The following is a 60948-nucleotide window of genomic DNA, read 5'->3' as shown; positions in this document are numbered from 1 at the left end:
CTAGGAAGCTACTACATATGAGCAAGAGGCTTGGCCCAAAAAGAAAAAGTTGAATCTCCCCAAACTTTCTCCTCCCTACAGCTGTTGTTGTTTGTTCTAATACAGAAAAAAGCACTAACTTCTGTAAGTAAAGTTTTATAACATTCTGTCCGTATAACACCTTGTTTTGCCTGAGCAAGGCCAGCAAGATATATTAATTTTCAAAACCATCACAGCTTAACAAACTGCCTTTGTTTTACTTGTGCAGACTTGCCCACCTACAAGTTTTGCCTCAGCAACATGAATAAAATGGGAGCCCTTCCTTTGTTCGGGGCTCAGACCTTTGGACATAAATTCTCTGAGTTGGTGTAAACCTAAAATAAAATCCTACTACTTCTCTCTCTCCAGTCTCTTGAATTCTACAACAATGGCAAACCTTTTAGAGACCGAGTATCTGAGCTGCATCCCAAAACCCTCTTATTTATTGCAAAATGCCAACCCTGCAATTAAACCCAAATTCTGAGGTTTTAGTTTAGAAAAAAACTCATATTAATGTCTTTTGTCTTAAAAAGAAAACACAATAACAGAACTTTCAGTGATAAACAGCTTTTTATTATTTATTTATTTATTTATTTATTTGTACTGGGGATTGAACTCACAATCTTGCACCTACCAGGCAAGTGTTTGAACCACTGAGCTAAATCCCCAACCAAACAGCATTTTACTGAAAGGCAGAAGTTTGCATTTGGCATGTTTTTGCATAACTAACGTGATCTTTGCTGTCATGTGCACGCTGATACCTTGTCAAGCCTTGGCTGGGCTGACTTGGTTCACATGCTGATAGAGACGGCTCTGTGTGTGTACTGTGGCATGCGTGTTACAGGTTCAGTACCTCTCAGTACCTCAGACGGTTAGGCTGAAGCCAGATCTAATGACAGCAGCAAGCATAATTTTGTGTCCTCGATGGAGGAGGAGCTCAATAAGAGGTAGCTCTTTATTTGCCTAGCACATCAGTCCATTCAGTAATATATAATTTTGGATGACTTTATTCATTCACTTCATTTAGCCAGGTTTATCGAGTGTGCCAGGCACTGTAGTAGGTTCCAGGACTTCTCCAGTAACAAGACCAATAGTACATACACATATATGTAAGATTTAATTATGTTATGACAAAATTGATTTTCAAATGAATTTATCTAATGTGTATATCCTTCTAAACAGATTGTTCCCATCCAAATCTTCACTCTTGCTTCAGCTAAAAGGCAGTTTGATATAGTGATAAAAAGTATGCACATTTGTGCCAGACTGCCTGGATCTGAACCCCAGCTTTAACCTTAGGGGTTGTGTAACCCAGCTCCTCTGTGCCTAACACAGATGGGTCTACCATCTCCATAGGGTTGCCTGCCACCCCAAACTACATCGGCAGTAGTAAGCATAGGGATTGTCCAACAGTGCTACTGAAAGGGAAAACTGAACAAGAAAAGCTGTTCTTTCTAAAGCTTTTTTCTCTTTGAATCTGTCTAGTTCTATAACTACTTCATGGCTTTGTAATTATTTCCCTGACCCCTGTAAACATGGGAATGTAACTGAACATAGAGGGTACCTGATTATACCAAGCTTTGTGGTCATTAATCTAGTCTTGTAATCGATGATCATTAATCAAACCTTGTAACCCACAATCTCACCCTGCTAGTTAATCAGAAGAACTACCAGACTGTTCTGCTCCACCTTCGAACCTCCTGCTTATGCATCATATTAAAATGCTAGCCCACAGCACACGGGTCTGGCTTTTGTTGGAAGCTGTTCCAGCCAGGACCACCGGTGTAAAACAGAGCTGTTCACTGCCTCTTGACTTCCTCAAGCATCATTCCTTCCCCAGACTGTTTTACTGCAACACTACACTGCTCGAAAGCATTTGGGAAACACTTTGTTGTTCACACAGAAAAACTACTTCTTTGTCATACCCAACCTCTATTATCCCATATGGTCTGTCCCAACCCCACCACCCCTCAACCTTGCTTCTGGATGGTTGTTGGCTGTTCCCCAAACTAGAATCACAGCAGAAAATAGGTCGCCAGAACCAGGTATAGGCAATGGCACCCTAGATGTAGGAAATAGCGTGACTGCGGGCTGAAGTTCTCTTCCCAGAATGCTGTGAATCACAGCCGCAGGAGGAACTGGTAACTGTAGAGACTGAGAGCCCTTTTTCATAAGCAGATCATCATGTATTTGTTTTTTATTAAAGCCTCCAAATATTGTGTACAATCATCTAAGTATTGTAATCCTCTTTCTAGTCTTCCTCACAATCCAAAAAGTTAAATTTGTAATCCCATTGCGATGTTATTGGAATCCCAGCAAGTTAATTCCAATCTACCTCCAATGCAACCCTGGGTGAGAGTAAAGATACCAAGACATGTTCCAAGATAAGGGCAGCCAAGGGTCCTAAGTCCAATCCCTGTGAGGATGCACAGACAAAGGCCCTGATCCTAGGCCTCTCCCAGCATTTATTATCTTGTGAAGAAGGGGGTGGCTCAGGTATGAGTGACAGTGAGGATGGTGGGAATTACGGAATTACATAACTTGAGCTGGCTGGCCAGGTGGGGAGAAAAAGCATCTCTGCAAAATGCAGAGGGGTAAGGATATGCAGAAGATCAATTTGCATAATTCAATTAAGGTAGCAACTGAATCATCTGAGGAGGCTGAGGCTTTGGTTTCTGATATATAAGCTTTTGTGCCCTGGGGAGTCACAGCCTCTTTACCTTGAGCTCCTACCCAGCTGACATTCCTGGAGCTGATGGCTCTACCATCCCACTGTGTTCACATCCTTTACACGGAGAACACCATGTGAGGAGACAGGAAACTGTCTGTGGGCTTTAGAGATTACATACTGATAGAACTATGCGGGACCGGGGGTGGATGAAAAGATAAGAAGTATGAAATATAAATGACCTTTATTTTGACAATGCAGGGAGAGACACCCCTGACCCCCTAGGGCGTGGCATCTCCACCCTGGGGTTGTCGATCTCTCCATGGAACATGTGGAGTGGGGGTCTATATGTAGCTTAGGTTAGGGGTGGTGCCTGAGGGGGCATTAGGGATGTACAGGTAACCCATTGGCACTAGTTTGGCTCCAGAGGTAGATTCCTAGGGGTGGGGGAGATAGAGCTCCTTGGCTTTCCTGGCTACAGTATCCTGTCTGGGCCAAAACCCTTTCATATCCCGTCTTATGATTATTATTATGAAAAGGGGCGAAGATTTCTCTCTTTAACTGCTTCCTGCTGGCAGAGGACACTGTATTGGGGTCTAGGGGAGTTCATGGGATGATGGTTGATACCCAGGTAGAAGCTGGTACCAGGTGTTTTGGCCAGGACAACTTCACTGGTGAATGTATGTACATTAGACTGGAAAAACAAAGAGACAAGATGTTATGAGGAGGCATGGCACTGTCATATTTAAAGACCCAGGTGAGGTAGAAGGAAAGGTGCCTTTGATTTAGACATGTCATTATCTCAGGACCATGTTAAGGTAGAAACATTTGCATGGTAAGGCAGAATTCTGAAAAAATAAATGTAGGGTTAGGAGGAGTGAAGTTATGAGAGGTGCTTACTCCCCCATCTGAAAGGGTAAAAGTTAAAAGGGTAGGTAGGTGAGGCTTATCTCTGGTATGCATGATGTTGGAGTCTTTAGGAGATACTGTTAAGAGTCCTGCTGTAAAAATGATCATTAATAGAACGTAAGAAATTAGGAACCAAGGTGAATAACAAAACGTGACAACCTGTGAGTCGTGGCCGTGAGGCCTTGGTAAGGCAGAAATGAGTAGGAAAAGGATGGTCAGATCTAGGGCCTGAGTGATGTGAAACCAGAATGGCAGTCTAGCAAATTTGATTGCTGTTGGGGTTACCAAGAATATCAGGTATGGGTCACTGTAACCTGGTTGTAGTCCTTGGAATGATTTGCTGCAACAGAACTTTAGCAAGTATATTAGCAGTTTCCCTGGTTGTGGGAAAGGCTTTTATGTATCCTGAAAAAGTATAAACAAAGTGAGAAGACAAAATGTATCTGTCAGTCTTGACCAGGGTTGCCTGAGAAATTGGTAAATAAGAAAGGAAGGAGGTGGTCTTATATCACTGAGGAGAGGTTTACTAGCAATAACAGGTGGAAGCTGTTGAGGCCTCAGTGTGTCTAAGTCAGCCTATATAAAAGGCATTTTAAGATTTAGGACTGGGGGGCTGGGGATTTGGCTCAGTGGCATAAGTGCCTGCCTTTCAAGCAGGCAGTCATGAGTTCGATCCCTGGTACCAATAAAAAAAATGAAAAAGACAAAAAAAAAATCCAATAACTCGCTTGGGGCTGGAGATTTAGCTCAGCGGCATAAGCGCCTGCCTTGCAAGCAGGAAGTCGAGAGTTTGATCCCAAGTACCAATAAAAAGGAAAAAGACAAAAAAAAAAAAAAAAGAAGATTTAGGACTGGGACTTGCACGAAATAGGCCCTGTTTATAAATGGCATAGGTTGATCTCCAATACCCCGTCTTAGAGATTGAGGACTTACTATAGCGGCCTGAAAACTCAGGAAGAACTCTGTACATATGGCCTCTATGTCCACAAATATAGAGAATTCTTACCTGAGAGTTTTAGTGTGACTTGGACTCTGAGACAGACACCCACAAAGGGGGCTGCTGGCCCTGAGCCCCCTCAGTCTTCGGCAGCAATTTTTTGTCCGCAACAAATCTGGCAGTGTAGGCATTTTACGATGGCTTACCCCCTCTCTGTTGGCTAAGACAGTCCAGCGGCCCTGGAGTAAGGTCTCAAAGAACGCCAGGATGGGGCACTCTCTTGCCCAATGTGTTCTGCTGCATTTGAGCGTGGTCTGTGGAGGAGGGGGAGGCAGCTCCACCTTGTGTAGGTTTGCCTGTGTCAGAACTCTGTCATAAGTGTTGAAAATATGAAAAGCCATATTAAGATCTCTGTGGAGTTTGAAGGTCAAGTTTTGCCTTTTTGTTTGGGATTTGGACTACAGTAGAATTAAATAAGTATTCAGGAGTTTAATATTGGCATTGTAGATCAGAGAGCAGGCTTTATCTGGATGGCACATTGCCTTTTTTTTAGGGTGCCATGTGGCAGGCCATCATTTTACTAAAATTAGGGGCTGGAGATTTAGCTCAGCGGCATAAGCGCCTGCCTTGCAAGAAGGCTGTCGTGAGTTCGATCCCCGGTACTGATAAAAAAAGAAAAAGACCAAAAAAAAGAAAGAAAGAAAATAAATTACCGCAGCTCAGCTCAGAGGTACAATTGTTGAGCTGCTTGTGTTACCCTCCTTTTCATGAATTGTGTCTAGAACCCTATAACTGTCTCCCCTGCTGGACCTCTACCCCAAACAAGTGACAAACAAGACAGGATAGCGGCCTGATAGCACTTCATAGCCAATGCTGCAGTACTGGAATAATTCTCTGTTGCATTTTACCTTGATTATTAAAACGAGTGAAGCCAGGTGCAGTGGTGCACACTTGTAATCCCAGCGCTTGGGAGGCTGAGGAAGGGAGATTGCCATGAGTTTCAGGCAGCCCAGACTACATAGTGAGTTTAAGGCCAGCCTGAATTACAGAATGAAATCCTATCTCAGAAAGAAAAGAAAAAATAAAATAAATTGAAATGAGTGGGAAATTTTCAAAACAAAAATCAGTGATGTTAGTGATACAAAGCAAAGGTTTTACAACACTGGAATTTAACAGGTGAATCAAAGCTGGCAAATCTTGCTGGGCGTGGTAGTACATTCCTGCAATGCAAGCACTCAAGAGGCTGAGACAGAAGGATCATCATGAGTTTGAAGCTAACCTGAGCCACATAGTGAGTTGAAGGCCAGGTTGAACTACATGTGAAAATTTGTCTCAAAGAACAAACATAAAAGTGGCATATCTTTTGCAACAACTGGTTAGGAACTAATTGGTCTTAAATCAATAAATTATGTGTTCAACTGGAAAACGGAAGTATAGACAAATGATTTAAAATGTTGTTGAGGAAAATATCTAAGAGGAGAGATGTTCAATACATTTTTATGGCTCTGGAATGGGATCTCTTCTTTCCTATTGCTTTTAAATTACTAATCAGTGAGGACACGTTCACTCTGGCACTTATTCAGGAGTGTGCTATATTCAGAGCTGCATTAATTTAACTGACAAACTCTAATGCAGTGACTGGGATTTGCAGGACATACAGTGTTACGTCCAGGTGTTCATCTCACTCCATCCTCACAGCCTGCCATGCCATGGCGTCTTGCTATGTTTTTAGCTCAGGATGCCAAGGGTACAAGATCATGACTGCTTTTTTTTCCTTTCCAGTTCTGAAGGTGGAAAGGGGCCTCATCCACACTAGACAAGTGCTTTACCACTGAGAACTTTTTCTTATTCTGAGACAGGGTCTTGCTAAATGGCCCAGGCTGACACTAAATTTGCAATCTTCCTACCTCAGCCTCCAAGAGTGCTGGGATTAGAGGTGTGGGACAGTGCCTAGTCCTGGCCATTCTTTACTAGGTGCTTTCTGAGAATCGTGCATTAGTGAACAAATTTGAAGGATAAGGTAATAATTTCCATTAGGATATAGAACAGCCATAAAAAGGTAGTCTCATCAGGATTTGAACTCCTGGCCTGCAGTGCAAACTGTTCCACAACCTGCATCCACCCTGTCCATCCAGGTTCCCCCAACACAGAGCATGGAGAAATGACATGAACTGGATGTGAATACTGCTTGCTGTGCCATGAGTAACAAAGACTTTTGTCTGTAACCCAGGAGTCCTGCGTCTTCTGCTGACTTCCATGAAACAGGCACAGTGAGTAGCTAGTAAGCTCCATCAAATTCCAGACCTCAGTGTTTTAGACAGACAACATGCAGTGCTGTCACGACAGTGGGCCAGCAAGCCCTACTGCCACAGCCAAAAGGCAATATGATTGTGGCTGCTGAGTCAGCACACCCCAAAACCAAGGTAAATGTCAGCCCTGAGGGTCCAAGCTCTAATGTGGAAAGCACTTGAGGGGGTAAATGTAAAAGTAAATGCACAGCCTTGTGTTCTGGGACAGAGCTACTCTCTCCCCCTCTATACAACTGATTGGTTCCTCACGCCTCCACACCCAGCTGCTTTAAGAAAAAAGCTGAGCATGTTGGGAAACTTCAGGGAAGGGGTTTTCCTCCAGGAACCCAAGTCATGTCCTCCCAAGACCTGTGGCAGGAAGTGGTGCTGGGTGCAGTCCAAGAAAGCTTGGAGTAACCCAAAAGATCAGGCACTCATTCCCTCAGGGAAAGGGGCAGGGAAAGCCATGACTGGAAGAATCCAAAACTTAACTAGAATGGGGCTCAGGCATGGTGGCACACACCTGTAACGCCAACACTCTGAAGTCTGAGGCAGGAGGATCATCACGAATTGGAGCCCACCCTGGGCTACATAGTAAGTTCAAGGCCAGCCTGAAGTACAAGGCAACGCCTTTCCTAGGCCCCCCACAAAGACACTTGCAGTTAATCCCTCCATGCTGACTCGCTGTGAACATTTAAATTTTTATATTAAAACATTTTTTGATACCAGGAATTGAACACAGGACCTTATGTTGCCAGGCAGGTGCTGTGCTGCTGAGTTATATCCCCAGCCCTTTGAAACTTTTTCCCTAGGCATGCAGTACACACACACACACACACACACACACACACACACACACAATACTCAATGCCCAATATCGAAGGAAGGAAAGGTTAATTTAGCTTACAGTTTTTGGAAGTTTCAGTCCATACTCAGATGGCTCCAGGGCAGGGTGGCATGGCACAGGGGCAACCATTCATGGCAGAAGCAAGAGACAAGAGTGAAAAAAGGCAGAAAGGGAAAAGCACACCTCCTCCCACCCCTTATACTGTGTGCCAGCTCCCGCCTCTGGGTGGGTGCAGCCCTCACACCTCGGACCCCAGAGCTAGACAGCAAACCAATCATAAATGCTAGACTCAGCCGCCTTAGAGGCCCACCTCACCATGACCGCATGGAGGCTTTGCAGGGACATTTAAACACACTCACACTGAGATTAAGCCATAGATAACCCTTTGTAAACTATCTTTTATGCTTGTTAAATTTTAAAACTTTTATTGGTGTGAGTTTGTGATACATAGTGATTACATGCATGGTAGAAATTGGTGGGTGTACACAACACACCTCAATTCAAGGCTCACTTTTTTTTTTTGGTACCAGGAATCGAACTCACAACTTCATGCTTATCAGGCAAGTACTTATACTGCTGAGCCAAATTCCCAGCTCTCACTTACTTATTTTATAAATCCTTATCAAGTTAATTGTCATTAACACAGATTAACAGCCAAATTAACAGACCAAAACAACATATAAAATAAGACATTTATGTTAAATCAAAGTATATTTTTAGGGGCTGGGGATTTAGCTCAGTGGCATAAGCGCCTGCCTTGCAGGCAGGCAGTCGTGAGTTCAACCCCCAGTACTGATAGAAACTGATAGAAAAGAAAAAGACCCAAAAAAATATAAGTCTACTTTTAGATACATCGTGCCTGCTAGATTATAATAACTTTCTCTCTCCCTCTCTCTCTCTCTTTTATTTATTTATTTATTTTTTGGATTTTGGACATCAAACTCATGATGTCATGCTTGTCAAGCAGGTGATTATGGCACTGAGCTAAGTCCCCAGCCTTCTCTTTTGACTGTTACCTATACTCTATTTTTTAGTTGGCACTTACATTTTGGGTTTCTCATATAAGAGAAAATGTGATATTTAAGCTTGTGTGTCTAATTTACTTTATTTAATATTACGGTCTGCAGGGAAACCCATTTTCCTACAAATGACTCCTTTGTCCTTCTTCAGTGCAGAATAGAACTCTCTTGTGTATGATCGTCACTTTTATCCATTTATCTGCTGATGTACATACAGGCTGCTTCCAAGACTTAACTATCGTGAATTGTGATGCTATAAACGTGGGTTTGCGTGCATCACTGTAACATGATGTCTTTAACTCATCTGAGTAGATACCTAGGAGTAGTAGCTGGGTCAAGCAGAATTTTGGGGGGTTCTATTTTTTTTTTTTTGAGGAACCTCCATACTGATTTCCATAGTAGTTGTATCAGTTTACACCAACAATGAAGAAGGGTTCCTTCTTCCTCCGGCAGCCTCTCCAGCATTTATGATTGATTGACAATAGCCATTCCTGATGAGTAAGATGATCTCTCAGTGTTGTTTTAATTAGTGTTTCTCTAGTGGCCACAAGGTTGAACAGTTTTTCATATATTTATTGGTCATTTGTGTATCATCTGAGAAATGTATTCATTTCAGATGCCCATTTTTGACCTGGTCTTTAAATTTCAGGGGGATCTAATTTGCTCTGTTACTTACATATTCTAGACATTAGTCCTTTGACTAAGAAACAGCTGGAAAAAATTTTTTCCAATTCTATAGGTTCTTTTCACTCTGTTATTGGTTTCCTTTGCTATGCAAAAGGTTTTTAATTTTGCTGTGATTCTATTTATTGATTCTTGTTATTACTTCTTGTGCAACCAGGGTTCTGTTTAGAAATTCTTTGCCTACACCTATGTTTTCCAAGAATGTTAATTGTTTTGTCTCCCAGCAAATTAAGTGTTTCTGCTTTAATATTTAAATCTCTGGGCCAGGTGTGGTGGTGCATGCCAGTAATCCCAGCACTCAGAAGGCTGAGGCAGGACAATCACTAAGAGTTCGAGGGTAGCTGGGGCTGTATAAACAAGTTCAAGGCTAGCCTACACCACCTAGTGAGACCCTGTCTCAAAAAAGGGTAGATCTCTGATCCATTTGGTTGTAGTTTTGTGCATGATGGCTTCTATCTTTGGTAGTTTTCCCAGCATTACTTATTAAAGAGGGTATCTTTCCTCCAGCAAAATGTTTTGACATCTTTGTCAAAGGTAAGGTAGCTGTGTGACCATGGGGTTATTTCTGCATCCTCTGTTCTGTTCTGTTGATCTAAAAGGCCCCTCCCCATTTTCCAAATATCATGCTGGTTTTACCACTGTAGATTGGCTAAGGGTTTGTCTACTTTATTATTTCAAAGAACCAATTCTCTGATTAACTGATATTTTGTGGGTTAATTGGCATGTGATAATTTCAAGTATTTTGCATTAACATAAGCATGCTCTCCTTTACTTTTGAAAGTTTTGTGGGATGCATAAGTAGTGCTGGAAGTTTTCATCTTTTCTGGCTTGAAACACTTTATTCCAAATCCCTGTGGCCTTTAACGCTTGTGTTGAAAACTGTAATTCTAATGAATTTATCTTTATATGTGATTCATAGCCCTTTCTAATAGCTTTTACAATTTTACTCCTGTAATAGACTTGTAGCATTTTGTGTATAATATGGTGCAAAAGTTCTCTTTTGGTCATGGCTGTTTGGAGTTCCATATACTTTAATTATCTGTATGTTTATTTCTTTCCTTATATTTGGAGAGTTTTCTGCCATTGTTTCTATGAAGTTTTTTTTTTTAATACTCTTTTTTTTTTTTGCCTTTTTCTTTTTTATCGGTTCCAGGGATCGAACTCACAATTGTCTGCTTGCAAGGCAGGCACTTATGCCGCTGAGCTAAATCCCCAGCCCTGAATAGTTTTTTTTTTTTTTATGCCATTTAGGTTATCTTCTGATTTTTCACTTATTCTAATTACTCTTAAATTAATCTTCTTTAGGCTGAAGCAGGAGAATCACCACAAGGTCAAGGCCAGCCTAGGCTACAAAGTAAGTTCAAGGCCAGCCTGAACCATACAGTGAAACCCTGTCTCAAAAAAGACTAAAATTAATTAACTAATTAAACAAACAAAAACAAAGAAGCTGAGAACAGTGGTACTCAGCTGTAATCCCAGCGCTCAGGAGGCTGAGATGGAGGATCACCATAAATTCAAGGCCAGGCTGGGCTACAAAGTGAATTCAAGGCCAGCCTGAACCATATAGTAAAACCCTGCCTCAAAAAAGACCAAAACTAATTAAATAAATAAATTAGTTTTCTTTGCATATTTTAGCAGGTGTTTGATCTGTTTTTCGCATTCTCTTGTTGCTTTTAAGGAGTTGCTGGTCTTTGATGGCACAATTGTCTTCTAATTCTGAAATTCTGTCCACAATTGGTTGCCTCTCAGTGTAGAGTACCAATACTTTCTGTTGTAGCTTAGCATAACTGACGCCATCTTGAGCCCTGCATTTAACCAGTGCCCTGTATTCAGGAAAATAGAAAAGTACTCGGGGTACAAGTCCCATGAGAAAAGCAGAATGCACTGTACCTACAGGAGAAAAATTAACCTGCTCAACAAAAGAAGCAGGATACAGGTGTCAACCGAAAATTAATGAAAGATTCCAGCTAAATTGTTTCCAACAGGATGTCTTTTGTGATTTTCTCTTTTAAAAACTCTATAACTTTCCAGTTCTGGGCCACTTGTTTGGACCCTGAATTGGTGGTGGGGTCTGTATACAAGTGTCCTGAGCTCAGTTAATTAAATTTCACATTTATCAATTTGGCTGCTTGGATTCCCATATTTTTGTTCATGAAGCCATCTCACTTTCAATGTAATCTTTTTCAATGTAATTTTGAAAGGACTAGATATCTGATTGGAACCTTTCCATGAACCCTAATTCTTCGGTAAATTGGTCATACATATTTTGTATCATACTTTATCTCATCTAGATTTTTATTAGTGGCTTCTGAGAGTTCCTGGATTGTTTAGGTTATGACTTCCATTATCTGTTAGGTGTACCTTCTGTGGTCCCCCTGAGTACCTTTTTGGTCATTTTCTTACCTTTTCTCTTATCCTTTCAAGTAATTCAGGTGTATGGCTTATGCTAGTTTGTCTCTCAATGCCCCCTGGATTGGCTTCAGGGAAATTGGGAGTTTTGAGTTTTGGGCGGCATTTTGTTGCCTCGTCTTCACGTTTCTTTTTGCTGGTGTGTGTGTGTGTGTGTGTGTGTACTGAGGTCTTTGGCTGCTTATGGTAAAAAGACGTTATTGCTAGTAAAGAGATCTGTTTAGTCGCTTTTCCATGAGGTACTTTGCCTACCTACACTTCTTTGCCTCAGCCCCCAAATTTGACCACCTTGGTTGGAGGGGCAACTATAATTAGCTGAACACCAAGCTAATATATTCTCTGAGAATATGTCCCAGTGTTGCTAGTGTCACAAAGGTAATCTGAGTTTTGGTTTACAGAGAAATAGCGATGATTGTGTGGCAAATTGGCCACACAATAGTATTGTCCGAGACATATTGTATGTCAGCATAGGTCTCTCCCCAGCCTGACCGTGGTTTCTTGAGCATGGTTGTCTCCTGTTGCTGTGTCTACCCAGTCACTGTGGAAACGTAACATGGGGAGCCCTCAAGTGAAGCTGTCCTGTGGCTGCTCTGAGTTCCAGGTTCAATCAATCAGTCCTTCCCCAGAATGGAGTCTGACCAACCCCTCTCCCTAGAGACATGGCAGGCATTTGGAGTGGAGTCACCTGCCAGCTATTGCCTGTCAAAGCATTCGTGTGGGAGCGGAATCCCATGCCCTCCCTACAGTGCATGGAACACGGTGCTCTGTGCCACCTTTCTACTTCCACAGTTGTCACTCAAGCCCTCTGGAGTAACCAGCTTTCACTTTGTCTCTGTAGATTCTGTCTCCCTTTCCCAGAGACCACAGCTGGGAGCCTGGGAGAAAGTACAGACCGTCCCTTCCCTTCTCTGCATTGTTTTTTTTTTTTTTTTTTTTTTTTTTTTTGTCTTTTTCATTTTTATCAGTACCAGGGATCGAACTCACAACTGCACACTTGCAAGGAAGGCGCTGATGCCGCTGAGCTAATCTCCAGCCCCATCTGCATTGTGTTTTGTCTCTTCAGTTTTTGTGTAGGTTTTAATTTTCCAGTCAAATCCTTCCTGATTCCTGGGAATCTAATTCTCTCTTATTTTCTTCCCCGAGCTGTTATTTTCCAGTGTTTGAATTCAGAATTTCAAAGAGGCTGTCACTGGGGCTGGAGATTTAGCTCAGTGGCATAAGCGCCTGCCTTGCAGTTGTGAGTTCGATCCCTGGTACCGATAAAAGGAAAAAGAGAAAAAAAAAAAAAAGAGAGAGAGAGAGAGAGAGAGAGAGAGAGAAGGAAAAAAGAAAAAAAAAAAGAGGCTGTCATTGCTTACCATTCCGCTATTTTTCCTTTACTTGCTTCCTCCCCATCCCCCACCCCCACCACTTGGTCGTTCATGGATTATTTTCCAAGTTCATAAGTGTAGATTTATTTATATAGTAAGCTTGACAGTGACTATGCTCTAGCTTCTCTTCTGGTCCTTTCAGAGATCTTTCCCTCTTCTTTCTCTGTGCCTGGGGCGTGGATCCTAGAAGCGTGCATGAAGGGGCTGTCCTTGCCCCCTGCCTGCGGTTGGTTTGGGATAATGGGAAGCATCAGATGGAGCAAGGAGGCTGGAGAACCCAGGTGTTTCCTGTGAGGTCTTAGAGAGCGCTTTTCTTAACTGAAGACCGTCTACTCTTCTCAAACACTCTCTTTACTGGACAACTGTCTTCAAGTTCTTTTTTTTAGCTAACCATGATGTTTTAGTAGTTGAATACCTGCAGAATGTCAATAGACAACAGTTATATAGTTTTATATAGGAAAAATTGAAATCAAAAGCCACACATAGCCGGTGGTTTAGCTCAGTGGCACAAGCACAAAGTTGTGAGTTCAATCCCTGGTACCAAAAAAAAAGCCACACATAATGTAGCATGACAATCATGACATATTTTTTTGGTACTGAGAATCAAACTCAAGACCTTGTGCTTGCCAGGCAGGCACTGATGCCACTGAGCTAAATCCCCAGCCCTCATGATGACATTTTTGTAACACACCTAAATTTCTATTTTGACATGAAATAGCCTTTTGGGTCAATTAGCTCTATCTAGTACATAAGAAGCTTTTACTTAACTTGTTGACCTTTAATGGGATGTCACTGGAGAAGTTCGTGACATTGTTTGGACTACTTAATGTCTAGGCATCTCTAAGTGTAGTGGCACATACACAGCATAAACAAGTTTTTGCTAAAAATATTACTGACAGGTGACCTTATATCTGCTTGGCATGAACTTCCTATCACATGTACAATCCTGGAGTACAAGAGAAAGGCAGATGCCTGAATCTGAAAGAAAATATTTTCACTATTAATAGTATCTCTTCAAGCTCTTGAAACCAACCACTCCCTCTCACTTATACTCAAGCAGAGAAACTCCAGGGACATATACTCATCCCTCATAAATCTTTTTGTTCCTAAGTAAATTCTCCTGATTACCCAGCTTGAAAAATGCCGGTAAATCTTGCTGGGATCCTAACTGGTACTATTAGGTCAAGGATTTTTTAAGAGGGGGTTTTGCTATGTAGTCCAGGCTAGCTTTGAATTTATGTTGATCCTTTTGCCCTAGTTTCCCAACTGCACAACTATGTTCAATATGTCCAGCTCAGGGGCTGGGGATTTAGCTCAGCAGCATAAGCACCTGCCTCGCAAGCAGGCGGTCTTGAGTTTGATCCCTGGTACCGATAAAAAGTTAAAAAAAAAAAAAAGAGCAAACAATATGTCCAGCTCTTTCTTTTATTTCTCTTTTTTATAGTGCTGGAGTCAAACCCAGGTCCTTGCGTACACATGTGCTTTACCACTGAGCCATGTCCCCGCACCTGAAAAATGCTATTTAGAGAAGCAGGGACAGTTGTATGGAAATGGTACTGGGGTATAATCAAACAGTAATAGTAACCTAGCAAAGCCTATCTGTTCAGATTTTTTTTAAAAGAGTCTCTTTGGCCTCTCACCTGTAGCATTTCTTCCTCTCTGGAATGAGGTGGGACCTGCTGGAAGGAGAATTTTATGACCTACTACTTGGACAAAGGTAAGTTGGAGAATTTATTACCAGCTTGAGATGAAAGGCTGGGGAGGTTAGTCCAAGAATTTTAGTTTTATGGCTGGTCTTGGAAACAGGGACTCTAATGTCTTGTGTTTTTTTGTTTTTCTTTTTGGTACTAATGATGGAATCCAGGGTCTGTTGCATGTTCAGTAAACCTGTCTGCCACTGAGTCACAAACATGCCCAGGCCTGAAGGAGATCTTAAAGTCTGTGACCCCCTTTGAGGAAGAGGAATTCTGCTTCCTGTGACTTGCTTTGTGGGAGAATGAGGGGTGACAGACAGGAAGGTGGAAGTGTTCAGAGTAACATTGGTTTGAAGGCTTCCAGTATCCTTTAGCTCAAAGTACTTAGTATATCCAAGCACCAAATTTTGGGGTATTGTTTTCTGAGCTCCAACATAAGTCAAGGGAGCAGAATTAAGTAGCTAACAGGAGAGATAAATTTCTGCAAGATTTTTATAGACATAATTTAAAATATAAAGATAAACTGAGTACTTTTTTTTTTTTTTTTGAGATAGGGTCTTGTTATGTAATTCAGCCTGGCCCTGAACTCATTCTGTGGCCCATGCTGGCTTCAAACTCACTCTACCGCCTCAGCTTCTCCAGAGCTGAGGTTATAGGAGTACGCCACCACACCTGGCTGGAGCTGTAGTTTGAACTCAGAAAACACATCTGCTGTGAATTATGTGGAGGTCTTGCTTCATTTACCTTTTGACAGGCAAAAATGTCTTATGCAATTTTATATTACTTGTGAGTCAATTACTGTAATGACTGTCACAGAGTGAATTGCACATACTAGCACGATTTTGCCTTCTAACTTTAAGTTGAATTCATCAAGAAACAGTATTGAGTCTGCAACAAAGACCAATTTCTAAAGGCATTTGGTGGAGTTTTCAGGGGTTGTTGTGGGGATGCTTTTGGTTTTGGTTTTGGTTTTGATACAGCATCTCACTATGTAGTGAAGGCTGGCCTTGAACTCATGTGTAACACAGGCTGGCCTCAAACTCATGGTAATCTTCCTGTCTCAGCTTCCCAGCTGTTTGAAAATAGTGGTTGATGGCAGTTCTTCTCATATAGAAAATGTTTAATCTCAATGCTGAATTCAAAAACAAAACAAACCAGGGCTAGGAGTATAATTTAATGGTAGAGTGCACATAAGAGGCCCTGGAGGGCTGGAGATTTAGCTCAGTGGCACAAGCACCGGCCTCGTAAGTGTGAGGTCATGAGTTTGATCCCCAGTACCAAAAAAAAAAAAAAAAAAAAAAAAAAAAAAAAAGAGACCCTGGATTAAATCCCTAGCACCACCAAAATCAGTCAACCAAACATTTTTGTTTTGGTACTGAAGCAAGCCAGGCAAATGTTCTACCACTGACCTACATCCCTAGCCTCTCCCTACCTTTCAAAATTTTTATTTTGAAAAACAATTTTTTTCTATTGAGACAAGTTCTTGCTAAGTTTTCCAGGCTGGACTTAGACTTGTGCACCTCCTGCCTCAGCCTCCCAAATAGCTGCGGTTGCAGGCACACATTGCCATGCCCAGCTAAATACATAGTTGTATTTATTTATATTTATTATTATTATTATTATTATGGTACCACGGATCAAATGCACCACCTCGCACTGGCCAGGTAGGCATTTGTGCCACTGAGCTAAATCCCCAGCCCTAACACGTAATTTTTTGTTCTTTGTTTTTGGTACCAGGGATTGAACTTATAACCTCACACTTGCCAGGCAGGCACTTACACTGCTGAGCTAAATCCCCAGCCTCCTAACCTGTAGTTTTAAACACCATGATTTTTTTTGTGTGTGTGGTACCGGGGATCAAACTCACAACTGCACACTTGTAAGGCAGGCGCTCATGCTGCTGAGCTAAATCCCCAGCCCTAACACCATGATTTTTGCACAGTAAAATACATTTTTTATCCCAACATTGTTACATGATAAATGAAAAAAAGTTAGAGAATTTAATTATCATTGCCCAGACACACTAATATGCCACAATAACCTGTGGTCTACTTTTCATCGTTAAAACTTATTTAAAAATTATCTTGGAAACTTCGTCATTTTCAGCCAGTAGTCTTTCCTTGTCTACAGTTAAATATGTCAATGCTTGCTGGGTGTGTTGGTGCACACCTGTTATCCCAGCACTGTGGAAGGCTGAGGCAGCAGGCTTGCAAGTGTGATTGAGCCCAGCCTGGAAATTGTCTCTTAGCGAGATCTTGTCTCAAAACTGAAAAAAGAAAAAAAAAAAAAAAAAGGTAAAAGTTAAAGGACAGTTAGATGGAGGCCCTAGAGGCAATTCTGAATCCTGGGGGAAAAATAAATCAGTGTTTTTGGAGGAAGTATCAAGGGTTTCCTCTACATTCTCTGGATGAGTAGCTCTTGAACTCTTTCAGCAGAAGGGTTTTAGTGTCACGTGGTCATCACTTCCCTTGCTCCTTGGAAAACAGACAGGACGGAGGGCTTTTTCTGATACTCTGCAGATCAGTTTCAGGAAGCCATTCTGTTATCTCAGCATGTGATAAGCCTTCTTCAGCCTCCAACTCCCCCCCAAACCCCTCCTCCCATGGAGGACTGAACCTTTCTCCCCTAAACTACCTCTCTGTCCTTTTTTTTTTTTTTTTTTTGAGACAGTGTCTCATTACACCAATTTTTTTTTTTTTTAACTTCCCGACACAGTTTCACTAAATTGTCTAAGACCAATCTCCTGCCTCGGCCTCCGTGGTTGCTGGATAACCACAACAGAGCTGAATCTAAAGATTTTTCCTTGCTTTCCACTTCGGAGTAAGAATCCTAGCCAAACGCTGGGGTGCCGTCCTTTCACAAAAGTGAAAGATGGAGAAGGGGGTCGATGAATACACAGGCTAGGAGCAGACGAACGTAGGGCGCGGGAAACACTTTGCTCAGAGGCAGGGAGAGGTGCTTTCTCCGTCGGTTCCTGGTTCGGCCACAAGTTCTTTTCATCCAAGTTTATAGTGAATATGGGTTCTCCGCGTGCCAAGCTGAATAGGTAGACAGCATGCAGAGAGGCCGAGTAGAGCCAGTGTAGGTAAGATCGCCGACCTGCTGCTTTCTCCTGGACTCGCGCGATCGGGGATGCGGACCGCGCCAAGGACAAGGAAGCACCAAGGGGGCACCAAGAAGGCACCAAGAGGGCACCGGGCTGGGCGGGGCTGAGTGGGAGGAGCTTGCCCAGGCGGGGCGGGGCTGTGCGGGCGGCGGATGGGGGCGGGGCGGGGCGACGCGGCGCGGCGGGAGTCCTGGGAAGCGATAGCCGCGTGGGCCGCTGGGCTCCGCGGCGCGCGGGCCTTTGCGCGCTCTGACCAACATGGTCCTTTCTTCGGGAGAGGGGGCCAGGCTTGCTCTCGTGGCTGGCTTGGGCGATGAACCTGGAGCGCCCACCTGGCCGGGTAGAAGGCACAGACGGTCAGGTGGAGCTGTCTCTTTAAGACCGTGTTCTTGTTGACTCCAGGTGAGAAACCCGGGCACGGGGTCCCGGGAGGAACCCTGAGGAGGGGCGGGGCCTTCCTGTGGTCGGGATGGACAGAACGAGTACCCGAGTCCGGGCGAAGCTGAAAATGGGATCCGGGCTCCGCTTTGAAGCTGCAGCCCAGGTACCTTGTGAAATTTAGCCGGACTCCTGCGGAGGGCGAGGATGACCCAGCGAGGCCAGCCCCTGGCCGGGCCCCCCCCCCGCCCCCGCGTCCGCAGGGCTCAGCCCTTCGCGAATCCCGGAAAGCCCGGTAGCTTGCGACGGGCAGGGGTGCAGTCGGAAGCGGCAGGCGTGGTGGATGGGGAGGCAGAGGAACCCCGATGTCAACTTTCGGGTGGCCCTTGGGCACAGGGTTCTGTGGGCACTTGTTCCCTCTGCAAGTGGAAATGGGCAGAAGAGGCTTCCAGCAGCTCCCCGGGGACCTCACAGAGTACGGTGCCCGCAGAGCACAAAGGTGAGGCTGGGCGGTGTAAGGACTAGCGGGGAGCGATCGGAACATTGTGAAGTCACAGAGGAAGTGAGATGCTGTGGCTGGGATCCGGTGCTGCGGTCTGGGGCTAGGGACTTTGTGGCCCAGACAGTCTCAGCACTCTGCCTGTGCAAGGAAGCCTCTGGCATCGTATCTGGTGCCCAAGCTGGACTGACTAGCCGGGTGAGGACACCCCACCACAAGGGTCCCTCTCCCTGTCTCATGCTAAAATGAAAAACATGTCTGGTGTCTGCCCTCATAAAGCTTGAATGCCACCCATCATATGGAAGGAAAGTAGTAGCAAGATGGAGTGGCACATCTGTCTCCTTTTTGCCTACTTCAGCAGACCACCCTTGCTTGGCCCAAACCCAACTCTGAGAGCTTTCTGTTCCTCCTGCATAGTTGGCATCAGGACTTGGGGTACCAGGGCTCTGGGGAGTATGCACTGGAGAGCAGATGTGTCCTGAAGATGAACCCCTGACTCCCATCCTCCTCCTCCTCCTCCTCCTCCTCCTCCTCCTCCTACAGATGCAGAGGCCTCCATGGCTGTGCTAAGCCTGCTGTTCTTGGCAGTCATGTACGTCGTTTACCACCCGCTGATGGTCAGTGACCGGATGGACCTAGACACACTAGCCAGGAGCCGGCAGCTGGAAAAGCGACTGAATGAGGAGATGCGGCAGTTAAACATAGAGTTTGAAGAGAGGAAGCGAGTAGCTGAGCAGAAACAGAAGGCAGAGGACTTCTGGCGAGGAGAAGTACCCAAGGACCAGTTAGTGCTGGGGAAGAAAGAGAGGGAGTGGCCGTTCCAGGCTTTTGGCCAGGAGGGGCCTCTGGGCTGGATGCTGGGAAACCTATGGAATGCTGGCCTCTTTTGCCTCTTTCTCATCTTTGAGCTCCTGCGGCAGAACATGCAGCATGAGCCAGACTTTGATTCCAGCAGCGATGAGGAGGAGGAAGTCCGGGTTATGTCTGTCCTCTCTTCCAGCTGGCTCAGTGACTTCCCCTCTCAGGAGGCCTTGGAATTCTTTTACAAACACCACATCCAAAATGCCATCCGTGACCTGTCAGGCACCTGCGAGTTTGTGGAGAGCTTTGTAGATGATCTGATTGAGGCCTGTCGGATGCTCAGCCGGCCAGAAGCTCACCTGCAGTTGGAGGACTGCCTGGGTATCGGGGCTGCCTTTGAAAAGTGTGGAATCCTCCACAAGATCCACAAATTTGATGTCCTGGTGCCAATTGTCCCACCACAAGGCACCATGTTTGTCTTGGAAATGAGGGATCCTGCCCTCGGCCGCCGTTGTGGCAGTGTGCTGGTGGAGTCTGAATGCGTGTGCAAGCGAGAGAAGCTCCTGGGGGATGTGCTGTGTCTGGTGCACCACCATAGGTCCCCTTTGGCAGGCTCAGGCAAGTGCCACAGCTCCATCAAAGGATCTCTCTGCACCGGTGTCCACCTGGATGTATACAAGACTGTGCAATGGTTCCGGAGCTTGGTGGACAGTGCCTGGGCTCTAGTGGCCCACAAGTATGACTTTAAGCTCAGTCTCCCACCATCCCCCACCTCCTGTAAGCTCAGGCTGGACTACCCCTCAGGCCGCATTCTCTCCATCAGCTTGGTCCTGGGGGTTCAACGGGAGGACACCTTAGTCTACCTGGTGAGTCAGGCCCCTGAGCAGGAACAGCTCACCAGTGTGCACTGGCCAGAATCCTTTGCAGCCTGTGAGCACTTGTTCCTGAAGCTGGTGGGACGCTTTGCCCCTGAGAACACCTGTCACCTCAAGTGCCTCCAGATTATTTTGAGTCTCCAGGACCACCAGAGGTTACCCAATGGGGAGTCCCACCCCATCCTTACCGCCTATCACTTCAAAACAGCCCTCATGCACCTGTTGCTCCAGCTGCCCCTCACGGACTGGCAGCACAGCATGCTCTCCCGGCGGCTCCAAGATCTCGTCTGGTTCTTGGGCCGAGGCCTCCAGCAAAGATCCCTCCATCACTTCCTCATTGGTAACCCCTTCTTGCCCCTGACCATACCAGTCCCCAAGACGTTTCGGAATGCTGAGCCTGTCAATCTCTTCCAACACCTGGTGCTGAACTCCACAGCACATGCGCAGGCAGTGGAGGAGTTCCACAATCTTCTGACCCAGCTCAAAACTCTGCCCTGTCCCCCCCTGGCTGGGGTGTCTTAATACAAAGGCCGTTGAAAAAATGAGGTTATTTCTGATTTTTTCCAGCTACAAAAGTTTCTTTTCCACATATGTCAGTGGTATACATGACCTTCACCGTGCAGTGGGGAGAGTGCTAGGATACAATAAGGCACTTGAAGAAGTGGGTAAAGGGGCTGGGGATTTAGCTCAGCGGCCTAGGCCTAAGTACCTGCCTTGCAAGCAGGCAGTCGTGAGTTTGATCCCTGGTACCGATAAAAAGGAAAAAGACAAAAAAAAAAAAAAAAAGTGGATAAAGTGGCCATGGGAACCTAATTTAGGGTGGGGCTGAGCTTTTCTTCTGATCTTTCATCATTACCCAAAGACAGTCCAGGGAAACGGATATGATGGGAGGATCTTGCTGCTAAGGAGCTGACATGCTATGAAATTGTATTTCTGTGTCAACACTGGAAGTTCAAGAGAACCAGAGAATACCTCCATCCTGGCTGACTCCTTTTTGTGAATGACTCCCAACACGTTCGTTGTGAATGGTTTCTATGTTGAACTGTTAGCTGAATTCCCATGCTGTGGCACTCTATCCTAGATACTGTGGTAGCAACTTCTACTTTAGGATCTAATTTTTCATACCCTCACTGTTTTGAAAATATAACCTAAGATGTTTTTCATTCTATTAGCCCAGTTTTCTTACAAACATTGTAGCTGTCTTTGTGACAGCTTAAATTCTAGTACTACCCCAATAATTCATTAACATTCATTTGCAAACATGTATTAACTCAGTAGTGCTCTGTCCCAGACTTGAGATAATGGATTTCCTATAGCTAATGAAATAGCCAATTTTGATGACTCTTCCAGTGGCCAAGAGCTAAAGCTCTAGGACAAGCTTTCTGAGACCAACAATTTGTCCCTGAGTGAGGGCCCCTCGTTAATTAAATGGAAAACTTTAGCTACCACATGGAGCTGGGCATTTTCTAATCATGCGTTAGTCTCTTGTCAAATACGATGCATTTAAGTATGTTTTTAGTTTTGAAAAGAGGGGTTATCACAATCCAGGCCCATTGCCAGGGCTGGACAGGAAGGGACTGTAAAGCATTCAACTCCAACAGTGTCCTGATTCTAGAGATATGATTCGGGTATTTTCTTGAGCATCCTGAGGAGTCTTAAGAAACAGTTGTGGGTGTGGTTGTTTTGGAAATATCACTGCTGTTCCTACCTAGCACTGCCAGGAAGATCTGCTGAGGTGGAGAACCTGGCCCCTCATTTAACATGGCTCAGTGGTGACCCGATGCTGCCTTCTCTTGTAGAATCTACATCTCACTCCCAGAGAAATAAGTGTCCTGGGAGCTGACATCCGTCAGTATTGGGACTCCTGCTGCACAACAGCTACTGTTTTATGTTTTTGTCTTTTTGAGACGGGGTCTCACTATGCTGTTCAGACTGGCCTTGAGCTTACTTTGTAGTCCAGGCTGGTCTCAAACTCGCAACGATCCTCCTGCTTCAGCCTCCTAAGTGCTGAGATTACAGGTGTTCACCACCATGCCCAGCTAATGGCTGCTGTTTTCCATGTCACCTGCTGGCATCTGGCAGGTACTGCTTTCAAAGTAAGATATGATGAGGATTGGACCTATGGTGGAGGAATTCAGTGTTTTAAAAACATTTGTGTATTTTTTATTTTGAAAATCACTTGCTGGTGTTTTCCTTCCACTCAATAAAAGAGGCTGTTTTCTGTATCAGTTGGAATCTGTTCAAGAACATGCTCAGCAGGTGAGCAGTCTCACATACTTGTTCCCAAGAAGTTCTTGTTGTCTTGACAGCTCCATCCAGTACATCCTGGTCTTTCTCAATGTACCTCAAACCAGTCTTCCCTGTGGTGTCCCAGCGGGATGGCCAGTAGCCAGGAAAGAACACTTCAGAAAGTTAAGGAACATCTAGGTCATTTTCATGGTGTGTCCAAACCAAAATCAAAGGTCATAGTGGACACAGAGAGCACACATAAGCTCGAGAAGTCTGTGTGGGTAGAAAGAAAGTGTGATTTCTAGGCCTGGATGTTTTTAGTTGAAAAGAAAAAAAAAAAAAAAGTTATGTGTAGGCAGATGATTACAAAGGGAACAGCAAAGTTTGAACGGGGCAGAAGGTACAAGAAAGAGTACACAGGAAAAAAAAGTAGTAATGGAAAGACCAGACCTGTGGTGCTCTGGGAATACTCTCACAATTAGGGGGAAACCTCTCTAGATATTTAGGAAGCTATGCTTTATTTTGATACAAAACCTGGCGAACCCCCAAGAGGCAACAGCAGTTCTAGTAATGGGAATATTTAGTGTTCACTGAGCTTTGCCAGTGGTCTGGCCACTGTTTAAACTGCTTTAGAGTTTGTAATTCATACACTATAATTATAATACAAGTGAACCCTTTTACCCCCTCTTATTTTACATCTGATAAAACTTGGACACATAAAGGGTACACAGCTTTCCCTGGCAGGGCTAGTTAAGTGGCACAGCCTGGAAGAAAGTACCTTTCCTAGCAATGTTGCATGTGGTCTTGAGAATAAAACAACATTTAGGGGTTAAATGTGGTTTTTTGTGGAGGCGGGAGAGAAGCTCTACATGTAAGATACAGAGAAATATGTTGTTTGGAAATTCTAGAAAACAGATTGCTGGTTCTTAGCCCAGTCTTTAGGAGGTCAGGAATTTCCTATCGCATACAAAAATTAGAGCCATTTGCGCAAAGGACACAATGAATGCAAAGCCCATTTTGTTCTAGCAGCTTGCCAGTTTAAATCAGGAACTATATTATAGTTCTAGGAGGCTGCAGGCTGGAAAGTCAGAGCAAGTTAACGCCAAAAATTTCCTTGTTCGGGTACTTCGCTCCTTCAGAATTGAAAAATCTGTTTCTCACCTGTATTGAGGCAAGTAGAATCCGGTGAGGAGTGCACTGGGGGAGGGGAGTGGGAGCTAAGGGTGGGGAAGGGCCCCACTACTTTACTTTGGCGCAGACAGAGGAATTAAGCTTCACTTGCCAGTGATAATATCCACAGATCATTCAATCTTTTGGCACCCTCTGTAATCCTAGCCCCCAAACAAAGAAGGCATTCACAGCAGGAGGTAAAAGACCTGTATGTATTGGGTGAGCCCTGCTTGCAAAACACTGGGTGCGGAGCTGGCTTTGCCTCTCTGCACATAAGAGCTCCCAGTCAGCTCCCAGGGGCTCCATCCGGGAGACAAACAGCCTCAGGCCTCTCCTGGGTTGCCAGCCAGTTTTTCAGGGGCTCCCATTTCAGTGCCACCAGGAAACTCTTTCAGCTCTCAGTGTTTAGTGGTTGGTGTATACGTGGAATCCAGAAAATCACACCTCCTCCTGCTATCCTGCACGCAGGACAAGTTAAATGAGGGAAGTGGCAGGGCCCGTAGCTGACATTCATTGTGCCTGTGTAGTCACAGACAATTGAAACCATTCACTAATCCTGAATGTGGTCCTGTGAAGGAGGTACTGCCACCCACATTTTCCTGGAGGGGAACACATCCAGCCCAGGGTTTGGGGGTGGGGAGGCAGGGAACTGGATCTTGGGTCCCAACCCAGAGTTTAACTTGGTCTCTTCATTTTGCCCTTTCTCTGCATATTTAAGCACTGGCTGTGTCCCAGACCAGCATCAGGGGCTCAAAAAACAATGGTGAACAAAGACAACTCTGAACTCATGGAGTTGACAGTCTATAGCGGGACAGACATGATAGTCAATGTAAAATTGCACCAAGGATAAGTTTTAAAGTTTGCAGCAAAGATAGCATGGTAGCTCACGCCTGTAATCCCAGCACTCAGGAGGCTGAGACAGGAGAATCTCTTCGAGTTTGAGACCAGCCTGGGCAACAAAGTGAGCTCAAGGCCAGCCTGAACTGCATAGAGAGACCCTGTCTCAAAAAGACAAAAACAAAAAAAACAGACTGGGTGTATCAGGGAAGGCCTCCCTCAGGCAGGGACAGCAGCTACTGGAAAGAACTAGGTGACAAAGGTGAAAGGATCCTAGAGTAGAAGACAGCACAAGTGTAGAGGCCCTGGGGTGGCAGTGGACACAGTGAGACTAAGTCTAAGAAAGAAAGGCCAGTTATCAGCTGGGTGTAGTGGTGTTGCAGGCAGCTGAGTTAGTCAGAAATATTATAGGCAGTCAGACAGGGCTGGGTCCTAGACAGAGCCAGTACAGATACCTGGCAACTGACACCTCCTGCTGTGGGCCAGGCCTCAAGACAGAAGACCAAACAAATGCACCCATATCCTGAGGATTGATACCCTAAATAGTTCCCTATCATCCAGAGGAAGCCAGGAGTCACCATCCCAACCCTCTAGGGAAGAGTCACTGCTCCTTAAGAATGTCCATGCTTTCTATGTGACTCGCTTCCCCATTTGACCCTAATGTAATCAATTTTACCTGAACTATCGATCTTATTGGCTAACTATAGATATGTCCCACCTTATGCCCATCTGTTTTGTGAGTTCCCAGTGTTCTCCCACCTGGGACCCGTCTTGCCCCATGATTTTGCTCTATAAAAGTCCTTGGCAACCTGCTTGGGACCCCTTCTGTCTCTCTCAGACAGAAGCTTTCTTTCTCTCAATAAATATGTTCTACTCTTAACCTCCATTGTTCCTAAAATTCATTCTTTGATTTTAGAGAACACAAACTCATACAGGACATAGTAGGTTGGGAGTTTCATTCCCCTATATGAGTGGCACATACCTAAAATCCCAGCTCCTCAGGAGGCTTAGGCAGGAGGAACACAAGTTGTAAGCCAGCCTTGATAATTTAACAAGAACCTGTCTCAAAATAAGGGCTGGGGAGGCAGCTCAGTGACAAAAGCACTTTCCTAACATGTGCAAATTGCAAATTCCTGGGTTCAATCCTTAGTGGGGGTTGTGGGGAGAAAAGAAATGCCAGCATTGAAAGAGATTTTTAGGAGACACAGAAAGGCAGCTGGAGGGCACTATGCAAGGGGTTGGAGGGCCAAGGTACAAGAGGCTGGAGAGGCCATGGGGCCAGACCCTGCAGGGCCTTGTGCACTCTCAAGAAGTCCCCAGGACAATGGAACTTTTGAAGGGCTTTAGATTTCTGGGAGGAAGTCGTGGGGGAAAGTGGAAATGACAGATTAGATTTGCAGTTAGGAAATGTCCCTCTGGGCCCACTAAGAAAGGGCTGGAGCCAGGCAGCTAGAAGGTCATGTGATCTCTCTCGGCCTTTTGGTGAAGATCAAGTGTGGAAGGTCTTGCAAAGAAAAGAGGAGAGGGCAGCATTGAAAGAGGTTTTTATGGGGCAAAAAGTCTGATGAAGGTTTGTGTGTGAAGGGGAGGGGAAAGTCATGCAGGATGACTCTAGGTGCTGACTCGGGTTTGTGGGCTGGTGGTAGGTTAGTAGCCTTTGCTGAGGTGGACACTGAAGTGGTCTTTCCTGCGTCCACCCTGCCTCACACCACAGATTTGAAGGTAGACTCTGGAAGAACAAGTTCACGCAAATACAAATAGCTTTAAAAGAGCAATACTTTCAGTTGCCAAAATGAGCTAGGGTTACTGATGATGCTACTCGATGCTAAGTCGTCCTACAAAGAGGGCAAATGTCCCCCATGTCAAGAGTCGCTGCACTTTGGATACCAATAGCACGCTGGAGGAGAGACACAATAGAACACGCTGAATGCATAAATCATAAGAAAGCAGAGAATGTTCTACGGATGATCTGAGGGAATTACCCTTGCCTCCCCTCGCTCGATTAAAACAGCTTCAGATAAAGCTGAATGCAAGGGAGCTGTCATCTCCCTTCGCTTTTTACACTCGGCTCCATTCTGTGTGTGTGTGTGTGTGTGTGTGTGTGTGTGTGTGTGTGTGATGGGGATTGAAGCCAGGTACTTCTGAGTGCTAAGCACTTACTCTACAGTAAACTACACGCTCAGCCTTCCAAATCTTTTTTTCTTTTTTTTTTTTTTTTTTTTTGGTGGGGGGAAGGGTGCAGGGTGTTTCCAGGAAGCTTTTCCCAAAAGTCTAAACAAAAACCATGGTCTTCAAGTCAACCCTCGACAAGCCTCATTGCGGGGCGGGTTTTTTCCCCTCAGACCCACCCCCGCCCTCCCCATCTACCTCCTTAGCGTTTTGCCGCCTTCACGGGTCTCCGCAGGGGACCGTCACCTTCCACCCCATCAGAAGTAAATTCCACGAAAGAACAGCTTTTGCCTGCCTGCTCCGCGAGACGTTAGGTCTCCGCCGCCTTGTTCTGGCCCTAGCGTTTGGAAGGAGGTTTTCGTATTATATCAGGGTGTCCACGGACCACCACCTCCAAAGCTAGCGCTCAGCGGACTTCAGAGGCTTAAACTCGGCGGAGCTCCCCTCCCCGTAACCGGGGTGATGCTTTCCCGGCCACTTAGGCGGTCTGCGCAGGCGCACAGCCAGCCCCACCCACCCCGTGACGTCACGCGGCCGTTAAGGCGCTCAGGCAGCGGCGCGCGCAAATTAAAACTAGCTCCAGAGTGGTCGAGGGCAACATGGGACCTCCCGGGCTAGGTAAGGCCGAGCCGGCACAGGCTCAGCGGGCAGGATCCGGTATGGAGCGATGCCCCGAGCGGGCACGTCGGCAGATGGGCCCGAGCGAGGAGTGGATAAGTTACCCGGTTTCTCGACCCGAGGACCTGGGCAAAGGAGGCCTTGGGGGGAGGGGAGAGGGGCCGGGCGCGCACGCTCGGCCAATGAGGATGCAGCTGCTGGTTCTCAGTAATTTGCAAGGCGGTTTTCCTAGGTTAGATGTTAGTTTCCGGACGGTAGAGTCGTGGCTCAACGCTTAACACGCTTGCATTTATATTTGCATTCATTCAGAAATACTGAGTGCTCTCTATGCGTCAGACCCTTTAAGTAAAGAACTGAACAGATGATATTCCTGTCCCTGGGCGCCTACCGAGGAGACAGGCAACTCCTGAAACAGTTACAGTGATTGAGACCCTCCAGGAGTGTTTCAAGAAGGGTGGGATTTGTCAGGTATTTCAAGGGTTGCCGACTCCCACCCAGAGGTGAGACCTGAGAAGTGATCATAGGATTCGGTAACCTATGAAGCATGGTTGATTGTGACAAGGCTTTAAAGTGGTGAGGACGCCAGCCTGATTAGAGGGGTTGAAACATGAGTGGGAGGTGAGGAAGTAGATGCAAGAAGTATTTTTGAGCTCGTTGACCGTCTGTTGAATGAGATGTTCAGTGTCAAAGGCAGGGAGAGAGAACAAAGAGAGAAGAATCTGAGAATGAAGTCATGCCTCTCATTCTCGAGTTTCCTTTTTTAAAGACATTTCTCCTTCAGTGCTTCCCATTTCTACTGAGGCCTCTTCTGCCAAGGTTCACTTCCCTTCCTTACCGTGCTGCACCCATATCTAAATAGTCCCAGGTTGTCTCAATTTTGTTCCTACAAATGTCTCTTCTTCGTTCCATTTTGTTTGTTTTGAGCTTAGGTGAGAGTTACCTTAATCACTCTGGAGGTGGTGGGAAGCCTTGAAGGGAAAGTGTGAAGTCCTTGTATTTATTCCTTTTTGTCCTGTTTACTACTGTGCCACTCCTTTCACATGGGCAGTCATTTAGGTTTTCTATGTAGCTTTTTAGCACATTTGTGTTGTATCTGTATTTACTAGTTCTGAGCCAGCTAAGATATGTGCGTGGTGGGGATCAAACCTGGGGCTGTGTGTCCCACACACATATGTCAGTGGTATACTGTGTGTCCCACCTGGGGCTGAACATGCTAGGCAAGTGTTTACCCTGGCTAGGCCTATAGATGGGGTGGTGAAGACACTTAAAATGTCACTGGCTAGGGCCAGGGGTTTAGCTCAGCAGCGCAAGTGCCTGCTTGGCAAACGCCAGGTTGTGACCCGGTACAAAAATTTTTTTTTCCAAGTGATGAGCAGGGGTTAAATAAAGCAAGGCCTTCTGATTCTTAAATCTGGAAACTATCCCTCTAGAAAGGTTCTGAGTTTCTTCATCACTGTTCTAGGAATATTGTTTCTTGTGTTACTATAATAGGCCATAGCCACTCACTACCTTGGATCTTGTTTTTTGGTTTGTTTTTGTACTGGAAATTAAACCCATGGCCTCACAAATGCATGTTAGGTAAGTGCTGTACCACTGAGCTACATCCCCAACCTTTTTTCTGAAAGCTTATTGAGGGACGGTCTTGTTAAGTTGCCCTGCCTCAGCCTCCTGAATAGCTTTGATTACAGATGTGTATCACTGCACTCAGTTATCCAGTGAGGATCCTGTTACTAGCAGTACTTTGTCCCCTCAAATTTTTCTGAGATAGAGTCTAGCTGTGTAGCCCAGATTGGCCTCAAACACTGCCTCAGCCCTAAGTCACCGCAGTTTTAAATATTTCCCTTCTCAGTATCACCCATCTTTCCAGCTCACTTCCTCTGGTTTCCTGACTCCAACAGTCTTGAGCCAGAAGTCTTGAGCCTTATTCTACACTCGCTTCTCTCATGTCCTTGTTCCTCTCTTGGTCTACATTCTGTGCTTGGTGTGTAATCAGGATCTTTCTTTTTGCCCTCCTTTCTCTTCCTTGTACTTGCCTGACAAAAATCAGAGCCCTGGCCAATTCAAACCCTGCCTCTTTTGCAGGCTTAATGATGGTATCAGCCCCTGCACAGCCAGCAGCAGCCAAGGAAAAGCTCCTAGGAATCATGAGTATCCTCAAGGGGACTCTAACCTCCCAAGCAATCATGATGTTTCCTGGTTCACTTATTCTCCTGTTCCTACATGACAGTTTCACACTTTCCCTGGTTTATAAAAATGTACTTTATAATAGAAGTAAAAGCAATAAAAAGAACACTGAACCAAGAGTGATGTACATGGCTATAATCCCGACACTTGGGAAGCTGGACCAGAGGATCATGAGTCCCACCTGAGCAGTTTAGATAGGTCCTGTCTCAGAATAAAAAATGGCTGGGATTGTAGTTCCTTGCAAAGGCCCTGGGCTCTAACCCCCAGTCCTGCAAAAAGTAAAAACAAAACAAAACATCTGCCCTCTCCCCCATCCATCCATGTGACCACGTTGTCCACTCTACTTAGTCAAGTAAGTTGTTTGGTAGCTTTTACTCCTCCTTTTGCATGATTCCTGTGGTAGGCTGACTAATGCCCCTTGTCTCAACCCTGTGAATATGTTCATGTCAGTGGTGAAAGGGACTCCACACATGTGATGAAGCGAGGGTCTTGAGGTGAGGAGATGGCCCTGTATCATCCCGGTGGTGGGATGGAAAGGTGGAAAGGTCAGAGTTGGGAAGATGTGACTGTAGAGATAAGGTGATTGAAGGGAGGAACCACAGAAGTAGGAAGCCTTTTGGAAAAGACAAGGTAGCAGATTTTTCCTGAAACTTCTAGAAAGAGTACCATACTGCTGGCATCTTGATTTTACACTTCTGATCTCCAGACCTACGAGAAAGTACGTGTGTGTAGTTTTAAATTGCCAAGCTTGTGATTAGCTTGTTACAGCAGCGGTGGAAAACTGCTTTGTGCTAGCTCGTGTTTTGCTTGTTAACAGCCACTTGGCCTCCCATCTCTCTCCTCTGTTTTACAGCAAAGTCCTTGGAGATCTTGTCTGCATTTGCAGCCTTGGAGCCAGACACGCTCCAGTTTTTCTCCTCTGTCCCCTCTTGAATCCATTCCAGCACGGCTTTCCCCGCTACTGTGTTGGGAACACTGCTCATGTCATCTCCAGTAACCTAGGCCACGGCTGCACACTCAGTTGTCATTCTTATCTGATTTGATCTGTCAGCTGCAGGTGATAGGGTTCATTATTCCTTTCTCACCTGTAGCAGTTTCATCCCTGCTCCCCCTACCCTGCCAACTCCTAGTACTGGGATGGAACCCAAGGCCTTTGCGCTGAGCTACAAACTCAGCCCCCTTTCTAGTCACTTGATTAATTTTTTTTTTAAATTTTTTTATTTTCTGGACTTGAATCAGTACCGGTGATGGAACTCACTACGTGCTTGCAAGGCAGCACTTACGCTGCTGAGCTAAACCCCCAGCTCCGATTAATTTTTTTTTTTATTCTTTTTAAAAAAATTTTTATTAGAACTGGTTTTAGAAAAAGGCAGTGGGGAGGGAAGGTGAGAATTTGGGGCTACGTGAGCTGCCCCTTGTCCTCCTGCTGCATCTAGGCGATCAGCTGTTGGCGCTCGACTGCCTAGCGCATGCGCATCATGACAAGGCTCTCGTAGTCCCTCTCTGACAGCACTGAGCCCTTTGACAGTTCTGGGTGGCTGGGGCCTGCCGTGCCCTGGGGCTGTCCCTCCAACCAGGAAATCAGAGGGTTATCCACAAGGCCCACTTCATTCCGGAAAGCCAGCTCCGCAGCCTTGACAGTCGCAAACTCCACCACGGCAGTGCCTGCTTTTTTACTGGAAATCACCAGGTTGAGAACTTCACCATACTTCTGTAAAAGCCGCAGGAGGACATCTTTGGAGTAGCCACCTTGGGACTCATCTTCCTTTTTGCACTTCCAGTTTAGCTTCAGTTTGGGAGTTCCTTTGCCTTCATTATTTTCCACCTTTCCTGTCAGCCTCTGCTCACGGTCCTGGCGTATCTGCTCCTGGATGAGCCTCTGCTGCTCCTGTAGCTGCCGGGAACCGTCTTCTCATAGGCGTGCAATCTCCTGCTCCAGAGTCCTGGTGCTCCGGTTCTCCTCCTCCTCTTCACTCCCCTGGGCCTGGGGCTGCCGCTCCGGGCCTCCAGGTCAGGCTTCACTCTTTTCCTTTACTCATCAAGTTTCTGGGTCCTCGCTACTGCCTGCTTCTTGGCTTTTCTGACCTTGTCATATGCAGCCCTGGCTGCAGCATCAGTCAACACTTCCAAGGCTGGTGGAAAGAGTTCAGCTGCTTTGGGGTTATCTGGGTTTTTGTCTGGGTGGCAGGAGAGGGCCTTCTGCCTGTATTCTGGTTTTTTTTTTTTTTTTTTTTTTTTTGTCTTTTTCATTTTTACCGGTACTAGGGATCGAACTCACGTCCACCTGCTTACAAGGCAGGTGCTTATGCCGCTGAGCTAAATCCCCAGCCCCCTGCCTGTATTCTTTCTTCACCTCTTTGTCCGCTACCTGCTCCTCAATACCTAGCAGCGCGTACAAGTCCATCTGTAAGAGCTCCTTTGTCACTGCCATGGCTCCTGTCCTGACTGGGTTCGTACTACCGATTAATTTATTTTTGAGACAGTCTCACTAAGTCACTAAGTTGTTGGACTGGGCTTAAATTTTGACCCTTCCTGCCTCAGTTCCAAGTGCCATGATTACAGGTGTGCACCACTGTGCCGTCCCGTTGAGGTTTTAGAGTGCCACATGCTCCTGGATTTGTCCCACTTTCCCTGTCTCTGTGGCTCTTTCTGCTTTCTTCCTGCTGGCTCCGCTTTGGAAGTGCTCCAGTACTGCCTTCAGCTTCTACTCTCTTTGTCTTTACTTGGGAGCTCATCCAGTGTTAGGGTTTAAATGTGCCCTATGCAGTAACTCCTGAGTTTATTTATTATCTAGCTTGATCTCACCCTTGAGTTCCAGAATTCAATCCCCGGGTCCTTTGGCAGGTGAGGAGACTCTGCCCCCACAGATGTGCTGCCCTGGGGCCTCCCCGCTCAGTCCCGGGCAGTTCCTTCCTTAGAAGCTGGGATGACCCCAGAGCTAGCCCAGTCTTCCCGCAGCAGGAAGTCACCCTGTTCTGTCTGGAGACCCCGAGCAGGGTCTGGACATGTCTTCCTTCTAGTGCTGGTACCTGTGGTCTGAGTCACCATCATCTCCTGTCCCAGCTACTGGCAGTCACCTTCCTGCCTGTCTTTCCACATCCCCTTTCCAGGCTGTTCTCAGCGCGATACCCTCTGAAAGCGTGAGGTAGGTCCTTGAATCCTCTCTCGCAGCATCTGGTCACTTCCTTCCCACTCTGTGTGCACCAGCCCATGTGCAAGCCTCGAGTGCTGGCTGCTGTTCCATCAGGCCTTGCAGTCCCTGCGCTGACACCTCACCTCTCCACGTGCCCTACCCGTGCCAGCGTGTTCCCCCTTTGTACCCACTGTGCCTTCTGCTTCTGGGTGGCTCCCGTGGGTGCTTTACACTCCTTTCCTGGTGAACCCTCCCTAACCACTATGCCTAAGATGACTGCCTCCTCCGTTTTCCGTCTCGTTCCCCAGCCTGCCGAGTCCCTTCTGCTGCGCTGTCCTCCACACACCATATATTTCCTAACTTCTGATGAAAATGTTCTGATATCCAGGAAAACTGAGAGGCCAGGACACACAGCCCACATGCAGGTCCAGGGGCCGTTAACATTTTGCCATCTTTTTCACTGAAGCAGTTGCACACGTTCTTCCTCCACCCCGTTGTTTCTTCTGCTTCTCTTAACAGTAATGACCCCCTCTCCATGGTGACAGCGATGCCATCGCATGTGAGACTGAGCAGTTCCTTAGTGTTAGCTGGTGTCTAGACTATCAATGTTTTCCCGATTATCCCTAAAATGCCACTTATATAGCTGATTTTTTTTAACAAGGACTAACTAAAAACCCATATATGTTGGGTTTTTTTTTTGTTTATAAGACTTTGTTTTCCTTTAACTCAGATTTCCCTACTTACATGCAATCATGTGTCTGTGTGGCTGCCTGTGCACGTCTCTGTACGTGGTGCTGGGCATGGAACATGGACCTCGCCACGCTAGGCAAGAGGAGTTTTGGCACTGAGCTACATCCCCAACCCTTTAAAAACATTGTTCTTATGAATCTGGGTCTTGCTGAGTTATCTAGGCTGGCCTTCAAGTTGCAGCCCTTCTCCAACAGCGTCAGCATCGACTCTGTAGAAGACTGACCAGTCATCTTCCGTTATATTCCCCATGTTACTTTTTTTGTGTATTTGGTGTCTTTTTTTTAGACAGAGTCTCATTATGCAGTGCAGGCTGGTCATGCACTTGTTCATGTAGCCCATGCTGGCCTCAAGCTCCTGCCTCAGCCTCCCGAGTGCTAGAATCACAGGTGTGCACTACCATGCCTGGTCCCCCCATTCCAGATTTGTCTAGATGTCTCCTTGCACTATTATTCAACCTGTTCCTCAGCTCCTTGTAGTCTTCACAAACTGGAAGTTGGATCTAAAGTGCTGGTTAAATTTAGGCTAAGTATGATTGGCCCAAAGACTTCCTGGGCAGGGCTGTGAATGTCATAAGGTATTATGTTGGGAGATGAGTTAGCTTGAGGGTGTTTCATTTTTAGTGAGCTGCATTTGGCTTCTTGGTTAATGTGGTGATTATTAAATCTTCCACTGTAAAAGACATTTTTCCTTCTCAGAAAGTAATCTGTGGGTGACTCTTTGAAACATTTTTTTACATTTTTTTTTTTTTTTTTTTTTTGTCTTTTTCCTTTTTATCGGTCCCGGGGATCAAACTCACGACTGCCTGCTTGCAAGGCAGGCACTTATGCCGCTGAACTAAACCCCCAGTCCCCGAAACATTTTTTTAAAAAACACATCTTCCCAGTGTGTATTGTGTCTCCCCACCAAGACAGCGGGGAGCTGGGATTAGAACCCGGCTGTCTGACAGTAGTCGAACCCCAGCCTTGCTCAGAGCCTGTGTCTCCCTTGCATGGGTAACAGGTGTCTGTTGTCCTGCGGATGTGTGAGCTTTTTAGAGGTAACAGCTTTGCTGGAAGTCAGGGCTGCTGCACCCCTACTTCCTGCCGTGGTGCTAGAGATGGGACCCACGGCCTCATGCAGGTAGGCAGGCGCTTTCCCCTGGGCTGTGTCCCCAGTACTGTCTTAGGCTTCTTTACATCCTTTACAATGCTTGGATTTACAGTAGCTGGCATTTGTTCTGTCACCACCACCCCCCCACCAGAAACACAAATTGTAGAGGTTCTTGCATTGAGTGTAAGAGTTGAGGGTCTTAGGGAGACTGTGCAGTGAGCCTCTAGGCCGAGATAGCCCCAGGTCCTCTTAGATACAGGAAGTGTTCTGATGATGAAGATTTCTTGAGCACCTGTTTTGCTCCATCACCTCCAGCCACAATGAGCAAGTCTTCTGAGAGCCGTGGACCCCCCCACAGTGCCAGTTCCCCTTCAGAACGGGTGTTCCTGATGCCCCCACCCCGGAAGGCCCCTCTCAGCATCACTGGCACCCCTGTCCTCGAAGACTTTCCCCAGAATGATGATGAGAAGGAGCGGTTGCAGCGGAGGCGCTCCAGGGTCTTGGACCTGCAGTTAAGCGCAGACTCTCCTCACCTCCTAGCCTCCCCCACCAGCAGGTGACCGACTCCGGGCTGCTCTTCTGGGGGCCACCTTGGGCGGGCTCATGGCTCTGGGCATCTCCACAGTGCTCCGTGGATGCTGGGTTTGGGCTTTGAAAAGGTGCATGTTGTGAGTTATTTGGTTTGTTGTTGCTGTTATCCATTAGGAATGTTGATGTTTCCGCCACGATTCCTAAGTTTACGAACACGCAGATTACAGAGCATTACTCCACCTGCATCAAGCTGTCCACTGAAAACGTGAGTATTTCCTGGGTGGCCACTGCAGATGTTGCATCACAATCACGGGGAAACCTAGTCTTTTTGAATCAGTGGGGAATGTGTGAAAATTACTGTACTCTCCAGTCTGGCTTCCTGGCGCTGGTGTCACTCAGGATGGTTCTGACCTTTGGTGCTTGCCTGAATGGGCGGCCTGCTACCTACTATGTGTCTAGAGAGGAGTGAGGCCCAGGGTTAATGTGCACTCTGGTCCAGCCTGAGTGGAGCCCTTTCTCCTGTCTCTGCCGCTTAGAAGCTGTGTGACCAAAGAGTCACCAGTGGCGCTGCTGCTCTCCCACACCTTTGCTGTGTAATTCAAGCTGGCCTTGAACTCGCTACGGAGGCAAGGCTGCCGTCACTCAAGGCCATCACTCAAGGCGGTCGTCCTGCCTCTGCCTCCTGATGTTGGGTTACAGGTGTGCACTGTTAACACCCACCTTCCTCCTCTTAAGTGAGAATGAGGACGGTGCCTGCCTGGTAGGGCTTCTCTTGCCGGATCCTCGCCTTGAGGAGGAGGAGGAGGAGGAGATGTGTGTAGATGTGGTTCTGTTGTCAGGTGCCTGTGAAAACCAAGATGGGGGTAGGAAGTGAACAGCCTATGTGAAAACTTAATTTCCTCTCTTTAGGGAAGCATTGTACACAAGATCTGAGGCTCTAAATGACAAACCTTGCTACATTTTCTGTTTCCAGAAAATCACTACCAAGAATGCTTTTGGCTTACACTTGATTGATTTTATGTCTGAGATCCTTAAACAGAAGGACACCGAACCAACCAACTTTAAAGTAAGAAGGATGTTTATTGCTTTTTATGTCTGATTAATGTTACTTCTGAATTCAGCAAATACGATAGACATTGTGTTACTCCCCACCCGTCTCTGATTTTTCTTGGGACGTGCATATGTTTTATGAGACTTGCTGATTTTGGCTGTTGCAAAGTGTTTTTTCTGCCTTTTCACGAACTTAGCTCTGCTGGTTTGACTAGGTAGCCGCTGGTACCCTGGACGCCAGCACCAAGATCTACGCTGTGCGCGTTGATGTTGTCCATGCTGATACGTACAGAGTCCTGGGGGGGCTCGGCAAAGACGCCCCATCTCTGGAAGACGTGGAGGAGGACCCTGGTGCAGGTGTGTGGGCTGGGGTCTAGATTTAAGTCTTCTTTATGGTGCACCAGGTAATTATGTGGGTGACATACTAGAGTGAAGTCTCAAGACATCATTTACTCTATTGAGGATAAAGGCGTTTTCGGAATTGTCAGTATTTCTTCTTGGTGCTGTTTCTTTCTTTTTTTTTTTTTTTTTGGTCTATTTCCTTTTTATCGGCACCGGGGATCAAACTCACGACTGCCTGCTTACAAGGCAGGCGCTTTTGCTGCTGAGCTAAATCCCCAGCCCCCTTGGTGCTATTTCTTTTGGTCCTTGTTGTTACTCCTCTGTAAGGTGCTCTGGTTTGGCAATGAAAGTTATTCTTCTTTGAAAAAGACTAGGACCTTTCCTGGCAAGTGCAAGGTCATGAGTTCAATTCCTGATACCTAAAAGGTAAGGGCCTTATAAAAGTGTTTAGATTTTGTTTAAGTGGGCTGGGTGTAGTGGTACATATCTGTAATCCCAGCACTGGAGGCTGAGGCAGAAAGATTGCTGGGAGTTTGAGACTGGCCTGGGCTACACAGGGAGTTCAAGGCCAGCCTGAACTGCATAGCAAGGCCTTGTCTCAAAAACAAGATTTTGTTTGGGCAGGGTTGAGCAAATACCACCAACTGGAGGGCTCTGACTTGGAGAACCTTGAACAGTGACTACATTAAAAGCCATGTACCAACACTAGTAATTCAGTTTTCCCGTAAGCCACTGATTAAATAGGACCTGCTGCTTTGAGTGAATTTCAGTTGTTTAAATTGTGACCACTCAAGGGTTTTGAGGAACTTGAATTAGTCCAGTGACACACTTCAAAGCAGTCCATGCAGTTCGAATTCTTATTCCTTCTTTTAGACGGAAGTGCTACTGAAACAGGAACAACCAAAAAGGCTCCAAAGCCAAAGAAGAAGCACTCCTCCAAAACCATCGAGCAGAATGTAAACAACCTCAATGTCTCGGAAGCAGATCGAAAGTGTGAGGTGAGGAAGGGTCCCCTGCAGCGGGAGCTGGGACTTGGAGGGCTGCGCCTGCCTGCTGGACTGGGCTCACTGAAGCTTCAGAGAATAAACTATTTAGCTGGTATCCACATCATTATCCTGAGCTTCACAATGAAGTCTGAAGGTGGGAAATTCTTCTCTTTCAGAGTACTGGAATAGAAAGAGATTGCAGGTTCAGCATGGTGGTTTGTGCTTGTAATTCCAGCACTCGGGAGGCTGAGGCAGGAGAATTGCTGGGAGTTTGAGGCCAGCCTGGGCTATGTAGTGAGTTCAGGATCAGCTTGAACTACATAGTAAGGCCCTGTCTCAAAAAACAAGACAATTCACCCAAGAAAGAGATTGCAAATTACTAAGGGATCTGGTTAAAAACTTTGGTTTTATTTCCAAGAGCACACTGCATTGGTGAGGCTACACACACATTAGGTACTGTGTGCTTCCCTAAGCCACCTGCTAAGTAACCTGCCCAAGAGATTCGTCCTGTCTTGTAAGCTGGGGTCTGCAGTTGAGTGGCCTGACTCTAGCAAATCCTAAGGAACTGCTTCCAGTAGTAGTCCTGGAGGACTTAAAACACCAACAGAGCAGATGGTGGTGCTCTACTCCCCCCGCCCCACCACCAAATTTTGTTATTAAAAACATTCCTTAAGTGTGAGATGGTAGCCTAACATGTGGAAGTACCCTAACATCCCCGAAGTCCTCCCCTGGGAGTGTCTTTAGTTGCGCCCTCACCCTCACTGTCTTAAATGGATTCAATGTATTTTCCCTTCATGATCGCTTGCCTGGTGCTAGATCTGGTGAATAAGGAGGTGAGGGCGCACCACAGTGTTTCTGTAACCCTGCCTGTCTGTGGGTGACACTGCAACAGCGGTCACTGTATTTTTTATTGCACTTCATAAAGATACTGGTGAAAGAAGACTTCAAGAACCGTTTCAGAAATGGCCAGAACAGCAGCATAAGTGTGCTCCAAGCAATGGAGAGTACGTTTAGAGAAATTAATGGCAATGTGTCAGTCACCGTGATACATTCATAAAATTTAAACTTTCACTGTATATTTTGATCACCTTGTATGTCCTCAGCTGTTTTTATTTTGAGACAAACGTGTCACTGAGTTGCCCAGACTGGTCTTGAAATGGGATCCTCTGGCCTCAGTCTTCTAAATAGTTGAGTTTGTAGATGAGTTCCACTGTGCCCGGTCATCATGGCTTCTTGAGTGCAAAGTCCTGCCACAGCTGCCTTTCTTTCCACTGGGATTGGCCTGAAGAGCTAGAAGGCCTTCCCTGACTTGATCCTGGACAGACACGTTCAGTTCCATTTGTGCCCATGCCGGGCATCTGGGTCTGTGCTGGTGTTGCCCCTCATCCGTGGTCTCTGCCTGTTCTCGTATTCAGGTGGATCCCATGTTTCAGAAGACCGCAGCCTCGTTTGACGAGTGCAGCACAGCGGGGGTGTTCCTCTCCACCCTGCGCTGCCAGGATTACCGGAGCGAGCTGCTCTTTCCTTCTGACGTGCAGCCACTGTCCACTGGGGAGTCCTGCGAGCTGCCAGATTTAGGCTGGGTAGAGATGACAGACTTGAAAGGTAAGCACAAATCATTCCTGTCACCAGAGCTTTTTAGTCAACAGAGACGTTTCCCCTGTAACCGCTGATGCAGCCATCAGGCACTCATGTTTGCACATTTGTCAGATACCACACAGGGTGTCCTTTAGGCAGCGTCCAGCTCTGTGCAGTAACCCACGTGTCTGCGCCATGTCCCTGGGTGCCCACTGGTCACTGCCAGTTCTTGTGGCACAGGCTCGGTCTGGATGTTAGAGTCTGGCCAGAGAGGCCTTGCCTGATTTGCTACACGTACGGGAGACCTTGAGGAGAAGAGGATGTGGTCATTTGTTTTCAGGGCCCTCTGACAGTTTGAGGACTGACCTGTCTGTGAGTCCGGTTGCACCAGCTTGCCAAGATTTAAACACACACCCATTCTACCCTTGAGCCCAAGCCTGGGGTCCTCGAAGGGTGCAGGCATAGGCAGCCGGCAGGGTGAAGTCAGACAGGCTGTAGGAGCTGCACCTCCTGGGTTTTTTTTTTCTCTCTTTTTGGTACTAGGGATAGGGCTTTGCACTGAGCTGTGTCCTCAGTGTTTCTTTTATTTTTTATTTTAACACAGGATCTTGGTAAGTTGGTAAGTTGCTTCAGCCCCTCAGAGAGCAGTGATCAGAGATGTGTGTCACCACCCTTGGCTCTGTGGCCATGTTTACAAGTTGGAAAACATTGATCCTTGTCTGCTCAGCAAAGCCCTGCAGATGTAAGAGCAGCCCTTCTCATCTGTTCTGCTCTTGCCTAAAGTTTGCGGAGTATTAACAGCTTGGGGCTAACAGTGTTTCCCATGTTTTCTGCCTTTGGCTGGCTCTGATCCTTGGAGGTAGATGGGTTTGGGACTAAAAATAGGCTTGTCACATGATTGCTTATGTGCTATGTGCTTTAGAGGAAGGAGTTTTGGTTTTCCCCATAGCATAGTGGGAAAGTTCATTCCAGAACCAGCTGTCTGTGCTTCAGGGTTTTCCTGTAGCATTTCACTAACTCTGGTGATGGTGGCACAGCCTGGCCCACTGTGGGGTGGACCTGTGTCAACCGCAGTTGGCACACGGAGGTTGGCAGCCTGCTGGTGTTGACATCCCAGCCCCTGCTAGAGAACAGGAGGTGACTGTGCCTCTGAACTCTGCTGTGCCCATTGGCTGGAGGTATGCAGGAGATCAAGGAATGTACCCACACCCTCTGGTATCTCCTGACCTCACTGTGCTCCCCTCCAGCACCCTTGCAGCAGTGTGTGGAAGATCGCCAGCTCTGCCCCTCCTTGGCCAGCTTCCAGTTCACCCACTGGGACAACGAGACGCATACCGAGGTGTGGTCAGCGCTGGGGCTCCCAAGGGCTCCAGGCACTTCTCTAGCGGGTAGTGGTTTCGGTTAAATGGCTCGAGATTAGTTCTGTCCAGTGGGAACCAAAACTGTAGCATCATTTTTATTTAACTAGGGGTACAGGAAATATTTCCTTTGACACTTCTGTAGGGATTAGAAAGCTGGTGGGTTGGGGCGGAGTTGTGAACTGCACTGAAGGACCATTGTGGGATCACTAAGTGGCCATGTCCCTTGTGAGTGAACTTCCTTTTCTTTCTTTGGTGTTGCTAGGGAGGTCATCCAGGATCTGACACATGCTAGGAAAGCATTCTGCCACTGAGCTATAAGCTGTATCTCTAGCCCTTTAAGAAGAAGTTTTAAGATAGTATTCTCTCCCAGTTGTCCAGGCTGGCTTTGAATTTTGAATTCTCCTGCCTCAGACTCCCAAGTAGCTAGCATGACTGGCATGTACCAGCAAACTGGCATGTGTGAAGTCTTTTTATCAGATTTACTATCAAACATGGTTATTCCAGTGGACTGTGGTCTCAAGCTGCTGTCAAGCTCGAGGCATTTCCTGCTCGTTGGGGTTGAGTCCCCTGGCACCCAGTTTCCTGAGGAATTGTCATGTGTAAGACCTTCCTTGGTATATTTTTAGCATGGCCCCCTTTAGCCTCGTTGCCACAGCTTCCAAAATAAATGGTCTCCATGGGAAACTGTTTTCTCTACATGTGCAGTTAATGGGTGCAGATTCCTGTCTCATGTTTTGCAAAGCATGCCTGACAATGCAGCCTCATCCTGTGCTGCACAATATCAACTTCCTCAGTGCCTGGCTCCGGGAGAGTGCTGGCTCCAGGAGGTGCGGGCAGGGTGAGGGCTGGCAGTCAGAGTGCGGGGCTGGGCTTGGGCAGCCGCAGAAAGGGGCACAGCCAGAGAACTCGCTCTCGCCCCTGCAGTCTGTGTCGGCCCTGATAGACAAGTTCAAGAAGAACGACCAGGTATTTGATGTCGACGCGGAGGTTGAGAGTGACGGCGGGGACTTCATGGATGGGGCCCCGGAGGACGACTTTGATGCCAATGATGAGCCCGAGCACACTGCAGCGGGAGACGATGAGGAGTTCAGGAGCTGGAAGGAGCCTCACCAGCTCCAGAGCTGCGAGTAAGGCTCTCAGGCCTCCAGAAAGTGTTCCAGGGGCACTCCTTGTCTGGGCTGAACAGGTCCCCACAGGGAGATAAGTCTTCATCTCTGATTGGCTGGGCCAGTGGGCCATGTGGTGCAGATTAGTGGAGCCCTGTGCCTGCAGTGGAATCAATGCCTGCATTGTGTGTGGGCCAAGCCACTTAGGTTATCAAACCGACCCTGCAGAAACTAGTAAGGACAAGAAAGATTTAATACTGGAAAAAGTACTGGGACTTAAGCTGGGCATGGTGGCACTCAAGCAGAAGGATTAAAAGATTGAGTCCAGCCTGGGTAACTTAGCAAGACCCTATCTCAAAAATAAAAAGGGCTGGAGACGTGGGTTGCTGGTAGAGCATTGGCCTGGCATGCATGAGGCCTTAAGTTCAGTTCTCTTACTGCAGAAGTGAAACTGTAGCTTAACTTAGTAGCCGCTCCACTGTAGCTGTCATTGCTTCTTGCATGTGGTGTCTGAGACAGTACTTCCTTTCATATGCTGGCTTTGGCCACATGAGTCACAGACATTAAGCAGGTATATCGCTTGTACAACGGCATAGCACTTGCCAGAGAGGTAAGCCAGCTGGCCAAGCAGTGCAGGTCACTAGTTGGCCAGCTGGGGGACACAGCGAGCCAAGTAGAGCTGCGTACATGTAATCTGGTGTGTTGTGGGATGCAGAGTAGATGGGACTGAGTATGCATGACAAAAAATGCAAAAGGTCTTGGTTGGCTTTCAGTAGATGTACTCGATAGGCCATATTACTTAATTCTTAGCATGACTGGACACAGGATCTCACAGCTCTTCAGTGTCACTGGCTCACAGATCCTGGGGAGGGGTAGGGGACATGGGCTCAATGTCCCTCTGTTTGCGCCTCTGTTCATAACTGCAGCTCTGCAGGCCTGGGGTTGGGGACAGCCAAGGTGGTGTCATTTGGACAGAGCCTCGAGCGTTGTTCGGTGTCTTAGACAGCTCTGCTGCAGGGCTTAGGGTTGGGAGGTTTCTTTCTTGAGTAGTTTGCCTGCCTGTGGGAAATGGCTAGGTGGATAATGTATCTCAGAATTGGAGTACATCTGGCATCTCCAGGCAGAGTCACCTATCCCTGCCTGTTTGCCTCTCTTCTTCTGATTCGTCAGCTGACTTAGCTTTAGCCTGCCGGTTCCCATCCTGCCTGCCCAGAGGTGAGGATGGTAGGCGCAGGTCAAAGGGTGAGCACCTCTAATGCCACGGTCACCCATCAGAGCAGGGTTCTCATGTGACCTGCTGGTTATTTAAACAGACGGCATTTCTCCAAACAGCACCAAACCCTGGTCTCTATCCTCCTATGTGTGTTGGGGCAGGAGGCTGCAGCTGGGCTTTGCCAGATTCAGATCCACTGCCCTGGGCATGGGGCTGGCCTTTCCCAGAACTTGCTAAGATTTGCTCTGGAGTGGACCTAACCTTGCTAGAGAGCTATGAGGTGTGGGCAGTGCCGTTGCCTTTGGGTTTCTTTATGAGGCAAAGGGCTGGGACTAGATAAGAATCATCATCTTTGAGGGAGTTTGTGCTGTTGCTGAGTGGCACAGATGCCTAGCACGTGTGCGAGGCCTTGGGTTCAATCCCTGGCCCTGTAAAACAGTCCTCGCTGGGAATTTTTTAGCCCCTTGTTCTAACTTCTCTCCAGATGCTATGGCAGTGGCTCATTATTTCCTGTAGTTGTATAATGTTGCTCAGCCCCCTAACTAGGTACTGTTGTCCCCCTCTTACACATGAGGAGACAGGCCCTCAGAGGTTGCATGGAGGGTAGAGCTCTTAGCACCTAGCACAATGGACCAGACTTCCTGTGTATGGGGATCTTTTTTTTTTTTTTTTTTTGAAAGCCAGTCAAATTTAGCAGTGGGGGGGTGGTATACCAACTTTAGTAACACTAATGTTAGTCAGTTCTGATAACCCACTGCCATCGGACCAGCCAGTGTATGGGGATCTTTAGATGGCAGCTTCCACTCCACACGGGCTGCCTTGTGATTTTCATAGTTCACGGGTGTGCCCAGCTTGAACCCACAGAGCAGAAAGATCAGGGCAACTTGCTCAAGGTGGGCTGGAGTTAGCACTGGGTGGTAAACTCCACTGTCAGACAAGAGGCTTTTGTTATGGGTGCTGGATGGCAACTCTGACAGCAGCGCAGTGTTAGAAGTAGCGCTCAGTGCCAGGGATTTAGTTCAGTGGCATAAGCATCTGCTTGGCAAATGTGAGGTCGTGAGTTCAATCTCCGGTACCAAAGTAGCTCTTTCCAGCTGGGCCTCCTAGCACAGTGCCCTCTAGGAGGTGCCCTGTACTGAAGGACCAGAGCACGGCCCCCTTGGTGCATGCGGGAAGGGACATGTTGCTGGGCTGGCTGGTGCCATAGTATGGTGCACTGTGCCAGGGCTGACAAACAGGAGGGGCCCTGTGATGTGAGAGGGCTTAGGAGAAACGGTCCTGGCTGTGCTGGAGGAGTGTGGGGGCCCAGCTTTGTGACTAGATTGTCTGACCTATTGAAGGGGTACCTTGGGCAGCTGGCACCCATCGTACTACCTGTGCAGTGACAGAACTGTTGATGACTAGCCTTTGGGAAGCCTGCAGGGCCTTCACACAGCCTGGGCCAGGCCCTCGGGAGGGAACCAAGCTCTCTGTACCTTTGCCTCTTGATGCCCAGCCACTAGAACTCTGGACAGCAGAGGGCGGTATCCAGGGGTGCTCCTGTAGCCTGCTTGCTGCTGAATGATAGGGCTAGGCATTGAGATCTGTGACAGCCAGGTTGTATGTTATGTTATTTTTTGGTACCAGGGATCGAACTTGTACTTCCCAGGCAGGTGCTTGTGCCGCTGAGCTAAATATCCAGCTTCTTAGTGTATTTTAAAGCTAAGTTTTATTTACATGATAAATGCACAAATACAGTCTTTTTTTAGCTATTAATATATAGATAAAGCCAAAGTCTCCTTTGAAGAGCTTTTTCCTTGCCTGGGCGTCTGGAGTGGCCTTGCCACCATCACCCCTAGGGGGCAGCACAGCTCTTGAGGCGAGAGCTGCCACACTCTCCTAGCTCCTTGGAGAAGGATGAAAACCTAATGGTCACGCTGCACAGGCCACTTAGGCTGTCACACCCGGCAGGGAATAAAGCTAGAGGCCCAGCAGATCCTGGCAGGTCCCTGAAAGTGTCTGAAGGACTGAAAATGAAGTCAGCATAAATAAGGCCTTGTTCACTGAGAGCACTGTTCTGAGTGGGCCTGCAGCAGCGTCAGAGTACCCTCCTCCCTGGGTAGGGGGATAGAGGACACTCATGGTGCGTGGTGTGCGGCTGGACTCAGGCGATGGAATCCAGCTCCCAGGCCTCACCTGCTACTACCTGTGTAGTTGTACATAGAAACCTCATTTCTCAGAAATAAACATGTGGGGCTCAGTTTCTCAGTACTTCCTTAATAGTCTCTCAAATTAGCATTTGAAATTAGCGTTTATGAAGGACTTTCAAACACCCCAAGCAATTGCATAGACATGAGCATATGTTATGAAATTAAGAGAGACAGATGCACTGGAAAAGTAAGGGCTAAGGGTTGTTACAGGATTTGCTGTGACGTGGCCCTGAGGAACGCTGTTTGCTGTGGGAATGTGGGCAGGTAGCGTCTCAGGGGGGACATTGTATGTATCTTTACATGTAAATACGTGGTTGTGTTATATGTAACATACATGAACACACGTGCTTTCTTGTGGATTACAGGGAAGCGATGATTTCTCTTGGGGACGGAGACATTCAGACCATGTGTCCCCTTCTGTCCATGAAGCCTGGAGAATATTCCTACTTCAGTCCCCGGTCCATGAAGATGTGGGCTGGCCCCGATCACTGGCGTTTTAGGCCTCGATCCAAACGTATGTACCTCCTGTGGGTTGGCTCTCAGGACAAGGGGTGTGGGTGACCAGCCAGTTGGCTGCTAGCTGGGGACAGATGGCACAGATGAGCTGGCCTGGGATGAATGTCAGTTAAAACTGCGGGCTCTGAGTGGAGGAGTAGGACCTCAGGGTCAGAAAGGCCGGGCCCACAGCCTCACACTACTCTTGGGGAATGTCAGCCTTGCCCAACACCATACGGGTGACTGCCTGACCTGCAGCACACCGGGCATCACTAGGAGGGCAGCACTCTGCCTTCCAGGCCAGCCTTGAGCTGCGGGAATCATGAGGTGGAAGTCGGGTGTGCGATGCGGTGTGCCTGCCTGTGGAGCTGCGCAGCTGCGTTGTGTCCCAGGCCGGTGAGGCTGGCACGATGAGCTGGCTTAGGCTGCAGACGTGGCCAGCAGCTTCTGTGCTCCTTCCCGCAGAAGCCACTTCCTCCCAGTGGGAAACCAGGAAGAAGAGCACAAAGAAAGATTTCCAAATAGACTTTGACGAAGACATTGACTTTGATGTATATTTTCAAAAAACAAAGGTCTGTATTAGATTTATTAGCATTTGTGCTTCCTTAACTTACTGTACCCTCTCCCTTTCAGATGTGAGTTCATTGAGATTTCACTGGCTCACTTTCCCACCTCTCTAAAGGAGTTGTTGAGAAAGATCCCAGCAGGGCTGGGAAGGATCACCTTTAGAATAAGAGGGAGAATGCCTGGCAGAGTTGCCTTTTTTACACAGATTTGGGGGATCTCTGATCTGTTGGGTGACCAATGCCATCCAAACCCATTAAAAAAAAAATAAGATATTTGACCATTATTATCAAAAATGCCTGAAAGCGTTTTGTTTTAAATGACTAGGCTGCTACTGTTCTGAGTAAGTCCACCTTGGAGAGCCAGAATTGCAGAGCCACCACCCTACCTGTGGATTTCCAGTACAATATCAACACCCTTGTCCAGCTGCATCTCAAGCCAGGCATGAGGGTAAGGCCACCCTGGGTTCCTTCGGGCTGTTGTCGATGCACATGTGGTGACAAGTGGCTGGTGGTGTGATTCTAGCAGCACCACTGAGGACAGGACATGAAGGGGGGTGTCTGTTGGCTGGCAGCTGCAGTGGGGCGAGGCAAAACTGAAGGGGCAGCTGGTAGGGAAGATTCAGAGACTCTTGCCCAGGCTGGGCACAGCGGCACTTGCCAGTATCCCAGCACTGTGCGAGGTTGAGGCAGGAAGATAGCAAGTTTGAGTCCCATCTGCATAGGTTAGTGAGACCTTGTCTCAAAAAATGTAACAAGTACAGGAGGTATAGCTCTGTGTAAGGGCCCTGGACTCAATCCCCAATACAAAAGACGAAAAAGAAAAGGAAAGAAACAGCCCAGGTGCTGGCTGCTGGATGAGTGAATGCATAGTCTTGGTGAGGTTCCAAAACTTGTGTTATTTCTTGATTCCCTGGCTTTGTCCCAGAACTGTGGGGTCGCTTGCCTGGCGCCTTCCGTAGCCCATACTGCCCATACTGTCTTGCTTGTGATCCAGGTATAGAGGGCACCACAGCAGCACACGGCTACCGTCCTCAAGTGTGCCTGCCGACGCTCCCACTAGGACTCCTGAGAAGCCCCAAAGCTGCTGGTCTTGTGCCCTGATTCCTCCCTGCCTGTTTGCCTGTGGCCCCTCTCATGGTACTGTTGGCAAGAGACAGTGAGGTTTCTGTCACAGTCACAGAGCAAAGTTGAGTCAAACCTGGCCTGGCTTCACACGAGGCCCTTGTCAGGACTGTGCGTGGGGACTGCTGTTGTTGGCCTGTAATGTGTCTGGACTTGTATGATGAGAATACTGTGAGCCTGGGTTGCTTTCCCCCGCAAAGTACAGAGAATTGTGGAACTGTATTAAATGCTCAGTGCACCCACGTCCACAGTCCGGTGCAGACCACTGGAGTAAGGCCCGCAGATGCCGCCAGGGCTGTGGTCAGTGGCCTCCAGAAGGATGCATGGTTCTGTGAGGCTGTAGATGGCACCAGAGGAGGACGAGGTGACCGCCAGGTGGTGAAGGTTGTGGGTTTTCCTCAGAATTGGTCAGGGGCCACACGTTGACTTCCTTTCGGTGGCTGTGAGCAGAGGCTTCCAGCATTTGGGTTTAGAGCAGGGCCAGTTTTCACATGATACTGTACGGGAGATGAAAGATGTCTTTGCAGATGGGAGGCGCGGCTGCTTCGTGCTGCGGGGTGGTGACAGGTCGACAGCTGTGGTTCTGGGAAGTCGGGCACAGCCAGGGAACAGGACTCCCCGACTTGGTGCAGTGGCTGTGCGAGTGCATCTCTTTGTTTTCGTTCTTTCACTCTAGTTACTTAAGATGGCCCAGGGCCAGAAGGCAGGCGCTGAGCATTATGAGGAAATTGGGGACTATGACTACAACAACCCCAACGACACCTCCAACTTCTGCCCTGGACTCCAGGTAAGGGTGAGCTCTGTCATCTCCGCTAAGCGGGAGCTTTCTTTCCCTCTTCCCCTTCCCTTCCAGATGGTGGGGCTGGAGGGCTGTGAACTGCTGGCTCTTCTGGGTGCAGGTTCTGCCTCTGTGCTGGGTGCCAGTTCCGCCCCCACCCCTACCGGCCTGCACCCTGAGGTGTTGGATGCCTCGGTAAATGAGCCGGTGCACAGGTGGAGCCACTCACCTGGCCCTCGAACACCGGACTCGGCTATTTTGGGATTTCCCGGGAATGGGAACCCTTCTTGTCCTGGCTGGGTAAAAACCACACAGACGTGAGAGGTGGTGTGGTCTGGTGGGGCAGAAAAGTCCACAGGGTGTTTCAGAGGCCCCGATGCCCCTGGAAGATCGGACTCCACCTCTGACTTTATTTTCTCCCTTGTGAGCCCGGAGGAGCCCCTCCATCTTTAGATCTTGGCTGTGACTAAGTAATTGCCACTTCTCGTTAGTAAGTCTGCCACTGGGATAGTAAATGCATGGGGCAGAAGTGGGGAGCAGTGGCTGCATCTGCAGCATGCCTGCAGTGGGGGAAGGAAAGGCACCAGGAGGATGGTCACACCCCGGCCTCACAGCACAGGAGGGCAGCTGCTAGTGTAGTGGGAACTTCCAGGCCCCGAGGACTCACCTGGGAGGCTTTTCCGAGACAACCTCACTCCTCCCGAGACCTGGGTTTTTCTTGGTGGGGTTGGGGTACCAGGGATTGAACCAGGGACCTGTGTGTTGACCTATACCTAGGTCCCCATCTTGTGCCTTTGTTACCCAAGGGGTAGATTTGTGCATCCACTGTCACAGGACACTTTAAGTCTTCATTGGCTAGAAGCCACGGGCCACTGTGACTGTGGGAATGGCCAAGTTCCCTTAGCTCTTGCTGTAGAGGTCTTAGGGTGGCAATAGGTCCGTTGTGGGACCGTTGGGCGTGCTGCTCTGGCTTCCTGCGCTCGGCTGCTCCGAGGCGGTTTCTGGCCCTGTTGGCAGCTTCCTGAACCCTGAAGAGGTGTTCGCTTGTTCAGGCCGCCGACAGCGATTCCGAGTCAGACAACTTACTCACAGAGCCCGCTGGGACTTTTGACCTTACCTCTGAGCCCTGCCACACACCTCTGACAGCACACAAGAACGGTGGCACTCCTGAGGACCACAAGGACATCACAACGTACGGGGAATCCAACCTGGTGGCTGAGCCTCAGAAGGTAAAGATGCAGTGGTGGAGACCTGCACCGTTTGCTGGACTCTGTTTAGTTTGCCTCCTGTCTGAGAGTGCATCGGCCTGTGCCTGGCCCCACCTGCTGCTGTGCAAGTGGCTGTGTCCTGAACAGGGCTGCCGGGTGGGCCTGGTGCCAGGTGGAATTAACTGACTGTCTCCAAAGAGCTCTGTCATGCATTTGTGCTGGGGTGGAACCTGGGCCTTGTGCCTGCTGGGCAAATACTGGAGCTGCCTGTGCTCCAGCTCCAAAGATCTCAATAAGTCACATAACTAGGGCTCAGCCTGTCACCCAAGTAAAGCAACTTTGAGGAGGCTGTGGGCAGAGAGCAGGAATGTGGATGCCAGTTGAGCAAGGCTGGTGTGTGGCTGGTTCAGTTAATGTTAAGTGAACATGCATTGTATATCTCTGTTCCATACCAGTTAGCCGGCTTGGTGCTTTTGTTAATATTTTATCCTCTTATCTCTTTTGCACTAGCACTCAAGGTTAGTTTTTAATCCAGATTACTTTTTGCAGGGGTGGCACTGGGGACTGAACCCGGGGCTACTGAGGTATATCCCAGCCCTTTAAAAAAAAAAAAAAGAGGCAGGGTCTTACCAAGTTGCTCGGTCAAGTGCTTGGGCTTGGAGTTCTCTTGTCTCAGCTTCCTGATCAAAAAGAAATTTTAAAAATGTTTTTTAATTTTTTTTTTTTTTGAGACAGAGTCTTGCTATGTTGTTCAGGTAGGTCCTGAACTGACTCTGTAGGCCAGGCTGGCCTCAAACTCCCAGCAATCCTCTTGCGTCAGCCTCCTGAGAGGTGAGATCTAAGGCGTGCGCTACCACACCCAGCTGAGAAATTCAGCAGGAAGGACTTGATGTGTGTAAGAGACTGTAACTTTTTTTTTTTTTTTGGTGGTGCTGTGGATCAAACCCAGGCCTTGTCCATGGAAGGCAGGCGCTCTGCCACTGAGCCACATCCCACATCCTCAGCCCAAGACTCTGGTTAAAATTGGAAGTGTTTCCCTGCTGAATAGTCCCTGCCCACCCAAGGTAGCTGTCTGCTTGCTGGCTCGCTCCCTCCCCCATCTCCCATCTTTACATAAATTGTCTAAGTCCAGAGTTTTACAGGGACCCAGTGGTGTTTTCCTTCTGTTCCCATCCTCCTTTCAGGTAAATAAGATTGAAATTCATTACGCCAAGGCCGCCAAAAAGATGGACATGAAGAGGCTGAAGCAGAGCATGTGGAGCCTGTTGACAGAGCTGCCCGTCAAGGAGGCCAGCACCGAGGTGGGTGACGGCTGCATTCTGCAGCAGCTGGGCTGACAGTGACCACTCCGGTGCCTCTGAGCGCTGGCCTCAGGAGGACATCACAGAACGGGGGCACAGATGGCAGGCTAGTGCCTGGGACATGTTTGCGAGTGCTGGTGACTTAAACCTACAGAAGCACCTTTTGCTGTTTGAAAACAACAGCATTTCAGCCCTGAGGGAGGCTGAGGCAGGAGGATCATTTCAAGTTCAAGACCAGCCTGGGTTACAAAGTGAGCTCGAGACCAGCCTGATCTACGTAGTGAGATCCTGCCACAAAAAAAAAAAAAAAAAAGGATTTCAAAACAACAGTCCCAGTACTGAGTTGAAGGGAAGTTGGAATAGTTATTGCTGTAGCAATTTAAATTGGAAAAGCGAAATACGTGTAACTACCTGTTGGGTGCCATGAAACCCTACTCTCTCTCTCTCCCTCTCTTTTTTTGTTTTTGTTTTTGTTTTTGTTTTGATCTTTTAGAGACAGGGTCTCACTGTGCAGTTCATGCAGGCCTGGAGCTCACTTGGTAGTTCAGGCCTTGAACTAAAACCCTTCTATCTCCTAATTCCGACCTGGGGAATGGATTCTCAGTAGGAAAGTCTCAGAGAAATGATCATGTTGGATTCTTTCTTCTGGGGAAGGAGGTGACACCTTGATGACTTGTCCAACTCTGGCGATTTTAGGCTCCCGCAGTCTCTTGCCATAAGGGCGCACTCAGAGCTCTAGAGCTTAGCCTCCTCTCTGCTGCTGGCAGGGAAGTGGGCGTTCTTGTGGGAGACAAGACTCCCACAAGACTCCCCTTGAATGCAGAACACTTGTTTGATAAACTATTTGATAATAATTGATAAATTATTTGATAAATTGATAAAAGTAAAGATAACTTTGATTGTATGGAAACTTATTTCCTTACACTGATATGTACAGAGCTGGCTATGGTATTTCCTTCACTCTTCAGTTGGCTCTAAGATTGCAAATAAGGCTAGGGAGGTACTGGTATGTAATCTCTAAAGCCCACAGACTGTCTGCTCACATGGTGTTCTCCGTGTAAAGGATGTGAACACGGTGGGATGGTAGAGCCATCAGCTCCAGGAATGTCAGCTGGGTAGGAGCTCAAGGTAAAGAGGCTGTGACTCCCCAGGGCACAAAAGCTTATATATCAGAAACCAAAGCCTCAGCCTCCTCAGATGATTCAGTTGCTACCTTAATTGAATTATGCAAATTGATCTTCTGCATATCCTTATCCCTCTGCATTTTGCAGAGATGCTTTTCTGCCCACCTGGCCAGCCAGCTCAAGTTACGTAATTCCCGCCATCCTCACTGTCACTCATCCCTGAGCCACCCCCTTCTTCACAGGATTATTATCCTGGGAGAATGCTGGGAGAGGCCTAGGATCAGGGCCTTTGTCTGTGCATCCTCACAGGGATTGGACTTAGGACCCTTGGCTGCCCTTAACTTGGAACATGTCTTGGTGTCTTTACTCTCACCCAGGGTTGCATTGGAGGTAGATTGGAATTAACTTGCTGGGATTCCAATAACGTCTCAATGGGATTACAAATGTAATCTTTTGGATTGTGAGGAAAACTGGAAAAGGGATTGAGATACTTGGTTGACTGTACACAATATTTGGGATTCTAATAGTTCTCAGAATGACGGAGGGCCAGAGCTGTGTAGTCTCACATATGCTGGAGAAAGCGTCGGTTCTACTTGGGAGTCCCATCTCCTAACAGCATGGGCTTCAACGGGAAGAAGATTGCATTTTAAAGAGGGCAGGGAAGCAGGTGTGGTGGCTCATACCTGTTATCCCAGCACTCAGGAGGCTGAGGCAGGATGACACTGAGTCTGAGGACAGCCTGGTACACAGTGAGTTGTGGTGCACATTGGGAGTTTAAGGCCACCCCGAATTACACAGTGAGACCCTGTCTCAAAACAATAATAGTAAAGAGGTAGGAGCGTTCTACTTGACTTTCAAATTTAATGACTCCTTATTGATAGAAGTTTCGGCATGGCTAAAAAAATAGGAATATGAAATAAAAGTGGCCTTTAAGAATGTGGAGAGAGAACCCCAGGACCACTGAGGTCTGGCTTTTCTTTCTGCCAGGCAGGTGTTGTGGGGGGCATACATATAGCTTAGGTTTGGGGTGGTGCCTAAGGGGCATTACTGATACACAGGTAGCCCATTGGAATTCATTTTGCACCACAGGTAAATTGCCTAGAGGCAGGGAAGGTGACCTCAAGATAGAGTCCCTTGGTTCTGTCTCCCAGCCTCCCACTGCTGCAGTGTTTAGGGCAAAATCCTTTCACTTATACCCTAGGACTTCTGGTTCATTAAAGGTTTGTTGTTTTAAAAAATCATTTAATTAAAAAATGTCATGTAGAAGTAGAAGAACAGAGAGAAAAATAATGGTCTAGTGTCATGAACCCCCACTTCAGTAACTGAATGTTTTAGTAGATGTTGCCCCTCCCGCCCTCCTGTGCGACATGAGTTCTTCCCAGTGCTAGGGACTGAGTCCTGGCCAGTGTCCTTCACTGAACTTTGTCACGGCCTTTTTTACTTTGAGATTGGTGCTCTCTTAAGTTTCCAAGGCTGGTCTCGAACTCACAGTCCTCATGCTCAGCCGCCCAAGTAACTGTGATCATGAGGGTACATCACCACACCCAGCCACAGATGATTTTTGTGTACATTCTGGCCCTGATGTACTTTCGTAGCTGCTTGCCTCTTGCTGAGGAGGCAGCAGGGTGTTTTAAGTGTGGGTTTTCCACTGCCTTTAGCTGTGTAGTCCTCCTGAAGCTGTGCATCGTTATTTTGTTGTTTTAAGCTTTTCCCCAGGGCTTTTGGGAGCCCCTCTGCGTAGTTTCCCCTTCACCAGGATCGCAGCGGCCGCTGTTGGGATGCTCACTGTAGCTTGGCCGATGCCACCATCTGTCTGCTGTTGATAGCCCATCCCGATGTGTTCTCCAGGGGTAGCCAAGGACTCGCCATGCTGGCCTCTGGAGTGCTTTCCTTGGCCAGTGGTGCACTGGCCTTACCTGTGTGTCTTCTGTCAGGTGAAACCCAGTGAAACTGGCGCAGGAGGAGCCCCGGAGGGGGTGGCCAGTGACAAGATGCTCAGTGGGCTTGTGAAGGACCTGCAGAACAGGTGTGCATCCAATGGGGCAGGGCGGGGCAGCAGGCACACATGGGGCACACTGGGCACAGGGATGCCCCGGGGCCCTCTGCGCCCACCCAGTGGGTCCGAGGGATGGGCCTGCTGTGGTGCGCCTGAAGCCCATTGCCTTGCTGTCCCACCCTCCTACATGTGTGTGTGTGGGGAGCCAGCCTCCTTCTGCCCTGCTCTGACCACTGTGCCCTCCCCTCTGATTCCAGCCTGCCCCCCACCATGTCCCAGAACCTCTCCATCCCTCTGGCTTTCGCCTGCCTCCTGCACCTGGCCAATGAGAAGGTGAGTCCCTGGATGAGCTCTCATTGCAGCCCCCAGGCCTGTCTCCCTCGGCCTTCCCCTGGAGTGTCAGGCAGCACGAGAAGTCGCTGGGCAAACAGGTGCCAGGTTTACCAGCCCCAGAAGTGACCACCACCCAAACAGGAAGAGGTTTCATTTTGTTGTGTTTTTGAGACAGGCTCTCACTGTGTAGCGCAGGTTGGCCTTGAGCTCACCATGTGCCCCACAGTGACCTCACAGCTGAAGCAGTTCTGCATCAGCCTTCCTAAATGGGAGGTGCAGCTAGGCCCCGGAAACCCTCCCCAGTCAGGCTAGAGAGCTGCCGCCTGGGCGCCCAGCTCCTCAGAAGGCTGAGGCAGGAGGCAGTGTGAGCCCCAGCGTTCAAGACCAGCCAGGGTGGCATGGTTAGCCCCTGCCTCAGAATAGCACAAACAAGAATGAAGGTGACGCCCGTTTCACTCAGCGCCCCAGTGCAGGGTGCAGAGCTGTCCTGTCCGGCCTCTCCACAGGAACTGCCGGCTGCCCTGCAGAGGGCTCAGCACAGCAGGGAGAGCTCTCAGGACTCCTGCCCACAGCAGCTGCGGGTGCTGTGACCAGGCGAGGTCACCTCCCGCCTGGAGGGTCCCCCCTCCAGCCTGCACAGTCCCAAAAGTGGTGCACAGCCTGGGAGGCAGCTTCACTCCTGTCTCGAGGGCTGACCTTTCTGCCTTGCCAAGAACTGGATTGGGGGTTCTCCCCCTGTCTGAGTCCCAGTATTCTCGCTCCTTCCTCAGAACCTGAAGCTGGAGGGCATCCAGGACCTCTCCGATGTTCTCGTGAAGCAGAGCAGCTGAAGCCCCTGCCTGACCTCGGAGTGGAGGAGGATGCAGGGGCCTGCAGCAAGGAGTCACTTCCCTGGTCTCTGTCACTGTCTGGGTGCTGATGCCGAGCCTCTGTCCGTGCCAACTGAAGCTGCAATGCTGGCGACAAATCTGGTGGACAGGAGGAGGACAGTATGAGCTTACAGCTCTCCTGTGTGTGTCCCCCGCATGCCCAGGGCCGCTGTCTGTCCTCCTGCACAGCTGCTCACTGTGCTCAGAGCTCTAGTCTGTGTGCACTTGTAAATGTATATACAGTGCTGAAAAAGTCTATCCAAAGAATGTGCCTGGCAAGACAGTTGCATGTCACCTGGTATCCACTGTTGGTGCTGGAGTGGGTTCGTCCAGGACACAGGTGTCACCAGAGGGCAGGAAGTGTGTGAGGCTGGAAGGGCGCAGAGAGGGTGAAGTCGCTGCCAGAGGAGGGTGGGGTCAGTGTCTGGGTCACTGTAGATTCCGCAGGGGCAGTGAAAGCCATGAGCACCGGCTCTGGAAGTGTCTGCCTGTCGCTCTGAGGGTCCTGTCATCTGCCTTCTAGGCCTCCCTGGAAGGAGCGGGCTGTCACCACACTGCTGCTTGAGAGAAGCACATGTGTGAAGTGACATCTAGAGGCACTTGCACCGGAGCCTCCATCCTGGCCACCAAGCCGTGGCAGCCCACTCCGCACTGAGAGCACCCACAAATCTAAAATTTCTCCTGAAGGATTCTGTCCTTGTTGGTCTTGGCTGTGCTGAGCCCCGCTCCCTTGCTGGCTGAGTCGAGGTCTTGATTGCTGGGCCGGAAGCAACAGGGCTGTAACTGGTGATTATTGCTGGCAGCAACTGTTTAACTCCTTAATCCAAAAACCACAGTGTGGCGCACACACACACGCACACACGCACACGCACGTGCTTCCCAGGTGGTGTGTCTGGAGCGTCACTCGCTCTGCACCACCATGCATGTCAGGCTTTGGGGGGCAGCGGCACGTGCTTCCCTAGTCTGGGGCCAGTGGAGTCCCCTGAGCAAGCACCTCTGCCCACTGCGCTCCTTGACAGCAGGATCTGCGCCAGGCTGAGTTTTATGCTCCCCCTTCCTGCCACTCCTGAGCTCCCTCATCATGCTACGTGGTGCCCTGAGGGTAGTGTGGCTGGACACGCAGTGCACAGGTGCCGTGGCCTGGGTGCTCGTGTCCCCTCCATGATGCTGATGTTGAACCTGATGCTCCAAGGGGTCAGATTATGGAGGACACTCAGGGCGAACAGGTCATGAATGATTGGGGCTCCTACGAGAGGCCCAGTGCTCTTTGACCCTCCTGAAAGCCACCTGAGGATGCAGCAAGCAGGTAGCCGCCCACCTGCCAGCCCCGAGTGGGAGCCTTCAGGGTGTCATCTCAGCCGCCTCTGCACCTGCGAGCGCACTGGACAAGCGGGGGCTGGGGTTGCATTTCAGTTAGTTTCCAGCCACAGGACTTCACATACATTTTCTTTTATTTCTCTGAGATTCCCTTTTCGTTGTCTGTTTTCCTTAAATCTGAACATTTCTCTTTTCAGTTCTTTCTGAACATGCTTATAATAGCAGCTCTAAAGTCTGCCACACCCTAATCTGAGTCCTTGTAGCACCAGCTGACTACCCTTTCCTGAGTACAGCTCACAGGTTTGTGTTTCTGTGCAGGGTTAGCCGTTTTCGGGGAAGCCTGGGTACCATGAGTGAAATGTCACCGTCCCTTGATGCTGCTGCTGATGTGTAGGTTTTTACCTGCTCAGCCATGCATTTCCTGGATTTAGACCTCAGGTTTCAGGTCCCTCACCGTCTACAGTAACTGACTGTCTTCATCGCCACCCACCTCCTGCTGTCATACCTGACCGCCTCTGCTGCCCGTCAGCTTGGGTGCTGAGCCAAGGCTGTGGCTGTCTCCAGGACTTCTCCTGCGGTTACCGGTGCCCTGCCTGCCTCAGGCTCTGTCCTTCCTGCCCACCAAGCTTCTGCTTTTTGTGGCGCTGGACACCTTCTTGCCCGCTGTCCCTCCCTTGGGCTCTGTTCTCTGGCATCTTCGGCCAAAGCTGTGGGAATTGGGTGCCAGGGAGTCGCACACTTGCTTCCTGTGTCTATGTGGGGGCAGCTAACTCCCTTCGGTCCATGGATCCTAGCAGCCCACACAGAAGTTTTGGGAGTCACTCGAGCAGCCTCCAGGATAACTGTCTTGGTATTCATGTTTTTTTGTAGCTCGTTCTTTAGCAGATTATTAAAAAGATGGTGATGTGTGGTTTCCAAGGCTGAGTGTAAAACACCTTGCAGCTTCCACAGTGCTAGCACATGGGTCGTTCTGCTCTGGGAGGAACATTCCAGAAGTATTTGGAGCCAGGCATGGTGGTATACACCTGTAGCCCCATCACTTGAGAGGCTGAGGCAGGAGGATCACCATGAATTCGAGGCTAACCTGGGCTAGTGAGTTTAAGACCAGTGAGGGTAAGACCCTGTCTCAGAGCAAAACAAGAACAACAAAAAAGCCTTTGGAGAGCCTGTGTGAGAGAAACCCCCTCCCAACAGCCTACACCCACTGAGCACCCACACGTGGCAGACGGATGGCGGATGCAAGTCCTGCATGGGCGATACGCCTTTGGGGGGACACTGCCTGCAGCCTCTTGGAGACCCTGAGTCAGAGCAGCGTGCCCTGTAAGCCAGAAGCGCACACCTGTAGTCCTGGCACCAGGAGGCTGAGACAGGATCTCTATGAGCTCAAGTCCAGCCCTAACTACACAGCAAGACCATGTCTCCAAAAACCAAAATAATTAAAAAAAAAAAAAAAAAGTTTGCATAGAAACCTACAAGGAAGAAACAATTCACCCACTCCCGAGCAGCTACCTAACTTTGATATTGGCTGGGTTAATTACACTGAAATCAGTGCGGTCATGGTCAGTGGGTTCAATACTATGACCCTTACCACTCATGGTTTAAACTGTGAAACAATTTCCCACCACCCATGACCAGTGCCATTTCCTATAATAAACCTACAGTGAAAACAGTGAAATTATTGTCTTTGGTTAAACGTTATATTTGATACAAGATTAAGAAACCCTTTTTACTTGTTGGACAGCAGGTCTCCTGCTTGATTAATGCTTATTCACATTTATCCCAGGACTCACCGTGCCCCATAGACAACCACCCCAGCATGTTTGGTTTTTGTTTGTTTTTGTTTTTGTTTTTTTTGTCTTTTTCCTTTTTATCGGTACCAGGGATCGAACTCACGACTGCCTGCTTGCAAGGCAGGCGCTTATGCCGCTGAGCTAAATCCCCAGCCCCCAGGGGTTCTTTCATATTCTAAACCTGTGCTATCCAGTAGGGTACTCACTAGCCAGATATAGCTATGTAAGTTAATCTATCTGGTTTATTGAGACTGGTCTTGAACTCACTGTGTAGCCTAGGCTGGGCTTGAATTCACAGTGATTTTCCTGCCTCAGCCTCCTGAGTGCTGGGATTACAGGCATGCATCACCAAGACCCGGCTCATGAATTTAAGTAAATTAAAATCCAGATGCTGGCTTATACCTGCCACGTTCCAAGGATGCACCAGCCCGGTGGCCAGTGGCTGCCTCATTGGGCAGAACAGGTGAGGACGCATCGGGGAGGGCTCCTGACCACTTTGATGAACGCGGAGCGGGGAATGGGGCGGGTGATGCCTGTAGCTCTGGGTCGTGAGCAGGAGGGGCAGGTGGGCTGGAGAACTAGGGAAGTCAAGGCACAGCGCCTGACTTCCAGACCCCACCTCTGCCAGCTGGGGCCATGGCTCCGCCAGCAGCTGCTGGCCCCTCCCCTTTACCTCCCCAGGATCCCAGGACAGTTTGCTTCCGTGTCCTCCCTGGCCATCCAGCTGCCACTCTTCACTCCAGCCCCTTCCCACACCCACATCCACCTCCAGATGGCGCTGTTGCCTTCACCAAGAAGGAAGAGGGCGCCCCGGCCAGCCGCCAAGGGGAGGGCGGCTTCCAGCGCCTCCTGTGCACAGCCATACAGCAGGCCTCCTACTGATGACCGCGTGCGCCGCAGCGCAGGCCCTGTAAAGCAAAGACTCGCTTTGGGTCCTGTAAGCTGCCTGTGATGCATGTCAGGCACCTCCAGAAACTGTAGATCTGCAATGGTCCCTTGGTTCCACAGTTCTGAAACAGATGGCCACGTCCACTTTCATGAGGGAAAGCGGTCGCGGTCATATATGTCATCTGATGCAGAGTTCACAAAGAAAAATGAAATTCTGCCAGCTGCTTCTGTTTGCAAACAAAAAAGCGTTCATGAGCTGAGACATCACTGTACTTGGGATTCCTACCCTGAGGACCGGTCAGTGTGCAGCACAAGCCAGCATGGGATGGTGATGGCTGGCAGCAGCAATGACCAGCTGCTGGCTGTGTCACCGTAAGTGTCCAGCTTTACCTGGTGACATCAGGGATATTAGCAGAGCTGCACCCTGCCTACTCATAAGTCTATCTGAATTGCCCTTGAACCCATGGTGACCCTCCTGCATCAGCCTCCCAACGGCTGGGACTACAGTCCTCTTAAAAGCCGTCAGCTCCCACACCGGCACATTTGGGACCAAGCTTCGACCTCATGGAGCCTTGGGAGACAAACCCCCTCCATACCCCTTTCTTCCTCAACATGTTCTCTTACTTTTTCTCCCATTAGTTTTCCAATTTGAGGTCTTTAAGTTCAGCTTTTTTGTGTGGTATTAGTTAGGGAGTCGGGTTTTTTTCTCTATACTGAGTCATTCTTCCACACCAGATCCTGGACAGTACTAAGTGTTCATGGATATCCAGATCGGTGTCACTTTTCTCTTTACTTCTTGTTCTAGCACTGCCTGCCCCTTGTGTACTTAGTACAGTGTTTTTGCTCCACTGTAAATCTTTAATTGCTGTGTGGCAATAATTAGTGTGGCAGTTTCCTAGGCTGCTGAAACAGTGCTACAAATTTGGTGGCATAAGCCATCGGGGCTTTCTTCTCTTAGAGTTCCAGAAGCTGGAAGGCCAAAATAGGAGGCTATCAGGGCCACGGCCCCCCAAAGGCTCTGGGAAGAATCCTGCTTGGCCACTTCCCGGCTGCCGGTGGCCCCTGGCAACCCTTGGCCTTCTTTAGCTTGTAGCTGCGTCCTGCCCATCTGTGTCTCCGTCCCCCCACCCCACGGCCTTCCCTCTCATAAGGGCACAGCCAATTGGCTCAGGTGCCCACCCTAACCGAGTGTGACTCAACTACTTACACCTGTTTCCTCACAAGGTCAAACTCTAAGGTTACACGTGGATGTGAATTTTGGGAGAAAAACACTATAACCCAGTACAATTTGTTTGATCAAATTTTTATAATTTTCAACTGGAATTTTTGTTGAAATTGTATTGAGTTCATAGAGTAATTTGTGAGAGTTAGTTCATGGGGCAGTTTCAGGGTGAAACCCAAATCAAATCCTGCTAAGCAAGCACTCCACTCCTTAGTTATAACCAACTTGCAAGAATTGGTATTTTGTAATATCAAACAGTCCCACTGAAGAGTATGGAGGTCTCTTCATTGATTCCAGTCATCCTTGCTATACACCTCTGGCTAGAGTTGGGAGGATAACCCTGCCCACCCCATCCACGCCCTTCCCCTGGGCAGCACAGCTACCTACCTTGCATATGCCTGGTTAATTCTTTTATCCTTTGTGGCTTAACACGCCACAATTTGGGGACAGGTCCTTTTCTAGAATCTCAGAAAGTGACAAATCCAGCTGCAAAAGAGCTGTAGGAGAAAAGCACAGGTTACTGAGGGAAATCACACAGAAGCCACACAGAATCCAGGAACAGCATCTCACCTGCTTCCTCGCCAGGCTTCCACAAGTAGGCTTTGCTTATTTTTTTTTACCAGACTAACTTTGTCAGGGTTGGATCTGGGAATTCCCAGAGATAAAGCAAATGATGCTGTCAAACACCGAGTTTGTGTTCCCTGAAGATGAAGAATGAATTCTAAGGAACAACAGAAACTATGAGTAAGAAGGTTTATTGGAGAAAAGGAATGGAGACTAGAAATGGGGAGTAGGAATAGCACCTGAGGGACAGGAGGCCCCAAGTGGGCGCCAATGAGCCCGCCTTTCCAAGGAAGTTTCAGAGAGCAAGATCATGAGGTGGGTAGAGTGTGGTCAAAATT

General features: G+C 48.1%; 2 protein-coding genes and 1 pseudogene across 3 annotated transcripts; 2 read left to right on the top strand and 1 right to left on the bottom strand.

Moving 5' to 3' along the window:
* Nucleotides 1-18168: 18168 nt before the first annotated feature.
* Itpripl1 (ITPRIP like 1) lies at nucleotides 18169-22727 on the top strand. The gene is made up of 2 exons (XM_003471703.4): nucleotides 18169-18351; nucleotides 19370-22727. The coding sequence occupies exon 2, from the start codon at nucleotides 19384-19386 to the stop codon at nucleotides 21022-21024; it is 1641 nt and encodes a 546-aa protein (XP_003471751.3). The 5' UTR covers nucleotides 18169-18351; nucleotides 19370-19383; the 3' UTR covers nucleotides 21025-22727.
* Nucleotides 18214-55112, top strand: Ncaph (non-SMC condensin I complex subunit H). 2 transcript variants are annotated; one of them, XM_013154473.2, is made up of 18 exons: nucleotides 18214-18351; nucleotides 34997-35237; nucleotides 35387-35477; nucleotides 36186-36278; nucleotides 36478-36619; nucleotides 37478-37602; nucleotides 39006-39195; nucleotides 40416-40507; nucleotides 41454-41656; nucleotides 45403-45551; nucleotides 45998-46104; nucleotides 46424-46546; nucleotides 47897-48007; nucleotides 49051-49227; nucleotides 50391-50507; nucleotides 53566-53657; nucleotides 53885-53960; nucleotides 54731-55112. In XM_013154473.2, the coding sequence occupies exons 2-18, from the start codon at nucleotides 35002-35004 to the stop codon at nucleotides 54788-54790; spliced, it is 2184 nt and encodes a 727-aa protein (XP_013009927.2). In that variant the 5' UTR covers nucleotides 18214-18351; nucleotides 34997-35001; the 3' UTR covers nucleotides 54791-55112. The 2 variants fall into 2 exon arrangements, with proteins under 2 accessions (XP_013009927.2, XP_013009926.2); XM_013154472.2 differs by lacking the exon at nucleotides 18214-18351 and adding an exon at nucleotides 27418-27525.
* LOC100715706 (dnaJ homolog subfamily C member 17-like) lies at nucleotides 31094-32140 on the bottom strand (annotated as a pseudogene).
* Nucleotides 55113-60948: the final 5836 nt, after the last annotated feature.

This window comes from Cavia porcellus, unplaced genomic scaffold (assembly GCF_034190915.1).
Source record: "Cavia porcellus strain 051 isolate PalLab524CR breed Dunkin Hartley unplaced genomic scaffold, mCavPor4.1 scaffold_18, whole genome shotgun sequence".
In the NCBI taxonomy this organism is placed as follows: Eukaryota; Metazoa; Chordata; class Mammalia; order Rodentia; family Caviidae; genus Cavia; species Cavia porcellus.
Note: the sequence above shows the minus strand (reverse complement) of the source record. Positions and strands in the feature narration are given on the sequence as shown.

What these genes read in the sequence shown, in the direction of transcription:
- Ncaph (XM_013154472.2), top strand. An exon ending in CTAGCCTCCCCCACCAGCAG is followed by an intron (nt 35,238 to 35,386) that starts GTGACCGACTCC and finishes GTTATCCATTAG; the next exon opens with GAATGTTGATGTTTCCGCCA. An exon ending in ATCTCAAGCCAGGCATGAGG is followed by an intron (nt 46,547 to 47,896) that starts GTAAGGCCACCC and finishes CTTTCACTCTAG; the next exon opens with TTACTTAAGATGGCCCAGGG.
- Itpripl1 (XM_003471703.4), top strand. Translation starts at nt 19,384, where the DNA reads ATGGCTGTGCTAAGCCTGCTGTTCTTGGCAGTCATGTACGTCGTTTAC.